The 72,089-nt window shown below is 37.1% G+C and overlaps 3 protein-coding genes, 1 long non-coding RNA gene and 1 pseudogene across 9 annotated transcripts in view; 3 read left to right on the forward strand and 2 right to left on the reverse strand.

Annotated features, from left to right (window-relative positions):
- Positions 1-6,132: 6,132 nt before the first annotated feature.
- On the forward strand, positions 6,133-12,020 carry CDKN2B (cyclin dependent kinase inhibitor 2B). Its single transcript, XM_039880712.1, has 2 exons — positions 6,133-6,713; positions 8,953-12,020. Exons 1-2 carry the CDS (start codon positions 6,558-6,560, stop codon positions 9,211-9,213), a joined length of 417 nt encoding a protein of 138 aa, XP_039736646.1. The 5' UTR covers positions 6,133-6,557; the 3' UTR covers positions 9,214-12,020.
- On the reverse strand, positions 7,946-19,742 carry LOC120617117 (uncharacterized). Its single transcript, XR_005656776.1, has 2 exons — positions 19,394-19,742; positions 7,946-10,031 (listed from the first exon to the last, which is right to left on the reverse strand). It is a non-coding gene; the product is annotated as an uncharacterized LOC120617117 (long non-coding RNA).
- LOC120617114 (cyclin-dependent kinase inhibitor 2A-like) lies at positions 18,722-41,639 on the forward strand. 6 transcript variants are annotated; one of them, XM_039880708.1, is made up of 4 exons: positions 18,722-19,007; positions 39,013-39,319; positions 41,167-41,342; positions 41,474-41,639. In XM_039880708.1, the coding sequence occupies exons 1-3, from the start codon at positions 18,939-18,941 to the stop codon at positions 41,337-41,339; spliced, it is 549 nt and encodes a 182-aa protein (XP_039736642.1). In that variant the 5' UTR covers positions 18,722-18,938; the 3' UTR covers positions 41,340-41,342; positions 41,474-41,639. The 6 variants fall into 6 exon arrangements, 5 of the variants coding, with proteins under 5 accessions (XP_039736642.1, XP_039736643.1, XP_039736641.1 ...); XM_039880709.1 differs by lacking the exon at positions 18,722-19,007 and adding an exon at positions 20,164-20,356; XM_039880707.1 differs by lacking the exon at positions 18,722-19,007 and adding an exon at positions 36,143-36,378.
- Positions 41,640-45,305: 3,666 nt separating this feature from the next.
- LOC120617137 (eukaryotic translation initiation factor 2 subunit 3, X-linked-like) lies at positions 45,306-56,339 on the forward strand (annotated as a pseudogene).
- Positions 56,340-71,120: 14,781 nt separating this feature from the next.
- MTAP (methylthioadenosine phosphorylase) overlaps positions 71,121-72,089 on the reverse strand; it is a 37,992-nt gene continuing 37,023 nt past the window's right edge. Inside the window, exon 8 of the mRNA XM_039880706.1 lies at positions 71,121-72,089. This exon is cut by the window's right edge and continues 648 nt beyond it. The gene's annotated coding sequence lies outside the window, so the exon portion shown is untranslated.

Genomic DNA, 72,089 nt, shown 5'->3' on the forward strand with positions numbered 1-72,089 from the left:
ACATCACTTGTCAATGGCTTATCCTTTTCCTAAGATAAAGATAGAAATTCTCAACATGGTCTATATGGCCCCATTTTGCTATGTGTATTTCTCCAATCTCAGCTAGCTGTACTTTCCTCCTCCATCCCCACACTCTAACTATAATTCCTTCAGTAGCACATGCTTCCACCCACCTCAGAGCCTGCCATGTGCAGTTCCTTCAGCCTAGAATGTTCCTTCTTGCAACTACTGCCCCATTTTTTTGGTTAGTTAATTATAACAAAATCCTGCAGATCTCAACTCAAATATCCCTTGATTTCCTTGACCACCAGATTAGATCAGCTTCCCTACTATGAATTCACATAGCACCCAGGATTTGTATGTCATGCCAGTTACCATGTTTTATAATTAATACTCTATGATTCATTCATTACTTGTTCCTAGTACATAGTATCCGATATTTAGTAGAGGCTTAATGTTTAATTTTTGTTGTCCGAGTAAATATTTTACAGATAGCTAATAATTTAAGATTTTATTTTAGCATTGTTACTAAAATATGGATGAGCTAAATGTAGATTAAGAATACCTTTTTAGAAAGATATAAATATGTTGTTATTTACATCACATGCATGGCTATGTTATCAGTAACATGTGAGAGGATGGCTTCATAAGATGTAAGAAAGTTGAGAGCAAAAAGATAAAAGAGGCCATCAGAATCCAAAGTCACAGAAAAAATACAACAGTGAGATTAAGACTGAGATTATTGGATCTAGCAACAGGAAAGTCATTGGTTACTGTGGCAATTGGCTACCCAGATTCTGAGTGAAAGTCATATTACAGAAGGTTGAAGAGTGAATGGAAATAGAGATAACATTCTTCTTCCAAAGAAATTCTGAACACGTAGTTTATCTAGCAATAGGAAAGTTAACTATTTGGTTGTGTCTGTGCAGTGTGCTTGGAACTACACAAGAGCAACAATTTCAAATGAGAAAATATAATCCAGGTTCCATTTCACAATGGCTCATGAATATGGAAGCTTGAATATAGGACTGGATCCATAGCATATCAGATTAATCAAATCTTCAAGCCAATTGATTCTGCTGAGATATGTGTATATGTGTTTATGTGTGTTTGCATAAATGTTTTTCACAAAGAAGCCTCCTAAAATTAAAAAATGTTTTAAAACATTACTACATTTTATAGAGTGGGTTTTATTCAAGAGCTCTGGAAGGAAAATATGCTTTATCAGAAATGTATGAATTATCCCTAATGAAGTACTATTAAACATAATTCAGAAATAACACATATCTGAGGGGGGGGGAAGCAAATTAAATACATAATTTATGTTAATTTACAATCCTCAGGAGAAAATTAAGATAAAGTAAACCTCTCAATATGTTGATCTTTTCAGCATATTCTTCAAGAAATTAAGCTCCTAGCAACTATCTTTACTTTAAGAAAATGTTTTCAGCTAATTCAACCTCTCACATATCAATGACTGCTAGAATCATAAAAAGAGAGACAAACAGATTATGTGTATCTTTGGTGGAAGATTTTAATGCTACTTATGAAGTGTTTCTGACAAAATATCAAACCAGAATCACATCCAGATTCTAGATCTAAATAATAAATTACAAGAAATACAGGTGGCAGAGAAAAATATTAAATGTCATTATGCAGAAGCATTCTGCAAAGTCCAGAGTTCAGAAAACTACAGAATTAATAACTCAATTCCTGCAACTAATAAGTTGAAAGGAAAAGGGGTAAAAAAAAAAAGAAAGAAAAAGAAAAAGAGGAGAACCTATAGATTAAAAGAGACACATGAGACTAGTATCAATTTCAACCAACTTCAATGTTTTAATCTTATGTTTATCCTTATTAAAATAAATTATTGATCACAGTTAAAAAGAATGAAAAGTTACATGTGTAAAAATTGGAGGAGACTGTTATAGACTGAACTATGACACTCTCCCCTTCAAATTCATATGTTAAATATTTAACTCTCAGTATCTCAGAATGTGAATATTTTTGAAGATAAGGTATTTATTTAAAGAGGTGATTAAGTTAAAGGGAAGCTGTTGGGATGGACTCTAATCTAATCTGACTGGTGTCCTTATAAGAAGAGAAAATTTGGACACACAAAAGTAATACCAGGGGATCGAGTGCACATAGGATGACTATGTGAAGAGGCAGCAGGAGAGCAACCATGTGTAAGCTAAGGAGAGAGGCCTCAGGAGAAACCAAAACTTTAAGAAAATAAATTTCTGATGTTTAAGCCACCCAGTCTGTGGTATTTTGTATGGCAGCCCTAGCAAACTACTGTGAAAAAATAAATTTCAGTTGTTTAAGCCACCCAGTTTGTGATATTTTGTTATGACAGCCTTAAAAAAAAAAAACCAACACAGATGCTAAAATGATTAATATATCCACGATACTGTTAAACTTAAGAAATATATATATAGATATAGAAAAAGATACACTATGGATCCTGGAACAATAAATTTAAACTGATGAAATGGAGAGAATTGAGCCTACTGGTGGGAGGTGGGCCACATATAGTTTGAAAAAGCCACAAAAGTGACCCTGAATTTTCTTCTCTCCACACTTAGAAACACTATTTTGGATCCAACCATACACAAGTTATGTTACCACTTCTTTTAGTCACTCAATTGATTCTATTTACATTTTTATAGAGTTCATATATAGTTTCACCAACTGGAATATAAACATTATCACTAGAGATCTGCGTTATTTATACTAGAACTGACTGTACTCATTCCCTTCTATTTATATCCAAAATTCTATACCAACTTACCATTTACTTTCTCTCTTCTCACTTATAAATTATCCATCCTATTAAAAGGCATGTTTGTGATAATTCCAAGTTTTAGTTGCCCACTACATTCCTATCCACTTCATCTCTTAAATGTGTTTAAAGCATTAACGGGTTGTGTTTCATCCTAGAGAGAGTAGAGTTTCAAGGAGAGGTAAAATGTTTCATTATATTACTCTATTGGCTAAGACAAATGTGCTATTGTATTACATGTGAAATGATATCTTTGAAGTCTATTAAGGGTGTGCTGTGAGGTGAACCATCTGGAAAACACGGTGTAGACCGGAAAATAATTATAAGACAGTTTATTGAGCTTTTTTTTTCCAGTTAAGTTTACCATAACAGCTGTTAAGGACACTATGCAGTGTAAAAGGTAAATGCTCTGAAGCCACATAGGTTAGACCCTACCTCAAACAATGATCAGCTAGTATGCAAGTTACCTAACTTCTCTGATCCTTTGTCTTTTCTGTAAAATTGAGATACCAATGCATGTTGCCTAGGAGTTTTATGAGGATTAAATGAAACAATACTCATAAAGTACTTGGAACAGAGTAGACAATAAGTGTAATTTTTCCTCTCTTTTTTTAAATACAGAAGATATTTAATATTCTTTACATAGAGAACATTAGATAATCCAATAATATTGGAAACCAAGTTGAACAGGTTGGTTTTGTGAAGAAGTCCGTTGAGTTTCCGTGTGATTCCTTTGAATTTCAGAGGGGAAAAAAAAGGCTTTGGAAGATCAGGTTTGAAGCTGCCTCAAGAATTCTCAACCTGGAATGGATTAGGACCACCCAGACACGTTTAGAAGGGAAGCGCTGTCCGTGGTGCTAGCAATCGCGCATACCCCTGGCAACATTCTCCATCCCCTCCCGCCCAAAGTTCTTTTCCAGTCAACTTACATAGCGAAGTTCATATACCTGTCTCCTGGAATAGTCTCAGTCATTCTGCCCATTGGCCTTTCCCCTATCTTGCCACTCTTTATCTATGTCCCCTTCAACAACAACAACAACAAAAAACAATGATCTTACATCTCCTTATCAACACCAAATAGTTTATTATTATTATTATTATTATTATTATTATTATTATTATTACATTTTCAGACACTTTGGCTATGCCTATTATTTAAGTAGGTGGCTCAAAAATTGGCACAGGCTTTTCTTAACCTTTTTATTAAGTTTCAGAGAAATCAAAGACAAGAACACAGAAAAGTTAATTTCCAATGCATTCTTTAAAAACTCTTCAGCTGGCAACTTCCCTAAGAAACTTTCCCTGCACCTCCAATGGAATTAAGTTCCCTTCTTTACTCCCTAAGTGTCCTGTAGACACATCTCTCACTAAAGTTATCACATTAAATTGAAACTCCCTATTTGTCAGTTTTGAGTGCCATTAGAAATAGTTTCTTAAAAGCTAGGACTTACATCTTATTCAACTGTGAATTCCTGGGATATAGAATGTGCTGAACTAAGTTTTATTTTAACTAAATTTAACTGTTGGATCCATTAGAGGGAAGGTCTCAACAACAGTCCTTTAAAAGGAAATCTGCCTTGTTACATTTGGCTGTGCACTAAATTTCAGAGTAGCTAGGCTATTTCCAGTAAAGACATTTCTGGACTAAGCTCATTTGCCACCACATCCACCGATATCCGTCTGATGACTCAGTCAGCCAGTGACTTTGAGGCAAGTGACTAGCAATGCCATCTATTTCAAAGACTCTGGCTTCCCACTATCCACCTTTCCTCTTTCTTCTCCCATTCTACCTACAAACCTGTAGTCCCCAATACACTGCATGAGGACTGGCCCAAAAGACTAGAAAAAAACAGCTCATTGATGCTTTTCACCCAAAAGTAGACTTCTATTCCTCTGACCAGATTAAAGAATAGAGCCACTATCAACAAATAAAAAGACATTTTTTTTTCCAGATAAGAGTGGAGGCTCAAATAAGAGTGAAAGGTAGAGGATTAAGAAACTGAAAACTAAAACATGAGAGAAGGGTGAGAGAAAAAATACTTGTTATTAATTCTGCCTCCTCCTCTTCCCCATCCAAGTGGATTTCCACTCTGTTTAGGATCATTCAGTCTATCTTCAGCCCTAATAACCACTTACCTCACTTACCTAACGCCCCTCTTAAAGAGTTCTTCCTCATGCTACAGTGGTTTGAGGGGAAAAGAGTCACTGTCCTCCTCCTTGGCACTCTGTACCAAAAATGATGTTGTAAATAAGAACTATTCAGTGTTAGGAGAGACCCACTTTCATGAAGTTCTCACCAAAGTTTTTAGGCAACAGATACATAACTTGTGGTTCTCTTCCTATTTCAATCAAGGATCAGCTATAATTTTTCAAAATCTTTAAAACAATGCATATGTTAATTCAAACTCACCTAGGAAGATTAGAAAGGGAAAAAAAAGCACTTGGCCTTTAAACCTTCAGAAGAGGATTTAATGACAGGTTCAGCCTGTTTAATGACAGGCCCAGCACCACACCCTTGTTTTATTATGTTTCATGATTACTACATAAATTTCCTTTATTACTCATGACAAATAAAAATCAAATACTTGCTGAGGTGGGTTTAAATAGGTAAGAGTGCAAACAAAAACAAACTGTTCAAATATCACGAAACCGGCATCAGATTCTTAAAATATTTATATTTTTTAAGTGTCTTATGTGTTCCAGGTTGCCGCTCTCAATCTCAAAGTAGTTTTTTTTTTTTAGAATTGTACCCATAATTCAAAGATGAAAAGAATAAAAGCCACATTTAAAACAGGATTCTCAGGATTTTTCAGAGACTGATTTTTGACTGATGCAAATAGGAAGACACACCCAAAAGAAAATTGCTAAGGTTGATGCAAGACATGAAGCTAGTGAAGTTCAAGTACTGCTTGGGGATGAATTTAACCCGCATGACAGGTGCAGAGCTGTCACTTTCAGACACCTTAAGAGAGACAGAGTTATTTTAAATGCCTTCTCTCAGCCATTTGATTCCACAGGGAGAGACTAACGTCTTCGACGTGAAATCAGCGAGCCCGGGACTGAGAGAAAAGAAATCCTCTGCTCCGCCTGCTGGAAGGAGGGGCTGAGTACATTGATTCAATGTAGTTAGCCAAGGCTTTGCTTGACACTGGCGAGCAGCTCAGTGGCCTCCCAGCTCCTGGAGTCTGGCGCATGCTGGCTCTAGTCTAGGCTGGCTTCCCCCGCCCCTATCCTCGTCATCTGAAGCGTCATCTGCGGGCCCGGCCCCCACCCCACCCCACCCCCGCCTCCCCGGCCCCCGACCCTGCACAGTGAAAGCAGTCTGCGCGCCCGCCGGCCCTCCGGACAGCGGGCGGAGCCTAGGGGGGTGGGGAGAGCCCAGCCCCGCCGCCCGGCTAGAAACCGTTTCATTCCTTGCCGACTCTCCACACTGCTAGAGCGAAGCTCCGCAGTGAGTCAGCACGCGGCAACGCACCGGTACTCTGCGGCTGGAGCCGCTCTGCGCTCGGCTTCGGTCGCGCGAGGGACCTTTCCTGGGAACGAGCCGAGCGCGTCCGCTGATTCGCGAGTCCGGCTTAACGACAGGCCGCCCGGCCGTTGCACGCGCCCGCTAGGCACAGAAGGACGGCGAAAGGGGACTGACTGAAGCTGAGCTGAGCATTCCCGGGGAGGAGAGCGCGCGCCAGGGCGAGGTGGGAAGGGAGGGAGGAGTGTCGCGAAGCTCACGGTCAGCAGTGGATCATCCGGGCTAGTTTGCGCCTGGGGACGCGAAATGCGAGAGGAGGACAAGGGCGTTCTCAGTGGCGGCGGCGGCGATGCGGGACTGGCCAGCGCTGCAGCGCGGGGGCAAGTTGAGATGGTGCGACAGCTCCTGGAAGCCGGTGCGGATCCCAACAAAGTCAACTGCTTCGGGAGGAGCCCGATCCAGGTAGCTGGGGCCCCGGGGCCTTGCCGGCAGGGGGCGCACTAATGCGGGGGCGCGGCCTCGTGGGACGAGACTGGGGCCTAGGTCTCCACTCTGTCTTTCCAGAAAGGGAATGAAAAACCCACTGCTTCAGTTTCGTATTCTTTTTAAAGATGTAAAACATATCAATATTTCTTCTCCCGTCTCATGATCAGAGATGCAAGGTATTGATAGATTCGGTTGAGGAAGAAAGGACAAAAGGAAAGGTTACTCGGGGAGGAGAACTGTCTTGTCTGTATGTCTACTTTCAGCGATAGAGATAAATTACAAGTTACACATTCAGGATTGGATTTAAGGAATCATACAAAAATCATAGCACATGAAAAAAATGCGACGTGAAATTCTATGTATTTTCCTTATAAAGGCGAAATGAATACAAAGGAACAGATAGGATTCCTCAACCACAACACTTAATTCCTTTTATTTTGTTAGCAGTCTCTTGAGTATTACATAAGAAAGAAAAATGCTTCTATGGATTTTTATTGCTTAATTATCATACCGAATGCTTAGATTAAAAAAGCATTCCCGCAACAACTGTTAGGTTCCTTTTAAATGGAAAAGAGTCTTCATAAATAATTAGCCTGTTCATGTTAAAATACAATTGTTCATTGTTTAATTATTAATCCCACTTTAATTAGTACAGATTTATTTTTAAGTCCTTTAAAATCCAAGGTAATGTTTTTGTGCTATATTGTTGAATATTGTCATCTTTAGTTTTCACCTCACCCTAACCTTCCAGACCCAAGCTTTTATTAAGGAACCTTGTTAATAGCATAGATTTTAAAAAGGAGAAAAAAAAACTGTTCATTCCCTTTAAATTCTTAGAAAAATATAAATAATGAGATGTAGTTTAAAGCAACAAAAACATGGGTAAGTAGCTTTTAAAGACTTCAAATTATAATAATTGTAAAAAGAGGTTTTATTTACAGTATTAACTCACCATTTTTTGAGATATTAAGAACCATATTTTCCCCTCTTCTCCACAGGTGAAATGGCCTTTATATCACTAGTAGAAATAACATACAGTTTTTAATGGAGGAAATGGATGATTTAAATATTTAGGAAACAAAAATTAGTATACTATCTTTCAATTGCATGGTACTTTTTTAAAATTACAGTTGACATTCGATATTATTTTATATTAGTTTCAACATAATACATTTTAAAACACAAAGTCACAAGAACAAATAACTCCATTTTGGATATTTAGTTATCAAAATTATTTTATTGTTAAAATAAGAGTGTAAATGCTTGCATAACATACATGTATACAAATGGATACTATAGAATTATTGCTTCAAACATCTTTTTAAGTTAGGCCTTGTTCTGATTCAACTACTAACATACACGCTCTTTTTATAAAGCAAAATATTTACTATTTAACATTATAAAATCTAGCACATTACAAAATCCTGTGCAATGTAAATACAGTGTTTTACATGTTACATTAAATTATCACCCTCTAAACTTTTGCCATTCTCTATAACATTACCTTAAATATTTTTTTAAAAAAAACAAATAATTTGTTAACATAATCTTATAGTGTGTGACTTTACTTTTTCCCCTTTATCTCCAATTTTGGCTCAAATTGTTGAACTATATTTCGTTATGAGCACAAACATATATGACTGAAAAGCAAAAACAGGATTTACTACAAGAACTAAACAAAGTAAAGTTTATTTTAAACTTAGTTGTTTCTTATTTTCTCCCCCTAAAGCATTATTCTGACTTCTAAAAAATATATATCAGCGGACAGCCTAGTAAAGATTTTTAGACCCGGATAATGGCGGGGGTGGGGGGGAAACAGAAAAAATAATTTAAGACTTTAAAAGCCTTTAAACTTAATTTCTTCTATAAATCATTTAACAAAATAGATTCCCATGTTTAAATGGAAATCAAAATTTTCTTTTTTCTCACGAGGACGACAAGCACTATATCATCAGCTCTTTCTTGTCTCGGCATGTTCGGAGAATAAAATGGAGCTCTATTAGTAAAGAGCATGACTGGAGCGGGTGGAGAGACTGGGGAGTGTGGGATATTGCGTTAGCAAATGGAGCCTAACCAGACTCCTGAGGCTAGTGTGCGCCCTTGCATTAGGTAGATACTTCATAAATAGGTATTTCTTTGAAATGGCTGTACCTGTCTCTACCCAGGCCTGCATCTTGCTGTTCCCTCGCCCTGACCACTCTTCTTCCTCCCGCAGGTCATGATGATGGGCAGCGCCCGCGTGGCCGAGCTGCTGCTGCTCCACGGCGCGGACCCCAACTGCGCCGACCCCGCCACTCTCACCCGACCGGTGCACGACGCCGCCCGGGAGGGCTTCCTGGACACGGTGGTGGCGCTGCACCGAGCCGGGGCGCGGCTGGACGTGCGCGATGCCTGGGGCCGCCTACCCGTGGACGTGGCTGAAGAGAGGGGCCACCGCGTCGTCGCCCGGTACCTGCGTGTGGCCGCTGGAGACTGATGGCAGGTGCACAAAGGCTTTTTTCTCCCCAATTCCCCACCCCCAACTGAGTTCAATGAAGGCTGCAAACGCGGAGCGGCGGAAAGCCTGAAAGCCTTCATCGATGATTCGACTCCGTGGGTAGGGAGGGGTAGGCCAAAAATAATTTTGTTTCCTGGATCCCGCCCTCGACACTCACCATGAATTAAAAGAGGTAGGGCAAGTGGATTTCCAGCAAGATTTTGGAGCGAAGTGTTCAGTTCCGAGGGGTCCTTTACTTTGTATGGTTTTCTGGCAAAAAGTTGAATGTGAAGTCCACGAAGGACCCTTGGTGACTGCCAATCTTCACGCGGAAGATGATTGGGGCTGAGTGGGTGGCAATAGTGATTGGCATCCGGAAGGAGATAAGTGAGACAGTAGCCCCACTGGCCTTGAAAAAGCCTCACTTCAGGCCTTAGGGGGCTACGAAGGAAAACCTGAAGACTGAGGACCAGACTAGGATGATGACTGTCGATACGAGTGTCAGTAGGTGCCCAACGCTTTACACACTGTGCGGTACACGGCAAGTCACGTGGAAAACAATACTCCCTGGAAGCCCTGGAGACTCGTGCTCAGCTCCACTGGATAGTGAAGGGGAAAAGAGGATGGGGAGCCACCTCGAATTTGCCCATGCATTCTAAAATTCCTGGATCAGGTTGATGCAGGACAGCTCTCAGAAAGGGGCAGGCACTTGCTGTTTGATATTCAGTCCAGGAGATATATCTGTGGTGTTCCAGATGTCCTCCAACAGAACAAAGTGGTCGATTGTAGTGAGAGCAGCCTGTAACTGTTTGCTTCATCTATATACAATATAGGATATACAATATATACAGAAACACTCGTGTAAATTGACATTTGAAAAGATTTCGTGATATTTTGTACCTCTGAGTTGTTTTTCAGTAGCTATCTTAATTAATGGGGAGTCTTTAAACAACAAAGAAACTTGTGGCCCTTGGTAAAGAGGTGAGGAAGAGCTGCAGCTCTTTAATGAAGCTATGATGCAGTGCCAATGCCTAGATTATTTGCATCCTTAATCTATTTATTTCTTTGTTAAAATTTCTGTCTCCTTTATTAGAGTGTCTCAGGGGATCAAACTATGAAATATTCCAAATGTCTTTTAAAAGACTGATGCACTTACTCAGTAAATTATCTTGGGATATTTCCCAAAGTGTTGCTGAAAAAGTAGATTGAGTATAAAACCGCTGAAAATATATGATGCTGGCTCGTGGAATGTCTTAATATCTGCTAATGGTGCACTGCTTTGGGATTTAATTTCCAGTATTGTTTGATTCATTACAGCATTGAAACAACTGCTACTTCACTGCTTTAATAAAGAAAAAAAAAATAGAAGCTGGACTCCAAGATGTGGGTAATTTACCACTAATTTCCTTGAAATGCTAAAGACTCAAAGGGGTTCACATTTCTTACTATTTGTAATAATTGTTAATACCAACAAAAATTTATAAGAACTGGTTGTACATACATTGAAAAATTTATACATGTAGTATATATATATGTGTATGAATGAGAGAAGAGGGAACAGAAAAATTTAAGAGATTTATAAAAAGAATTGTCTTTGTGCTAAATTAAAAAAAAATCTTTATTTCTCCATCAATTCTTTATTCCCCAAATTAATATATTACAGGGGAAGCATAGTTGAGAATCAGAGTCTATCTTATTGGGGAAAATGTATAAGCATTTATTGACACATAACTTGTGCCAGGCACGCTTAAATATACATTTGTTCATTTAACACTTAAAATAAACCTAGGAGATAGGTATTGTTTCCCACATGTGGACAATGAGACAGAGAAATGTCAAGTAACTTGTCAAAGGTCACAAGATATTCATTCCATGGTTGTGCAAAGTAAGTCTATCTGGCTCTAAAGCTTATGGTTTGGTTTGCTTTTCACACTGCACCATTCTGTTCTCCAAATTTAAAGTCAACTAAAAAAAATTTTTGAAGCAGAAACACTTTTTATCCCTTGTAAGGTATCTATCTCCCTGGTAAGTTCCTAGGATACTTTTTCTTTCTATATTATCTAATAAATCTGAAAAGATTATTTAATATCTATTTTTAAATGGCGGCAATATGAAGACTAGACCCCAAAAGATTAAAAAAAAAAAAACTTTTGAAACAAAAATAATGGAATTCCCATTTTCAAATTAAGCCATATGGACAGAAAATACAATTCTAGTTATCACTTAAGTACCCAATCATTATTGACTACAAGAACAGTATTTTTAAAGTTTATATTGTTTTACAACTACTAAAAAGCATACTGCATAAGTCAATTAATCATTTAAAATCTTCCATTTGGCTTATGAAATCCCTTATTTTGTCTTCTATTTCTTAAGTTCCAAAATATTCAAATCTGCTAGTTACCATGAGGCTGAATAATGAAAAATAATAATCCTTAGAAATAAATATGAAATGTGATTTCATTCCTAACTTAAAAGAATTATGGAATCTGATGACAACCTAATATTAAAGGAAGCTAAAATAAGAAAGTGTGGTTGTGGATCTTACAGTACTATATTACATTGTTTTCATTTTATGAATATATCTATACTGTTAAGTTTGTTAAAGATTTCACTCTGAAGGATACATGCAAACAAATATATACATAAACTCTGCTTTTAGCTTCATTGTGGAATTACAGAAAATATGTACATGTTAACTTCTACATTTAAGTCTAAAATATTACCAAAATTTATACAAATCTTACTCCCTGACCTTCATTTCAAAAAGATTTAGAAGTGAAATAAATTCAGAATTCAATAATTTATTCATTTGACTTCATTTTTATATTTCTTTTGAGAAGATGGATGAAAAAACAAGGATGGTTTACTCTGAAAGCAAAATCTGCTAGTATTTTCCTGTGCTCTAATGGCTCTAATAGTAATTTCAGATATAAGGAAACAGAGTCATATGGATAGCTTGAGATCCATAAAACTCCAAACAGATTTAGAAAAGTGTATACACAGGAATACTTTTATGATATTTTATTTCTGTATTATAGTAAACACAATATGGTGTACAGGACCAAATAATTTATCTTATGAAGCTAGGTATCTGACCTTAACCAAAAACAAACAAACAAACAAAAAAAAAACCCACAACTAATTTAACTGACACATTCAGATTCTATTTTGCCCTTTCTTTATACGAAATGTTAAAAACAAACTACTTGTGTGTTAGCATGTAATAGTCAATAGGGATTTTTTCCTTTACCACCTCTATAATTACCCTCAATTATTTCAAAAAACAAAAGATATGTTTATTTTCCTTTTATGCTTTACCAGAGCTAATTATTTTTATAATAGGGTATAATTTTTCCCATGTTCAAAACATTGGCATTCTACTAAAAAAAGAGCAAGTAAAATTATCTGCCAAAATGATAGAGTCCATGTGAAGAAGCACTCTTGTGGACTGCCTTCTACAGCAAATGCAAAAGCCAGTGTCATCTAAAGTACAAGGGGTCTACTTTCATGTTTATGTCAGCAGCTAATCATAAACAAATTTAACATGCTTACTAGGTTTTCATTATTAATAAATGATTTAGTTATTGTGTGAAAATTTGAAGAATAATTTTTAGATTAGTATAATTTCAGTGTTCAGTTACTAAGCTACAATTAGATTAGATTCAACTAGATAGGCAGAGAGATGATTGATAGATGATAGAAAAAAAGACTTAAAATTTAAAAATTTTCTTTAATTTAAAAAATTAAATGAAGAAGCAACAATAGTTGAATAACAATACTTTCAACCATCTCCTATGCTATTAATAACCCCAGCAAAGAAAGAACAAGTGGAGGAAAGAGAAATTGACTTGATTGGAAGGTAGAAGATCTGGGTTCCAGTGCTGGTTTTTTGACTAAGTCAATATGTGACTTACTAAGCCAGATAAGTTTGATTAGCCTCAAATTTCCTCATCTATAAAAAACGGAAATTGGACTAGGTTACTCCTAAGTTCCCTTCCATTACTAAAGTTTTACCCCTTATGAGTTTGTTACACACGTGACTGTATTAGGCTCTTATATTTATTACTAATAATTTTACCATAGTACGGGGCAAGGAAAGACATAGAGGAATGAAGAAGAGAGGCACATTTTAAAATTCTGGAACCTAGGGAGGAAAATCTTTATAAGCCCCATCTTCACCAGGTAGTTGGAAAATTACTGACAAGTTGATAAGGTCTAGGACAGAAAAGATGCTTTGCAAAATAAATATTTAGTTTAATTTTAAGATCTTCCTCATTACTTCTTACCTCTGATTTTTCCTGTTGCTTTTTGCATTTCTCTCATGCCACTCAGAGCCATAAAGAGAATTAGTTTCTTAATGAAGATAAGCAAGTAGACCCAATAGATTTATAAAATAAGTGCTCTGAAAGAAAAAGTGGTTTTTAAGTGAGCCTATAACAAGGGATCCTGATAACTGGGGCTGATGTAAGAGTTAGAACCAACAAAAAGGATTGGGGATATTAGAAGGAACAGAAAGTGCAAAGGCAAGATAATGCTAAAATGGGTCGAAGAAGTCATTAGAAGATGACTGACTCTGTGAACAGCTATCATGGATCTTACAGACCCATTTCTAAGGGTGTGTTGTTTCTGGTTTGTTTCCATTAGGTTCCTTGGAAATTCAGGTCCTTAAATTTTGCCTGGCTGATAGTAGGAACCAGCTGGTCAGGGAAGAGTTTTGTATCACCTAAGTATGTATGTGTCAGCCATTTCAGGAGGGCAGAGAATGAGATGAAACTCAAGCTAACAAAAGGAACAGAAAAGAAGCAGCGTGGTGGTGGTTTTTGGAAGATGAGTCAGTAGTTTAACAGAACTAATCAAATCAAACCAAAACAAATGGTCCACATGATGATAGAATTTGTGAAATATTTCCAGGCCTAAAATTATGGGAATCTATTCATTCCATACTATCTTGATTTTTCTATAAAACTTTTCTCAAATTCAGCTTTTACAAATGAGATGATTCCTTTCTTGCCTCTTGAATTCCCTACTCAGATTTTCATATCATTCCTTGCATAAAGAACAAATACTTTACAGAAACAGTAACTTTCATATATTGTCCCTTTGTTAATTATATAATAAAGGAAAATTTGCTTTGAAGCCAGTGTTGCTAATGAAATAATATGTAACTGGCATGGATTACTTATTAAGCACAGTAATATAAACCAATATGTAAGTCAAAACTGAGCACCAAACTCTGATTTAATAATTTGAAGCTTGAAATAAATATAAACCAAATATTTTGTTGGTAAAAAAATAATAATAAGAGATGTATAAAGATGATATACTGCTAGAAGTTTACAAAGGAAACCCAAGCACCTTTTAATCCCCTTCCCACTCAGAAGCCCCTGGCATGAGACCTACAGTCGACATATACAGTCAATGCTGGCACAGAAAATATTTTGCAAAGGAGTTAAAGTCAAAACTTTAAGACCAATTACTGTAATTAAACCATGCCTCATTTCCCTGTCATATTTGGCCTCCTCCCAAAATGCATAATCTATGTAGCTATACTCTCATTCGAATACTCAATATTATTTATGAGAGGGTTGGTGGTATTTTCTTTGAACCCTCTGTTATCTGACCTCTGGGTCTTCAATTACTTTTAAACGAACTCTCCTCTACCTTCTTATCCCTTCACAAATTTCTCCATCTCCTTTCCTTAGCTAAAAACTGGGTCTCCCTGAGAATTCCACTTTCTTCTGCACCAGATAGTAAGTACAAGGCTGTGAATAACAGAGGGGGATTCAGGACTAGTAATGAGTCTCTGCTGTTTGGGTGGTTTTCAACAGTCCCAAACCAAATATGTAAAGATTATCCATTATTCTACATGTTTCACTCATTTCTTAGTATAAATAATTGCATTTTGTTTTCTTTATCAGATTAAGCTGTAAATAATTTCAGTATACATTATTACATATTTTATGTCTATGACATAACATAGAAACATAAAACAGTAAATAATTTATTCTGTTCACAAACCCACAGATAGCTCAACAGATTATTGACAACAGATGGAGTTGTCTTCTAAAGGGTGTTAGAAATATTTATACCCAATAGCTCCTCATTCCATCCACAGATTATGAGTTGCTGAGCTCTACCATTTTTCTTAGGGCACAGCAGTACCCTCTTATAGTCCCCTGTATCCCCTCTCAATATGCCATCTAGAGTGATAAACTATAATCTTGCTTGAAAATTATGTCATCTTCTACTCCTTTCTAATCTCTGAATTGCCTTTGATATTATGAGCTATCGTATATGGATGTATTCATGGATTTCAAGTGCCTTTTAATCTGTTTAAATACAATCGTAAACAAAATAATTTAATGCCATCCACTTTCTAAGGAAAATAAAATATTTCATTTTACATTTGTGCCCAGGTATTTATTATATCTGTACAATGATGAGCTGTCCCCACCAGTCACTTGAGACCATATATAGGAAAATGATTCTCAACGCTGGTTTCAAATCAGAATCACCCCTGGAGATATTCTAAATATAGATGTGCTGACCAACTTAAAATCTTCAGAATTAGATCTCTAGGATGGGGGCCCCACAGTTCTGTGGTTGTTACTTTAAAATTCTTGTTCATGGTAACTACGTATATAACGTGTATTTCCATATTTACATTTATGTATATGCATCTCTGCACATTTATGAGTTATAGGAGAACTGCTAAGTCAAAGGGTACATATAGGCACATACAATTTTAATAAATACTGTAAAGTTGCCTTCCAAAATAATTTTACTAAGTTACGATAGTAAGAGCAATTGTTTCCTGACAACTTAACCAATGTTATCACTTCATTTTATTTTTGTCACACCTGTAGGTGTTGCTTCTGTTATATTTCTTTACTAATGAGTAAAACTGAGTATCTTTTCATATATTATTGACCACTTGACTATTTGTATATCTTCTACTATAAACTGCATGCTATAACCTTTGCTCGTTTTTAACTGAATTATATTTTCACTCACTTATGTATTTATTTATATATTCTAGAAGTCAATTTTTTGTCATATGTATTCAAATAATAGTTTTTAAATATTGTTTATGGTATTTTGTCTTATATCTTTGGGTTTTCACTTTGAACATATGCAATATTAGGAAAGTTTCTCATAGAATTTTGAGAATCAAGAGATTCCTGAGGAAAAGAAAGCTGGTGTCCTGGGGGGAGGGGAGGCGGCCAGAGCAGGGGAGCACAAGACATGTTAAGTAAAATGCCTTCTCCTATCTTTGTTCGTGGGATGAATTTGCTGATCCAAAATAGAAAATCATTTTCCTCAATTCAAAAACTCAGATCTGCCATGTCAGTTTTTCAGGCCAAAGGAAAAGAGCAAAGAAAAGCTCCAATATTCAGTGATTCTGTCTGTGAAAATGATCCAACACTAGCTCACTCCCTTGGCATTTAGTACAATAGAAAGACGACAAGGATTATAGCTTAAAAGACCTTCATGATTCCAGTCCTGGCACCTGCTGGCCATAAAGTGTCCAAGATTTGAGCCCTTCTGGACCTGTTTTCCCACCTGTAAAATATAGGCAGTAATCCCAAATTCAAAGGGCCACTGTGAGGATAAAAATAAGTAATACAGTACAAGTGCATAAACATAATACTGCTCAGTTCTTGATCATACATTTTTCAAAGAGCACATAGCCAAAAGTCATTTGGAATTCTTAAAGTCTTTGGAATGCCACAAATCTGTTTTGCTAAAGATTCATTTACACAATTATATTTCAGTGAGTCTAATATTAAAATTGGAATTCCCCTGAATACCACAAATGAAAAACCATAGGTGTTGGGCAGCAGGAGGAAACCAAGATGAAATTTAAGTTTAAATTTTAAATTTTATATTCATTGAACACAGAGTTTACTGTATAATGGTCTTACTCAATCCTCTTACTCAAATGGCATTCCTCTGAAGTGAACAACTCCCTTTTTCCCCCAGACCAAGTTTGGGTGGAGAGGAAATGGCTATAGATTAAGCTATATAGGCACAATCAATACAAACACATCCCTGAATTTAAACTTAGCTCAGAAACTGAGGCTCAGCAGACCTGTCAGGCATAATGGGATAATAAAATGTTTAATTTTATGTGTCAACTGGCTAGGCTATGGTACCCAATTGTTTGGTCAAACACATCTAGATGTTGCTGTGAAAGTATTTTTTAGATATAATTAACATTTAAATCCATAGACTTTGAGTAAGAAGATTATCCTCCACAATGTGCATGGGCTGCATCCAGTCAGTTGAAGGCCTTAAATGAAAAGACCGAGGTTCCCCAAAGAAGGAGGAATTCTGCCTCCAGGCTGCCTTCTGATTCAAAACTGCAACAACTCTTTTCTGAATCTCTAGCCTGCCAACCTGCCTTGCAGATTTCAGACTTGCTACCCACCCCCCCACAATCAAGTGAGTCACTTCCTTAACACATGCATGCACGCACACATGCACACAACTGTATTGGTTCTGCTTCTGTAAAGAACACTAATAATTTCAAGAGATGTGTAGTACAAGTCTTCTTGCCCTCATTTACTATGGTTTATGGCTACAGCTAATCATCCTGCCTGGGCCCAGGAAACCTTTCACCTTTTTACTTCTCCAGGGTCCTTAAATGGCACTATGCTGGAACTAGGCATCATTTTTCCTCCATGATGCTTTCTCTAAGTTACCCACTCCCTAAAGTGTCCCTCCTCTGTTAGCCATAAAAGGAAATCCCCTCATTATAACTGTATGTTTCTAACAGTCAATCTCTCCTATGGGGAATTTTTTTGCGGGGTGGGGGGACGGGGAGGGTGGTCATTGGTGTTGTGCAAAACAAAATCGGATGTGGCTCTCAGTGGAATTTGTATACTAGTATAAGACAAACCACAATTACATAAGACAATTTCTGTATTCTAAGTACAATATGGGGAAAACATGGTGATACAATGTCGCCTGAAAGAGGAAGAGTCTCTAAGCAGGGATACTTGAGACCTGAAGGAGGGGCAAGACTTGCAAAGAGCGAAAAAGAGCACTCATTCTAGACATTGGAGTGGCAAGTAGCCTCAGCACCGAGTAAGGTATTCCAGGAAATTCTGAGGGAATCCTACAGAAGAGGGAAGAGGTGCATTTGTAAAGATCTAGAGAAATATTTAGAATGGCTGTTCAAGCCTGGTCCCTAACTGACTTCATCCAACAGCCGGTTAGGCGGCTGTGTCCCGTGATGACGTAAGGGATGGAAGTAGAAGCCCGCCGCTAAACTTGGCCTCTCAGAGACAGACAGTAGGTGGCTAGGACAATCCAAAGCCTTTCTTCCTGGTTTGAGAGCTCTGAATCTACTTCTACAGCTAGGTCACTAGGCCTGGGTACATGTGGAAGAAGCCACTGAGAAGGGGACCCCAATTTTAGACTCCGAAGGCTGGGCCTAGTCCCACATCCTCTCTTACTCGCCTGACCGGCCAGGCCTCGCCTCCAGCCCATGAGGCTCTGGGTTGAAGGAGACTGACTACAGTCCCAGAGGCTAGGGCACACAGTCAGCATCAACTGCCTGCAAGCGGCGTCTTGGGCTTGACTGCTAGCCTCTGAGAGCCAGCAAGCCCGCATCCGAGCTCCATCCAACCCAAGAGCCAGGACCTGCCAGGCTGCGCTATGCAACCCAGCTCCTCTAAGTCAAGGCCGCCTCCGTGTCCTCGATTCACCCCTCCTTTATGCTGCTGCTTCTTTTCCTTACCCGCTTTTTCTGCTCAGAGCAGACAACACCGGAGAAGGAGTGCGAGGTATCCAGAAAGGGGGATCAGTGATGTGGGAAAAGGGTAAAGAGGGAGGAGGGGAACAGAAAGCAGAGGGAGCACGCTGATGAGTCAGGTAGTGAGAGGGAAGGGTGTCCCAGCGCGCGGCGGGAGAAAAGGAAAAGGCTGTTCACGGTTGCGGGCGGGAGAATCAGAACGCGGGGAAAGCCCGGGGAGCAGCTTGTGGGGGAGGGGAGCACCGGGGCAGCAGGAAAGAGGAAGATGCTGGAAGGTTAAAACCGAAAATAAAAACTGCCGGGTGAAAGGACCGATTCTCGGCCCACCCCGGCACTCTTGGAAACGCGTGGAGCAGGGACGGGAGGGGTCTCCCCGACCCAGCAGGGACCCCGCGGCTGGGGTTCCGCTCCGCCTACCTGGTCAGGCGCCGGGCCCGTAACTCCCGTGGCGCCAGCGCCACGCAGTGTCCAGATGTCGCGTCCGCTGCGTGCAGCGGTTTCCTTCAATTTCGCTCGTTCCCCAAAACTAGAAGCGGAGCATAGCGCCATTTCTTTCAAAACTGACATCTAGTCTCCTGAATGGCGGGTACAGCAATGACATGACCTTGTTTTTCTTTCTTTTTCATTTTTTAAATAATCCGGTTTGGAGAAACGGAGACCCTCGGCAAGGGACACGAGGAATAAAGGAAGGGAAACAGGGTAGCGGGGACCAGAAGCCGCGGAAGCACCGCGGTCCGTTCCTGGTGGCATGTCAGGTGACGGACGTTGAGGGCATTTCTTGGAAGGCCACGTCTTAAGCGTCGAGCCCTGGAACCTACATCTGCGTAGAGGCATAGTGTGTGTTTCGTGGGGAGGTGAGAGAGGGATGAGGATGAGGGGGTGGGGGCTCGGATAGGCGGAAGAGGTAGGGAGGAAAGGGGCACGGCCTGGCAAGGGAGCTCTAACCTCCAGGCGCCTCAGCCCGCCTTTCCTGCGCGCGCTCAGCACTGAACGGTTCTGAAATCTCGGAGGTCGGGGTCGAGCGGGCGCGCGCGAGGAACGCGGGCGCGCGCTTGCGGGGCGGGGATGGGCACCTCGGAGGCGCGTGGGTCTCAGTTTGCAATCGGGGGGCGGGCGCGGCGCTGCTTACCTCTGATATCAAAAGGCTGCGCGGCGCGGTGCCCGCGCAGCTCGGCCGCGGCAAGGACATGGTGCGTACCTTTTTGGTCACGGTGAGGATTCGGCGCTCGCGCGGCCCGCCGCAAGTGAGGGCTTTCGTGGTACAATTCCCGCGGCCGGCGGGTGAGTGGGCATCGCCGGGTGTGAGGGCCGCTGCGGCCCTCGTGCTGACGCTAGTGAGGAGCCAGCGCAGAGCACAGCAGCCACATTCTGGAGGACCAGGTAGGAAAGGCCTCGAAAAATCTCGGGCGCAATCGGCCCTTAGATGCTTTTGTTTGGTGTGATTTTCTACACAGACAAGTCATTTTTTGAGGGGTGAAGGTTCTTTCCAGTGTCTCTCCACGCGAGTTACACTTAGATGTGAAGTTCTCCTGATATATTGAGCCTGGAGCCCCTTCACACACCTCTTTAATCCCATGAAACTCGGGGGGTAACCGGGAGATTCTAAACTCACCTTAGTGCTCCTGGATTTCCCGGGTGGTACAATCAGTAAGACACACACACACACACACCCGTGAAATATACAAGGTATATTTCTAATGCACTTTAATTAGCCCTAGAGGAAAATATTACTAACAGTCTTAGTTTTCTGAAGGCCGCCTTTTTTTCCCCCAGCCTTCTTTCTGGGTAAACCTTCCCTTCTTCCAGTAGCCGCATGTGGTCTGACTTCCCGAAATAGTAAAATTGATCGGAGGATCAGTAACTGCTAGGAGGAAATTTTGCAGAGATGGGTTTTCGTAGTGAATCGGAGGTTTCTTATTTGGCGGACAGATTCAAATTTCTCGAGACAATGGCCATATGGTTAGAACATATTGGTGAATCCAATCAATAGTATTTTAGTCATCTTAGACCAAAATTAACACTTTTTTTTCATGAGGCCTACTTGAAAAACAGAATCCTAGGTAGTTTTGTCTTCACATCAGATGAATCTTGATACAGTCGGTGTAATTGCCTGTGGCCAGAATAATGGAAAATATATGTGTATATAGAGTAACAATATGCAGAATCCTATTAGAACTTGGGTAAGTCTAAAAACAATTTAATGAGACTTTATTTTTGTGACCATCCTCGTTGCATCATTTCCTCTGGAATATATGTTTTGAAAATGCAAAGGCCAGCAGAGGGGTAATTAGTTTTTTATTGTAATGTTAATGGATTATTGACATGTAAATGTAAATCTATTAAAACTGTCAGTGTTTAATTAGATGCCTCAATTTCTATTGATAAAAGTCTACAATTTATAGAGTAAATTACATTTTTCATATTATTATGAAATTTCAGCTTTTTAAAGAATCAGCAGCAGGAGCTAGAAAAGAATTTCATAGCATGATCCTGTTGGTCTTTTTAATGATGCTTTATTCGTACCAGCAAACGCTTAGCTACTATATGTTTTTGTTACTATTACTGTTAATCTCTATATAGAGCTATTTTATCTCAATTGTTAGGTTGTACCAGAAATCTGTAGTAACAAAGTAGAAATTTTTAATCAATATAAATATTATAATTATGTGTTTTCTACGTTAGGAATACACGATATAATACTGTGATTAAGTTAGAGAAAATATTTATTTTATAGTATATTGTATGAAATGTTAAAATAATAAAAATGATAGGTTCCTTGAAAGTAGTCATTTTTTTCTTTTTATTTATGTATAAATGAATTTTCAGGAATGATATGTAATTATTTAAAAGTGTATTAACTATGAAAAGCACAACTTTCATCAGAACAGATGACTTGGACAGAATATGTCTTGAAAATATGAGCAATTCTCCAATTTCCTATGTGAGATTCTACACATATATAAACATCTAGAAGTATTAACTGTAAATGAAAAGTAATTATATATTTCACATTAATATATATGTCTATGTTTATATTGATTTAAGAATATGTATAGCGGGTAATAATGTTAGGTTCATAGTGTTCTTTGAGAGCCACAGTATTTAAAAATAACTTGTAAGAATTTTTTAATATTAATGCCAGATGTAAGGTGTTATTATTTTAACATTTTTAGTTTCTGCAAATATGTTCACTATGAATTTATTTTTATATGACTGAAAAATGTATATAATAAAATTCCACATTACTAGTTTCTTATCCACACATGCCTGATGAATTACATTAATTGATTTGTTACTTCTATCTTGGTGTATTTACAAAATAGTCATATTTTTATGAAATTAAATATTTGTTTAGTACTATTTGGGAACTCTTAGGGTTTTTTTCCCCTTTGACAACATAATGTTTTCTCAAGGTAAGCACCGTACAGTTAGCATAAACCATATTTCCATTGTGTACATGATCTCAAGCTTGTAACATGTTCCAGATGAACAATAACCCTTTCAGAAATCAAGACCTAATATTCATTTACTTCTTTGGATATTCTTGAATTTTTTAATTTCCATTGTCTTCCTAAGGTAACAATGACGTAGCCTGTTACTGTCTGTGTCCATAATGCAGGTCTGCTAATTACATGTTAGTTCATCACTGCTAGCAATCATGGTCGAGTTAAGCTAAACTGTTTTTCCAACATATGAATAATTTCTGTCAGTAAATTGATCCACACCATCTCAAAAATACTTTCTTAACAGAAGGCTGAATATTTGGCCCAGTGTTTTCACTCTTTTAAACCCTTCAGTCCTTTCTGAGAAGCATAAGTGATCTCACTTGCCCCCCCCCCCTCAGCCTCTCAAGATACTGACGCTTGCTGTGTCTGTTCACCACTTCGTTTATAAGTAAGTGGTAAATATTGGATAAATGCGTAGTTATATCTATTTCCGAAGCGCCTGGGGAGTTAGGCCCCTTCTCAGGACTCCTTCTCACAAGTCCTTTCAGATGACTCTGGCTGGGGCTCCCAGCCTCCCAGAGCTAGGCTAGGGTCACAGTGTGTGTCCCCAGGACCCCAGAAAGAGCTGGCCATAGGAAGTGAAATCCAAACTGCTCAGCAGACCTCACCTCTCTCCTTCCCTACCTCCCCCACCTCCCAGCTCCTCTCACTCTCCTGGACCCAATACCTAGACACCCTTCGTATCCTGGAGATTTGACTGGTAGCTGGGGTGGGACCCTCCAGCAAGAGTTTGGACACTGGACACTTACCGCTTCACTCCACGAACACATCCCTTTTACTTTTTAGCCTTCCCTGGGCCTCGCGCCTTACTCCACAGGTAAAATTTGCTCAGAGTTACAGTAACTGCAGACCAGGAATTATATGTAGAGCAATATTGGGGCTTCACTGGGTGTAGAAGGGAGTAGGGGCAGGCAGAATCCGAGTGGGCCTTGTGGACTCAGGAAGGGTGCTAGGTATGACGGGGGATATCTCTAGGTCACCTCCCCAGCTTCAAACTGCTAGTTCAAAGAAAATAGTCCTTTTTTCTAGAGGGGAGGTAGCAGAGTGGGTTAGGTTCACTCCAAGAAACTGTTCAGAAAGTGCACTTCCAAGACTGGAAGGCCATTCTATGCTCCTCCACACCGGATGGCAGAGTGTTGAAAGGCCTCATCCTCTTTGTTTCTCTGTCTGGGTTGCAAAATCATATGGAGAATGGCCCATAGTATTTTTCTAGTGATGTGTCTCAACTGTTTTCTTCTTATACTGCAGCTTTCCTCGTATTTGAAAACTTACTCCCTCAGTTAAATCATTCAAAGGAACTCATTTATTAGAATGAAAAAGTCTGTATTAGAACAGGATCAACTTCTATAACAATAAGCTAACCGATGGAGAAAAGCTTGAGAGTAAACAAAGGCTTTGTGCAGTCGGGTAGGAAGCACCTTTTAGAGGCTCTGCTCCATTTTAGAAAATGCTTACCAATTTGGGACCTCAGCAGATTCACTACATCCTAATTCATGGTATTTCAATGTGTATTCAGCATTTGCAAGTGTATTGGGAATTGTTGAATTTACTAAGTGTTAACTGCATTTGTTTTTTTAAAGAAAGGAGGATTGAAGAAAAACTGCTTGTCAATGCAGTTATTCATTTCATGAGTCCTAGAATGATTGTTGCAGATGAGCAGAACCACATAACCAGAAAAAGTAATAAAAGGGGAAAAAAATTAAAACCATCAACTACAAAATTTAAAATGCTAATGTCTCAGAGGCCCTTTGAAAAAGAATGAGTTGATTTTTTTTTTGAAAATATGAACATTTTATCACCAATGACTTTTTAATTCTTCAGCTAGATCTGTTTTCCCCTTCAACTTCAAAAAAAAAAAATCTCAAAATTTAATTGGTTGCAAGCCAGTAGAAATTTTTTTAAAAGAAAGGTTTGTAGAGGTTCAGAACTATATGAATAAAAATATATAATCTCTTAAGCAAATTGAAACTAAAATCATGCAGAGTGGTGTAACCAAACATGCCTTTACTTTCATAATTTAAGCATGAGAATGATGAGAAGTAAAAGCAGGCAAAGGTTTTCAGTAGAATCATTACCTGGGCTACTGTTTAAAATACACATTTCTGGGGCTCAGTCCCAGAAAATCTAATTCAGCAAATTGGCTGTGGGACCCAATAATTAACATTTTAAATAAGCACTTGAGGGGGATTCTGTTGCTGGTGGCTGGCTCTTTGGAGCACAATTTGACAAATGTGGCCAATGTTGTGTTTAACCTTATTTTTGCTTGTTTGTTTGTTTATTTGTTTATAAATCAAGGTACAGGCTTTTAGGTAGCATTTAAAATTTTAGAATCAATCAATCACACTTTGGATTCCAGGAAAGACACTGAGAGTCTGCGTAATCAGAAAGAACTATTTTACTAAATGATGGAAAGCCTTTATTATTATGTGATCCTTTATCTGAATTGAAAAAGATTGTCTCTTAAATGCCAAATTTTTAGCATCAGAACATATTTTTGAGGAAAGGATGTAACAGGATATACTGGTATGTTAAAGCTTGTAGCACCAAACAGAAAATTTCTACATAAGATGTTTATGATATCTTATATGTTTGAAACACTAAATACACTTACCTCTGTTTGCATAGGATGAGTGGTGCTCTCTAGATAGGTAGATAGGTAGGTAGGTAGGTAGGTAGGTAGGTAGGTAGGTAGATAGATAGATAGATAGATAAAGTGATTTCTTTCATTTTATTATCCAAATCAGAAATCAAGATAGTAAACATGACAACCTAAAATTATGTAAGAGAAGAAAACCAAACATATAAGTGTTTCACAGGTTTAAATTATATTTAAGATCAAGGCAAAATTGCAGTAAAATGTAGCCATAACAGAATAAAGCATTTATGGACAAAACGATAGGATTTTGTGTCTGTAAAAGCACACTGACAAGAGAGACAATACATTTGAATAATGTGACCTAAAAAATAATTTGCAATTGTAAGAAAAACTAAAATATTATGCCTTCGAGATTATAATCATAATTTTTCTGCTTTTTAAATACAATTTGTTTAATGTTACATCAATTACTTTGCTGATGTTTGTGGGAAAAGCTTACATTTTGCTTTCTTTTTTTGAGTGCCACCATTTTCTTGCTCTGCTTCACTCAGGCTGCCAAATCATCTGACTCAGCAACTGTACAATTCTTTCACTCAATTTAAAGAAACAGCAACTATCCAAAGAACAATGACTCCCCCCAAATGCAAATTTTTCCCACCCTGCAGAACAAATAGTATATTTTAACTTTAAAATAATTATTAAATATCTATACAACATGAGACACTTTGAATTTTATTCCATTCAAATTACATGCTAAAGAATTGAAGTTTAATGTTTTATGTAATACCTGATTTTTAAAAAAAAGCTCATTGAAACTTTCTTTCAAGAGCATATGGAAAAGTTTGCTTTTTCTTTTCCTTCAAAATAATTATAAGGAGCTTAAAAGTAATAGAGCATGTCAACTTACATTATCTCATTTAATTGTCACATTATCATGTTTTAGGGATTTTATTCATATTTTATAGACTGGATGGAGACTGAGGCTCAGATAAGTTGTAGCAGTCTGCCAAAAGTCATTGTGTGTCTTATTCTAAATGCCCTCACTTGCCACTCTAGTGACTACATCTCTTCTAGTTAACTTGTTTTGTAAGTTGCTTAATTCCTTTGGATTTCCGCTTTACTCTGCATCAGCCACATATGTTCCAGTAAACATATATTTATTGAGTGATTGAAAAAGTTCTGAAAAAATAAGGCAATATAATAATACCTAAAGTTCTTATAAGCTCTAAAAGCTACTACATCTCATAATAATAAAAAAAAGGAGATTATCTTCTTTCAGAAATTTATTGCTTGCCCAGAATAAAACTAATTCAAAATTTCCTTGTAAATTAAATATAAAATACTTATTCTCATTTCAATTTAAGAGCAACTAATGGAAAACCTGTCAGCACAGGAATCTCTTGAAGGATGAAGTAGAAAAGTTACTTTCTTAGAATATATGACCTGTGATTAGATTACATTTCCTTTACTACTAGCTGTGTGGTATTAAGACTAAGTACTTAAAACTCTCAGGGTTTTCATTTTCTCATCTGTAAAGCTGAGATGGTATTCTATAGTATTCATCTAATAAGAACTAGATAAAATAGTATATGTAAAGATACATTGTAAACTTCAGTTGACATATATTTGCCATTTATTGTTAAAGTGCCTAAATAAACTTTGCTCTTAAAAGAACACTAGTTTACTTTTACAGTAAATGCCTACTTAGAGTTTAATTATTCAGAGTAGCTACAAATTTCTGAACTTTATTTTAAAGAATATATGTATCATAATAAAAATATATTCATTCAAACCGCTGGCACATTCTCAGGTGTCAGGTAAAATTAGTGTAAATTTGCCTACTTTTTTTACCCACACATGTACGGAAGCCCTATAGGATGGCCTTTACAGTGTAACTCTAAACTCTTCTAGTATGTATACCTATTAACTAGATATTAAATAATATTCATGAACCTCTTTCCTAAAAAGTCAAATTAATTTTAGGAACTGAAAAGAAAAGTTATTTACCTGCCTTTTATTTATCAAAGAATTCAGTAAACCAGACTAGTAATTTCTGGAGGGAGCACTGAGTTATCGAATGGACTCTTAATGCCTTCAGAATGGTAGCTGCAGTCTGAATATCTGCATCAATACTTTTAGTGGAGAATTTATTTTTAATTCTTTAGTATAAAAGTGTGTGTGTGTGTGTGTGTGTGTGTGTGTGTGTGTGTGTGTGTGTGATAGAAGGAAAGAGGGGCAGAAACATTAAAGTCATCCTCAAAATCTTCAAACTTTCTGCCTTAAATAGTGACCTTCAGCTATTCTATTCACATTTATTAAGATATCAAAGAGAAAATATATTAAATATTAAATGTACTTCCTTAAGGCAAAATTGACTTATATAAATTTGGTGTATAAAGTATATTCTATTATCATTGCCTTTTAAATAAATGAAGTTTGGAAGTTATAACCTTAACCATAAGAAAGAAAAATATAAAACTATACCCTCAATCCAAAAACTCGAAGGAAAGCATGAGTGGAAATGTTAAATCTGTAAGTGAAAGGTGCTAAAACATGAGTAAGAAGTATTTTTTAACTTATTCAGGGTTGATATATATCATCAAGAAGATTTCTTCCAGAGGAGTTTACTCATATATTAGATGAAGAATGTGACTAGAGGAAGAGTGGTCCAACACACAAAAAAAACTTTTCTTATGATCTTTTACAATATCAGAGGAGGCTTCAGAACTCTCAGAAATCCAGGAAAAGGAAAAAAAAAAAAACGTAACAGTAAGACTATAGAGCCTCAAGGAGGTAGGCTATTTTTAAAGGATAGTTGTTGTTGCGGGGGTGGGCGAGCAACAAGGTCTCCATTTGAAGAGCAAAGCTTTAATATCTATTCCCTAAATTATTGTTAAACCCAATCAACCATAGACACATCCCATCCCCAAGAGTGAAAACTGAATACAGTATTACTTCTCTGTGAGTTTCAACAGTATCTTTACATTCTAATAGCACATACATGTATCAGCAGCATATTATATGTGTTATTATATGTGTTCATGATTAGCAATTAAGAGGGCAATGTGTGTTTGAAAGAAGAAAATATATCCCATTAAGAAGGAAAAAGAGGAGGCTGAGAATAGAGGTTTAGAGAAGGTAAACTTTGTAATTCTTGAATTTTGTCTATAGTTTCCTCTCTCGTACTTCTTACTTGAACTGAACACCAAGATGTGGTAGTGGGTGGCAGTAAATACAGAGGAAATATTGAACAGTGACACACTCCGTTGTCACTTCCTAGGATTTAATGAAGGTTTTGTAAAAGTTCTTTCATTATAACAGCCAACTTAATTACAAAGAAGTTCTGTTTTCAGGGGGTTAGAATTCAAAGAAGACAAAACTAATCACACCTTTTGGAAGGGAGTTTGCTTGTTCAAACCATAGATACCTGCCAGAATGTACAGTAATGAACAAAAAAATACTCAAGAGAAAATAGACTTTGAAGGCCTAAATGAGTAACATGATAGTAAACATCATATCTCAAAAAAAAAAGTAACTTCTATTACTGAGAGCCTACTGTGTGCCTAGATACCTAGATTTTTACATATCTGACATTCTTTGTTCCTTATGTACCCTAATGAGGTAAGTTTTATATCATTTATTCAAGCCTGCAGAGCTGGTAAATGAGGGATCAGGTCTATCTGACTATGAAGACTGGGATTTTCCCATTGCCAATACTGCATGTGTGTCTCTTGCAAGATTATTATTAAGGATATGGTTGACATTCTCACCAACAACATCTGTTCAAGTCAGAGTAAGCAGCTGTGGCCATAGAAAGAATATGGAGAGAGGACTGAGTTCAAGACTGCAGCAAACATTTATTAACTGGGTTAACATGGCAGTGTACCACCCCTCCACTTTCTTATCTATAAATCAAGGGAATAGCTTTATGTAAAGCAGTTTTGCAATATGTGTCAAGAGCTTTATATCTTTTTAAAAGCTTCAATACTATTTACTGTATCAATTAGAAACACTTTAAATATTTGACAACAGGGACATCATTAAGTAAACTAAACTTTTTTTTTCAGCAGAATATGTTGTAGCTGTTAAAAATAGCATTTATGGAGTGATTTTTGAGAATTTGGGGAAATTATCTAATGATAAATGAGAGGAAAAGCTTATTTCAAAACTGTATTATGTCCACAAGAACTGAGCAAGAAAAAAACAAAAGGAAATATTTCAAATTTTTTTACACATGTAAAACTATAATCATTCAAAAATAATGGGACTGGGTTAAGTGACTTAGAGGAGACTTCAGGTTCTAAATTTATATCATTATATGTCTTATTACACCCCAGAACAATCACACAGAAGCATGGTAGTTCCCAAAAATGAAGATCTTGTCACCTTGGTCTAGGATTTGCAACCTACTTGAAGGCACAATTTCAAAGAAAAGTGAAGGTTGCTGAGTTGCCCCCATATACTGTACAAATCAATCCACAGGGAAACATAGTGGGAAGAGTGTGGACCTCTCAGACAGAACTGGGAACCTTGAGTTTGAATTCCACTTTCTTGTTCATTGTTACCTAAATACCCTGGGCTTCTTTTTTTTCTGATTTATGAAGGAAGAATAATATTTTCTATTCCACAGTTGTGAGGTTAGAAATGATATATGTAAAGCTGCTTAATGCTTCTCACATAGCTGGGTTTCAGTAAATGGTAGCCATTATGATTTTCTTGGAAACTTTGAATGAATCTCCTATTGTCCCAATTTCTGTCTATCTGTCTCTCTCCTCTATTTATATACCTTATTACTTATTTTGCTCCTCAGGATGAGGCTAATTTTTGATATCTGTGCATGTAAACAAATCACATATACACAGAAATATATACTATAGATATGTAAGTGTTTTTATAGATATGTGTACATATACACACATACTGTGCTAATCTTTTAGTTTTTCCAACTGACCAAATAACTACAAATAGATATAAGTAATTCACCATAAAAAACTTCTCAAAATACAAAAGCAGATATTTACAAAACAGTTGGTTAGGGAGTGATCATTTTCATGAGCTTCACGGTTCCTCATTTCACAAGAGTCCACTCTAGAGATACTTCTAATAAACTTCTTACATAGATTTAAAATTAAATTTGTTTGCACACAATTTAGGAAAGACATCTGCTATATATCATGAGATACATTTATAAGTTATTCTCAAAATGATCCTGGAAGATGAAGAGAGACACTGCAGATTCTATACCCAGTTTACTGTTTGGAAACTAAGATTGAAAAATTGGGACTTACCTATAATTATGATTCAGGTTTATAATTAGTTAAGTCATTTTGAGTTTTGTGCTTCTTACAAAGTCCTGTTTGAGCAGGAAGAGGAATTTTATAATACTTCTGAGGGCATGGAGATTTCAGAGAGCCCCTAAATGAGGGCCTTATTCATAACAGAAGCTCAGTAATTGTGCTATATTGAATTTAATTGGAGAATAGTAAAAGGGAGAAGGAAGCATCTTCCATCTTGAATTTTCCGTAGATCTCATGCTAGGAACATGTTCCCTGTTCTTACAAACCTGTTTAGAAAACTGCTATGTGTTCTCAGATGTCTCCATTTCATGCTAAAGCTGCCTTTTCTCCTCATAAAAAAAAATAATAATAATTTAAAGGAGAGCTGGCATTCTTTGCCATTTTTCACCTAAGGAAGTCTTTCTTCCACATTAAAAATACCCAGATTGGACACTGGGCCCTCAGAATTTTTGGCTGAGCACTAGTCTCTTGAGGCACAGTTATTATTATGCCCACTTTGTATATGAAGATATTGAAGCCAGAATAAAATATCAGTTGCTCAAGGTGATAAAGTAGGTAGAGCTTGACTTGGGATCCTCTTTTCCTTACTTTACTAACTCTAAATTAAAAGAGTGCATGAAAGTATTCTTCCATTGCCTCGGCCTTCAAATAATTCTCTACTGCACCCAGCATTCTATCCCAGAGTCCATCTACTCAGACTTAGCCCAGCTATGTCCAGAAAATCCATAACAGAGTGCATACCTTGTTCTGATGAGGTATTTCCTAAGGAATTCTTAATTGTGGGATCCTCTCCAGACCCTTAAAAACAATATCTTTTTCCTGGTAACACGGGTCTGAGGTGTCAGTTATAAGAATGCATCTTCCTTCTCCTATACTGTTAATGTAGGCTTCTCTCAAGAATACATCCCAATTCAAAATTACCTTCCTCCTCCAAAGAAGCAAACATGTTGACGATTGTTACCAATACACCCTTTTGACTGAAGACCCTTCTTTTTTTATATCTACAACTTAAAGCCTGACACATAATATGTACTCAGTTACTGCTTGTCAAATTTATGAATGGTTTTTTATAAAATCAACTCTTAATTGTCTAATTGAAGTTTATTTAATTAATTGGAATGGCTAACATATACATATAGTACAAAATTCAAATAATACAAATTGTAAATGTGAAAAGTCTGAGACCAGTTCATTTCATCTTCCCACATGTACAAGACTTTTCTGTATCTTTCCAGAGATACTTTATGTATGCTTTATTTTTAACTATATTTTGAACAGTTTAATAACAATACTAGTATTGAATAAGGTAAAGAGATATATGTTTTTCTTTTTATTTTTTTAACTTTAAGTTAATGAAAATGTTCACACTTGTATTACAGTATCAAGTTGAGTTAAATAAACATTAACTATATAATATGAGAAGTATGCTTTTAAAACAGCTTTTGTGTCTCACTTGATATAATAACTTCATGAGGTATAAAGGATAGAGCAAGCTGAGAGCCCATTTTAAAGATAATGGATAGCAAAGCTAAAAAATCGTCTCAAAAGATTTCACAGTCAAAAAGCAGCTCGTTAGATACACCAGGGCTGTCAGTTGGTCCCAATCCAGAGCTATTTCTTTTTTTATTTTCCCAAGAAAAGTGTTGCTTATATAATATGTTTGCATACCATGCATTTCATTCCTTGCCAATTCTTCAATGCCTTGTCAGTAATTTCAGAATACTGCCTTCTCAGATATCTTTCTGGTGATGTTTTGAATTAATGTTCATATCTAGAATTACTATTCATTGATTTGTAGGGTTTCTGGTTTGTAAGGTTTGCTTTCGTTTAAGTAAAATATTCAGGTGCTCCCATAGTGTCATGATCTCTACTCTCAGCTGTGTTCTCCAGACTGATGGAAGTTCTCCTCTAAGTCCTGCTCCGCCCCTCCTCTTTCATCATAACAGATATTCTAAACCTTTACCATTCTCACTTCCTAGCTCACCATCTTATCCTTACTGAAAACAAGCCAGCCACTTCATTCATGAAAGGAAGTGCTTCAACTTCCTCAGTGCCCCGACCTTTTCTCTTTTCTCAAATCTAGCTTTATCTCCTGAGTCCAAATTTGTGACCACTCTCCTTGCTTTGTACTCCATTACTTCCCAACTTGTTAGGGACCTCAGTCCCTCAGAAATACCCTTGCTTGTGACTTGAATTTCTCTTTTTTTCCCTCTTCTAGCTGTTCTTCTCTTCACCTGCCATTTTTCCTTCAGGCATTTGTGTGTGCTCAAGTCTCTTCTACCTTCTCTATGCCTTCCTTCACCATACATCACCTTGAGCTATCACAGCTAAGCTGTGAAAGAGTAGTCTACACACAGTGTCCCCACTTCCTTTCCATCTTATTCACTCTTGGTTTTCCTTCTGACAATCTGAGCAGTCCTTTGAAGCTCCCTTGCTGGCTCTTTCTTTCCAGAAGTTATTTTTACAGCTTCTCACTATACATCCCAGTGAATTACTTTCAACATTTCCAAACTTCTGTGCCTTTGCACATACTCTCACCTTTGCCTAGGACATCTTTCTCCTTCTTTTGTATCTTTATACTCCGACACGTTTCTTTGAGACAAAGGTCAGCTTTCAGCCTTCATGGAGCCTTTGCCTCAGCCACCAGAATGAGTTTTGTTTCCTTTTTGTTTTTGTGTCATCCTCTACTTCCCTTTGCTTTTCTATGCACATTACATATAATACTTCATTTAATCCCTACAACAACTGTTTGAGGCAAGTACCATTATCCCAATTATACAGATGCAAAAACTGAGGCCCAGATACATTAAGTAACTTTGTTCAAAGTTAGAGAGATTAAGTGAAAAGTCTAAGTTTGAACCCAGGATGTCCAACTGTATGTAGAGCCCAAATGTTTAATACCTCCCACACACACTCCCACCCTCACCCCCCCACACACATGCTACTCTTTAGCCTCTGAGCCTGTTGAATGAATGAACAAAGGGTAGTCTTCTCTCTTAAAAGACTGATCAGACTTGAGATAGGTTTAAATTTCATATAGATTTTCAAAACTGCCAACGGAGCACAAACCTAAACAAGATCATGACCTTCTTGGAGAAGAAGAAAAGTAAGTTTGGGGATAATAACAACAACTAACAAACTTTATACTTTAAAAAGCTCTTTGACACACATCATCTTGTTTTATCAACCCATGAAATATATTATGACTCCACCTTACACATGGAATATCTGAGGCTGACATATCCAGCCCTGAGATCCTCTATGTCTGTATATAATGCATCCAAAGAACGTTTTTATGTGGTTCCATCACCCATATCCTTGAACAACAGTCCAGTATATTGCATAAGAGTTTAAAGAGTTTTTGATGTTGGAATCCATAGTTGAGTTTTAGAGAATTCCCTGAAAGTTATATTGAGAAATACATGTGTACATGAATACACTTAAATATTTTTTTGCATACTTTCTTTTTGGAGGAGAGGGTCTACAGCTTTCAACAGATTCTCAAAAAGGCCTTCACTCCCTGCCCCAGTATTAAGAGCAGTTATTTTAGTGATAGAAACTAAATTTGATATTGGCCTAAAAGCCAGACATATGACAAGAGAAGTCTGTTTCCTCCCTCCCGTAACTATAACCACTATTTCCCGTCCCCCATCATACCTTAAGCTACGTTAAGTTCCTGCTCTACCAGAGTTTGAATTTTTCACAACATTGTTGTGCAAATAATTGAGAAGTGGCTAGAAGAAAATGTAGACAGCACAGTAATGCATTGTGGATTTTTATAACAGATTTGCTATCTCATGAGTGTTTTAATTGGCATCATTTCATTATTTTTTAAAGCGATATAACAGATTTATTTGAAAATCACTATTACAATACACCGGAAATTATGTTTCTGTAACTACGTAAACTTACAATAAAAATATTTTAGATGTCAACCTAAAAACATGTGAAATGATCCCTAGTTTTCAAAATTCTTTTAGAACAGTCAAGCAAAAGAAGTGTCTAAAGACCATGCTCTAAAGTAGTAGTTGTCGGCTTTGATGTTTTTCAAAATCCCCTGGGAAACTTGTAAAAGCTGCAGGCTCATCGTCACCCACCCCGCCACCCCAGAGGCTCATCACCTGCCCCACTACCACAAATCTACTCTGTAGATTTGGAGAATGTGTGAATTTAAGGAGCACTCTCTGGTGATTCTGTGTAGTCTGTGGACTAGGCTTTGAGAAATACCTCTTCAAGATTTCTTCTCCGATTACATTGCATCAGCAGAAAGCTGTTTACTTGAATCATTTTTTTTTCTGAGCCGCCTGTAGAGCTGCCTTCTCTGAGCCATTTTTGTGTCACACTTTCACCCTCGAACGCTTCTTCCATTTATAAAAGAAATTATCCAAGACATCATTCATCATTACCAACTCTACCAGCTACCACTGCTAATTGATGCCATTTTTAAAACATCATGCTTTTTGTGAGCTAACAGCAACTGAAAGTACAGTCAAGTATTCTGGGTCTTCAAGAGAAGTCAACTAGAGATTGAAACAACGGTTAAATAGACATGGGTTATCTAGTAGGCAGATTAAGCGTATGCTTAAGGCATCGGCAAAGCCCAAGCAATCCCTTTTTTAAAAAAAAATTAATAATACATATACTTTAAAAGCTTAAAACTAATAACCACAGGAAAAAAATAGAACTTTTTAAAGATTTTTTTTTGTTCGTTATACTCTTTGTTCTTAGCTCTGCATTAAATATAAGGGTGTCCATTTTTTTTCAGTGATTAAGGTCTTTTTGGCCTTCTCTTTTATATAATATTGATAATTCTATCCTGAGCATTTTCTTTTCTGTGCCTCAAAAGATTTCAAGAGAATCCTCAAAATGGATAATTTAAGAGCTAAAAGGTATTAGTTTAGGATGTGTGGCACTGTTCTAAATGCATATATGTACATCGTTTAAAATTCACAGCAGCCTTATGAAGTAGGGACCACTCTTAGCCCTCCATTTTATAGCTAGGAAAATTGTAAGGTTTTTCTAGTGAGAAGAAGAGGTATGTAGGGGGGAGTGGGGCGGAAGAGGAGCGAGGCTCAGCACTGTGTGAGTGAGCCTGATCTTCTGAAGCACTGTGTAACTCTGCAAACGCTGAACACTTTTTCTGGTGTAGGAGGAATTAGCTATTTAGAAAGTAGTCTATCGGCCCAATGACTCCCTCGCCAATTTGCTGTCTGGAGAGAGAATGTGTACCCTAAAAGAAGGGTAGCCTCGTAGTTGTACTGGTGGTACAGATCCCTGGCAAGACTCTTGCCAGGAAGAAGAGCCCTTTGCTTCTGAGTAAAAAGAGGAACCAATACTTTGCCTATGACATAAAACACCTCGATTCGAACTTGGCAGTTAGGAATCCTGCGCAGCATTCTAACGCCATTGGTGTACATCGGAAAAAGGAAATGGGGGGAGAAATTTCGCTTAAATAGAGCGAACTCATTCCGAGACCCGCGTGCCCCTCTGTTGCTGTGCAGGGTGCGCAGAGTTGGGGAACAGGGGTTGGGGGCGGGTGCGGGGCAACCCGCACGCCTTCGTCCGGCTCCCGGCGCGGGCCGCTTCCGGGCAGTATCCTCGGGAGAACTATCTACACGCGACTTCAGGCGTGTCCCATTCGCAGCTTGATCAGAGAGAAAGGCGCCTGCTGGGAGAACACGTGGACGCGCTCCTGGGGTAGAGACGGCAGGAGTTGTCTAGCTGCCGTTTCCGCCGGCCCGGGAGGGGGAGGGGGGTAAAAGAGGAGGAGCGGGCTTGTCACGAGAGGCTGGGCTGGGCAGGGCTGCGGGTAACAATTAACGGCGAAGGGTAGAAGGAAGGGAGCGAGGGAGCGAGCGTTAGACCTTAGAGAACAGCATGGAGCCCTCGGCCGACTGGCTGTCCGCCGCGGCCGCCCGGGGCCGCGCGGATGAGGTGCGGGCGCTGCTCGAGGAGGGGGCGCCTCCCAATGCGCGCAACAGTCACGGTCGGAGCCCGATTCAGGTGCGTGAGCAGATCTGCCGCGGGAGGAGGGGTGACGGGCGGCTTTGGAGAATCAGGTTTGCAAGGAAGGTGAAATCAGGTAAACGTTTCGATTCTCGGTGACGGGGTAGCATCCTGTGGAGTTTTCCTATGGAGTCGGGTGTCGGAGTCTCTCCTGGCAACGCCCTGGGGGCTCAGGAGGCCAAGGGAGGAACGAGGAAGCACAAGGGACGTAATCTTAGAATGGTGTGAAGATCTGGAGGGGAGAACCTATTTTTGTTAATATAGACAGAGGTATGTTCTTTATCAAATAGAAAATGTACGACCGTTTGGTATAAAACTCAAGATTTTAAAGAAGTGTAAGATTTGCCTGGCTCAGGCCTGAACTCACAGGCCCGGAATGGAACTGATGATCATCTTCCTCCTTAGGGTGGATTTCAGTGGAAATCTACAGCTGTGTATCTTAGAATAAATATCAGTTGAAATTATTCAAAAGCAACTACATAATATGTTTATTTTCATTTAACTGGGTAAGGAAAAAATATGCTCGTTTTGCAATATATGCCTGTAAGAATTAAGGAAATGCAGACATATACGAAGAAAAACGTTAGTGTAACCTTGCGTGAAATAATGCCAATTTGGTTATCATTTTAGTGGTAGCTACTATTATTATTGTTATTAACTTACTTGCTATAGATTAACATATTTGGGGGAGAGTTTTCAATTCCTCATTGTTGAGAAATGTCATTTCTCCTTTCTTCACTCCAGTTTTTTTTTGGGGGGCGGGTGTCGTGGTTTTGTTGTTTGCCTTCACTAATTTTGTCTCAGTCTAAAATGAAGTCTTCCTGGGAGTCACCACCCTAGTTTTATTCCCAGTGTTGACAATGATTTCTGATTCTGAAAACTAAAATTTATGTGAAACAAAAGTACATTGCAAAAACTCCAGCATAGCAAGATAAAGGAAAGTAGGTCTGCTTGGAACTTCACAAACTTCACAAGCAAATCTTTCTTTCCTGAAACTGTTATATACACTTTAAAATACAGATATAAAAATAAAACGAAAGTGCTTTAAAACTCGAGATTATTGTGTGATTTGAAGTGTGGAGAGAATTTGAGACTGGAATGGTTATAGAGGACAAACACAAGTCCTTTAAAAATAATGTATGTATGGCTCATAATTTTTTATCTCTAAAATATCACCAGCAGCTTGAAAACTGGGAGTTTGACCTTGGAATTCTGGAATATGTTAGAGGAGACCTTATTTGTTTAAATTCAAAAAGAAAAAAATTTGGATAATTAATTTTAACTTTTTCTCACAGGGAGGATAATAATATAGAGAAAAAGAGACATGATTTTGGTTTACTACCCTAATCAAATCTATATTTAGTATAGAAATACTTAGTTTATAGAAAAACTTTCAAATTATTAAGTTAAATTTAATGTGTTATCAAATGGATTTAAGCACTCTACATATATTCATTTAATTGGTTTATTTTCTTTTCACTTTGGATTGCTATTATGATTCAAATATTTAAATGTTAGGTTACTATCCAACCTTTAATAATAATATAATAAAAAATATAATAAAAGCATTTGAAACCGATTAAATGATGAAGGACTTCATTGGATTTATGTAGTTAGTAATAGTAGTAAAGTTTCCCAGTTTTTTATTTTAAAACAGTGCATTGTTTTAATGCACTGCAATAATTTTTCCTTCTTTTTGGAGCTGTGATTTAGTTCACTTATATTTTCTTTTTTAAAATTAAATCAGTTTCACTTTCTCCAGGACAGGAATCAACAACCATAGTATAACATTATCATTCCTTGGTTTGAATAAATAAGTAATTCATGTTTAATACAGACTATAACTAAAATAAATAATTCCCTTTTATAAGTCACTATATAATATAACCCATATACTGTGACTCTTACAAGGAAACTTGTGATTACAGTGGGCCCACCCTGACAATTCAGGTTAATCTCCCTCAGAGTTCTTAATTTAATCACATCTGCAAAGTCCCTTTTGCCATATATATCCACCACGTTTAAGTGTTGGGAAGCGGACATCTTTGGGGGGCATTATGTAGCTTACCACAGGAAAAAATTTTAGGGCTGGTTTGATAAAGCTAATTTTATACCTAAAAAAAAAAAATTGAAGTTTAACATTCCAGGAAGCCTAGCTTTAAATTTTGCAAGAATTAAGGTTAGTTTTTTGTTTTCTGTTCTTTAATTATTATTTTTGCTTTTTAACAGTTACCACATTCTGGGCTTGGATATACAACAGTGAACTATACAAAATCTCTGAGCCTTACATAATTTCATATCAAATTGAGGGGAGAAATACAGAACGTTAGGCTGTAGTGAAAGCAAGTTTGTCTCTCACTCTTTTGCTGTAGTCTGTACCTCTGGCAGTGTTTTATGTGTGGCTGAAACTCCAAGAAAAGTTGGAGAATAGAATAGAAATTCGGTGTGTACAGGAAAATGGAATGGATAGGAGAACTGGCTAAGAGAGTTGGTAACTGAAAGCAAAGAGTAGGCATCTGTGGTTTGTACTGATGTCTGCACGGAGTAGCGGCTTTACAAACAGTTTCTTTACATTTTTAATCCTGTCCCTACGGCCTGCCCTCGCCCTGACGACTCTGCTTTCTCCCGCAGGTCATGATGATGGGCAGCGCCCGCGTGGCCGAGCTGCTGCTGCTCCACGGCGCGGACCCCAATTGCGCCGACCCGGCCACTCTCACCCGACCGGTGCACGACGCCGCCCGGGAGGGCTTCCTGGACACGGTGGTGGCGCTGCACCGAGCCGGGGCGCGGCTGGACGTGCGCGATGCCTGGGGCCGCCTGCCCGTGGACCTGGCTGAGGAGAGGGGCCACCGCGAAGTCGCCGGGTACCTGCGCGCGGCCTCAGGGGGCAGGGAAGGAGGTAGCCACGCTGGTACAGACGCAGCAGAAGGTCCCACAGGTGAGGAGGCCGATCTAAGAATTTGAGCTTCCTCAGCCCATCGCACTCCTTTTTCAGAAGAGAAAGCTGGCTCCGGGTGAGCGGAGTCTTGTGTCTCTCCTCAGCTCTCACACTGCCAGCCAGTGGGACAACCCTAGTATTCCGATCGCGCTGCCCTCTCCAGTGCTATGGACGCGACATAGCCTGAGATGGACTTCCTTAAGTCAAAGCCCATCCCATAAACCCTGCACTCCACCTCCCAAACACTCATCCTCCCCGCAGCTCAGGCCTAGACCTGAGCATTGAAGACTCGAGGCTAAAGTTCTAGTGTCCCTTCTTCCTCCAATCTAGCTGGCCAGATGCATCCATTCAATGGCCCTCAGTTTCTCCATTACCTAGGTCGCTGGACCAGTCCTGTGATTTCCAAAACCAGTTGCGCATGACATCATCTGGTAGAGATCTGTCATTCCCAGCTCTGTTACACAATTCTGCTAAATCCGCCCCGCTGCTCTATGCGGTGGAGTTTTTCAGAGCTCCCCCAAGGGGTTCAGAGAGTATCTGGGATGGAGACCTCTCCAACCCTCGCAGTCTACACACTGGAATTTGCTGCACGCTCTGGATTACAGACCCTTTCTTAAATTTTTCTCTCTGTTAAGCTTTTGGTTTCTGCGAGAGATCGCTGAGAAGGAGAGACGGTTATGTGGTTCCTCTCCTTGCCTTCTCTTTCTACGACAACAAAGCCTTCTTTTCCCTCGGCCCCATTTCCTTACCTCCACTTCTGCCTGCCTAAAGTACTAATTTTATTTTTCTGAAAGAGAAACCATTTAATCAAAATATATATGTGAAGCAATATACGAAATTAGCACGAATATTTAAGGTAAAACATGACTTTCAAGATACAAGATACAGAAATCTTGGGCTCAGAACGGAGGCACTAGGCTTCCTGGACTGAGGAGAGAATCTGGGAAGACGGAGTGGAGAGGCTCGCTCTGGGCCCACCGTTGGAAGTGCAATGAGAGCAGTGCCTTGTGGTGGGGCGTCGGGGGCGGATAGATCTCCATTAGCCGGGACCGTTCCTCCAACAGAAGCTTGCATTTCGGACGCGGTATAGGACGAGGGGCCAGTCACAGGGCTGTAGGGTGGAGCAAGAACTGGGAGCTGCCGCAGAGAGTCTTCTTTCCCTCCCTCCTTCCCTTTAACTAAGATTCTACTACGTAACCAGCCCGGTTCTAGGTGGGACACAAAACTGGAGACAAAACAAGAGTCCTGCCCTCGTAGAGTTTACATTCTGGGAAATAGACTTTAAACACTATAACAATGTATTTTCAGAGAGTGATTTTGTAAAACCAATGCGATGTATAAGAGTGAAGTGTGAATAGAAGGGGAGGCTGTCTTAGGGTGATCCGAGAAGCTGACTGATGAGAAGAGATTGGGAACTGGAGGCAGAGAAACTGGCAAGTGCAAAGACTGCGGCGAAAATGTGTGTGGAGGGACAGGAGGATCGAAAGGCAGGCTGGAGGGTGTACACAACGAGATCAGAGAGGAAGGCAGAGGCCAGATAATTGTAGGGGCCGTATAGGTCAAAGGATGTTTGGTCAAAACGTGGATTTTGTTCTAGAAACGTTAGGAAGCCATTAGCTGGGTTGGGAGAGATGCCCTGAGGAAAAAGACAATGGTACTGGAACCAGTGATTCCCAGACTTCCGAGCCTTGCCTAATCAAGTGTCCTCCGATTACGCGAGTTCGCTGAGTCGCTCGCCAGCCTCAGATGCAAGAGATGCTTGGGACCGCGCGAAGCGCGAGGCGACGTCGACGAGGTGGCAAGCACTCGGCACCCATTATATACCCGTTTTCCTCTCGCAACGCCAGTGGGCTGCGCAGCAGCGCTCTCCCTGCCCTCAGCCTGGCGGGCCCGGAGTGCGGAAGCGGTCGGCGAGCCCAGCACAGCTAGCAGGACAGTGGACGCGTGTGGGATTAGCGAGGCTCGGAAGTGCGGAGACAGCCGGCAGGGTCGCGATTCCAGGAACAGATCCCTGCGCTGAGGGGTTAGTGGACATTGTGAGGAAGTGTGCATGCAGGCAAAGTCCATTAGTGAATACCTGGGGGACTGCAAAAAAAGGAGGCTGGAATGGGTCTCACATCTTTCTAATGTCTTTTTTCTCTCCGCCGTCTGCAGATACCCCAATTGAAGACCAGAGATTCTTCAAAGGATCTTGATCTTCAGGAGAAATTGGGCGGCAAACATCACACCATCCCCGCCTCCCAATTTTCTTCTGCTTTTTAAAATTTCAGACCTTTTATGTGCATTTATATATTGTGATAAAAGGTTTTTTTAAAAAATCGTTTCTGCCTTTTCATTGAGTTGGAGTTTTCGAGAGCGAGTAAGTACTCAAGCCCTGAGAGTATATGTATGCGGGCACTTCCTCTTTCGAGCCTTGTACCTACGGGGCGCTGTTGTTTTTACAGCCATTTTGTGAAGTAGGAAAACGAAGCTCAAATGGGTTTCGTGGCCTTTCTTGTATCAAACTGCCCAGCAAATGTTAAAGCCAGGCTCATTTTTTTGTAATCGTGTTCTTTCGTTCGCTCATTTATTTGGTCAACATTTATTGAGCACCTATTATGGCACCTTACCAGGGGTACAGTGAGGGGAGACAGACATCAGCTGTTAAACACATGACTAGAAATTTTAACCCACTTTCCTAGAATCAAAGACAGCGTTTGTTTCTGGGACTCGCTGTCGTTTCATGTACCTCTTAAAAAGAAAACTGTAGCGTAAGAGTACACACCGTGGGTTGTAAGACACGTCCGGGTCTCAGATGATAAAATGTCAAAAGTCGGGTCTTGGGATTGAAAAAATGGGGTAAAAAGTGATGAAACCTTTCATCAGTCTGAAGGGACACCTTAAACTGACAGATTCTCGCCTGCCTGGCCTTCCGTTATTTACCCGGCTCCAAGATCCAAGCTCCCGCAAGGTTGGGGTATTTTACGCAAAGCGCCACACCCAGCAGGTAGCCCACAACCGCGGAGCCCCATCTACAACTCATTCCGGGGCGTGCATGAGCTGGCTCCCTTTGTCCGGCCCAGCTCTCTGGGACCTACCCGCCAGCAGCTAGCTACTCCAGCGGGCTGTGAAGTTGCTGCTGACCTAGAAACTTCTCTGCCAGAGCAGGGAATGAATGCCGCATGGACTGAGTCCAACTTCAACTGGGTCCGGAAGGCTAAGCTGCTTCCTCCCAGGGGAGGTCACCACACCTCCAGTAACTTATTTATTTTTTATTGAGGTGTAATTTGCATGACAAAATTAATGATTTTAAAGTATACGATTCCGTGGTATTTAGTACACTCACAGCGTTGTGCAATCATTTTCATTTATCTAGTTTCAAAAATTTTCATCACCTCTAAAAGAGACCTCATACTCATTAAGCATTTTTCATTAAATCCTGCCTATCTTCAGGCTCTGGCAACCACTAATAGCCTTTTGTCTCTATGGGTTTACCTATTCTGGACACATTGTATGATTCCACTTCTATGAAATGTCCAGAATTTAATATAATTCCACTTATATGAGCTCTCCAGAATATATGTCTGTCTTTATGTTGGTTCCACAGTTTTGATGACTGTAGTTTTGTAATATGTTTTGAAATTGGGAAGTATTAATATTCCAACTTTTTCTTTTTCAAAATTATTTTGATCTGTTTCAACCTTGTATGTAGGGTTCCTTGCAATTCCATATAAATTTTAGAATCAGCTTTTCCCATTTATGCAAAAAAAAAAAAGGCTATTGAGCTTTTCATACGGATTGCATTGGATATGTAGATCACTTTGTTTACTATTGCCATCTTGATAATATTTCCAAACCATGGACACAGTATGTCGTTTCACTCATTTAGGTCTTTAATTCCAGCAATGTTTTGTAGTTTTCAGTGCATAAGTATAACAAGGACTTGGTTAAATAAATTCCTAAGTATTTTACTCTTTTTGATGCTATTAAAAAATGGATTGTTTTTCTTAACTTACTTTTTGGATTGTTCATTACTAGGGTATAGAAATACAAATAATTTTTGTGTGTTGATCTTTTATCCTGCAGCCTCACTGATTTTGTCTATTTGCCCTACTAGAATTTTGTGTGTGTGTGCATGTCTATTGTGTGTATTCTTTAGGAGTTTCTATATATATAATCATGTCATCTGCAAAGAGGGGTAGTTTTACTTGTTCCCTTCCAGTTTGGATGGTTCTTATTTCATTTTTCTTGCCCAACTGTTCTGGTTAGAACTTTCAGGACAATGCCGATTATTTTGAATGGCAGTCTAAAGCAAACATTCTTGTCTTATTTCTGATCTTAGTGGGAAATCTTTCAGTCTTTCACCATTGAATATGATGTTAGCAGTAGTTTCTTCATAAATGCCCTACCATATTGAGGAAGTTTTCTTCTAGTCTTAGTTTGTTGAATATTTTTATTATGAAAGACTTGGGTTTTATAAAATTATTTTACTGCATTGAGACAATCATGGTTTTTTTCTTCATTCTATTAATATGGTATATTACATTGATTGATTTTCATATGTTGAATTCCTGGCATTTCTGGGATAACTCTCACTTATTCGTGGTGTGTAGTCCTTTTAACATTCTGCTGGATTGAGTTTGCAAGTATTTTTATTTATTTACTTTTGCATCCATACGCATAGGGAATATTCGTCTGTAGTTTTCTTCTCTTGTGACATCTTTGTCTGGTTTCAGCATCAGGGTAATGTTGGCCCCATTGAATGAGTTAGGAAGTGTTCACTACTCTTCTATTTCTTGGAAGAGTTTGAGAAGAACTGGTGTTAATTGTTCTCTAAACTTTTAGTACAATTCACTAGGCAAGCCATCTAGTCCTGGGCTTTTCTTTGCGTATGTGTGGAGGAGAGGAGGGTGACTACTGATTAAATCTTACTTGTTATAAGTCTTCAAATTTTCTTTTTTTTTTCTTGAGTCAGTTTTGTTACTTTGTGTGTTCCCAGGAATTTTGTCCATTTCAGGTAGGTTACCTAATTTGTTGGTATACAATCGTTCATAATTTTCTCTTATAATCCTTTTTTATCTCCTTAAGGTTGCTAGTACTGTCTCCATTATGCTGTGTTTAAGTCATCTTTTTCTTTATCAAACATTTATTTGGTTGTTGTAAACCTTTGACTATTTTCCAGAGTAAGTCAATTCTGACAGTTATCTTGTTGGTGTTTCTGATAGGGATTGGCCCTTGGAGCTTCCTATTCTGTCATTTTCACTAAGGCCACTTTAATTTTCCTGTTTGTTTTGTTTTGTTTTAGAGCAGAAGGACAGAATGCCTCTGATATGTCAAGTTTCTTTCTCCATATACCCCCTGTGACTGAGATTCAGTGCCCCAATGCCCTGCCTTCCCATTCGGGGTCTCCGGCCCCACCATATCTCTGAACCTTTCTAGCTCAAACACTCAGCTATCTCCTTCCAAATTTTCTACACTCTCCCTCCTCCTCCTCCCTTCCGTCCCCACTGTAGGAGCTGGCTCCTCTCCACAATTCCTCTCCTGCGTGCGCTCATACACACCGTTTCGGAGATTCCTTAGATGCAGTCACTCCCGTACCCCTTGCCCGCAGCCTCCTTTAGGATGGGCGCCTCAGCTAAAGCACAGGCAGGTGCTATTTTAAAGCCCCAAAGGCCTCAGGCAGGATTGAGTGTGTCTCTCAGGCCCTCTCACAGGTACGTACTCGCGGGTCCTCCGCTGCGCGGTTCAGGAACACGCGGAGCACGCGTACTCCTCGCTCAGCCAGCAGCGAGAAGCGCGCGGTGGCTGAGCCGCGCAACTGGGCCTGGATCTCACAAGGGCGGGGTCAGAAACTCTTTCGGCTTTGTCTTGTTAAAAAAAAAAAAAAAAAAGGAGGGGGCAGAGGGAGGAGAAGGAGAAGGAAGGTGAGAGAAAGAGGACAAAGGGAGGAGTTTTAAGTCTGTTCAAAACCATAAGGTTGGAGGAAAGCTGAGAAGGTTTTGCGACGATGACGGCCAAAACTTTCAGAGCCAACCAGCGGTGGAGGATAAAAAAGGCACTGCTGAATTGAAAATTTTTCAGCTTCCATGGGGCAACTGGGAGTCTGCGGCTTGGGAGAGTAGTCCTGGGCCCAGCCGTGTCACAGGTCGGAGAATGGCTGTGGTGCCCAGGTTCCGGAGTACTCCCTGGGATGGCCCCAGGGAAAGGGGTTCCCGCACCTCCTTCCAGATCTCACATACCTGATTTAAGCAGTAATGTTCAAGTAATAAGCATGAGAGAGAATCTATTGCATGACCTCTCTTCTAACTTGGGGGGGGAGAGGATTGTCAGAATCCAATCTCTGACTCCATCGTCACATGGCATTATCCTCTGAGTCTCTCTGTGTTGTCAAATCTCCCTCTCTTTTTTCTTATAAGGACATCCGACACTGGATTTAGGGCCCACTCTAAAGCCAGCATTATCTCATGCTGAGATCCTTAATTTAATTGCATCTGCAAAGACCCTATTTCCAAATAAACTCACATCTATAGGTACTAGGGGTTTGGACTTGGACATATCTTTTTGAAATACACTATTCAACTTACTCCACTGCCTAATTCATGCTTTTTCCCCTAGTTCCTAAAGATAAGAATAAGAATAAACATTTAGGACCAGGGATACATTTTTTTCAGAGACTAGCCTCAAAACTGAAAGCTCTTGCAAAATTAGTCTAAGACATCCAGAATCTCTGGTAAATAAAATCGGAGCTCTGACTAGATGTGCATTTGTAGAGTAAGCCAAAGAGGATAGGGATGTGAATTTTGAGCCATTAGGAAAAATTTGAACAAGATTTCTTTCCCATAAACTGGTGAGGACACTAACAGGAATGATCTCTTAATAGAACCAGGTGGATTAAGAAAGATAAATTGGCACACAGGATTAACTCAGACTGGTGAAGAGGAGAGTAGTAGAATAGAGTGGGGCTGCTTTCCTCATGCAGAGTGAGGGCTGTCTTCTTGTGCACCCTCCTATGATGCATTTAGATACAATCACAGAACATAATCTTGTTTTAATGTACCTAGAGAAAATTAGCATTACATTTCTATTTTTCCAAACATTTTCAGAAACAATATCTCAATGAATTGTTGCAACCCCCTATAAGGCATTGCAATTCCAAATTTAAAATCAGGGAATAGAGAATCTGAGAGATCACACAATTTTCTGAGGGCATGAGAATCCTCCAGGCTTTCAATTGTGATACAGAGATTGCAAAAACTTCCTCAGCTACTATTTACTTTACCCACTTTATAAATGAAGAAGCTGAAGCTTAGGTGCCGTAGCTGGCCCAACCACATACATCTAGTGACTGGTGGATCCAGTATTTGGTCCTAGTTTTGTTCAGAAGGGCATAGACTATGGCCATTGATCCTGACATTGCTCTAGACTGGGTAGTTTAGGGCCTTTGACCTTTCTTAAAAAGGCATCTGAGATTAAAACCACCCTGCTTCTCATGCCTGGTTTTATCAGAGACCTCAATATAAGTACTCCTGATCAATTTCCTCTACCTCCCCTTCATTCCCATAATGCTCTATACTTCTTTGTCCTTAGCCCACACCTCTCCCACCTCCCAAACTTTCCACCGTGCTCTCTGGTATACCTACTACATAATCAGCCAGTGTCCTATAGCCTCAATTTCTTCTTAGTTAAGTTTCTGCCTCCTTCTTGGTATAAATGCTATCCAACACTCCTTGGAGGACACTGAATTTCTATCAGGTTTCTGAAGTAGAAGCTTTTATTCTCTCTCATGAGCAACCTATCTGAAAGTCAGGAAGTGAATTTGAGACCCTTCTTACTTACCATTGTTTTTGCCCTAACTGTTATGGATTGAACTGTGTGCACTTAGATACAGATACGTGCACAGGGAGAATGCCATATGAAGATGACCGCAGAGGTCTACAGCCAAATAACAGCAAAGAGATTTCTAGCAAATAACCAGAAACTGGAGGAGAGACGTGGAACAGATTGTCCCTCACCACTCTCAAAAATAATCTTATTGACACCTTGATCTCAGACTTCTAGCCTTCAGAATTGTGAGACAATAAGTATCTGTTGTTTAAGCCACATAATTTGTGATACTTTGTTATGGAAGCCCTAGCAAGCTAATATACCAACCCTCTGGTAAAAACCCTTTTTAAAACTCAGACCATTCAACCTAACTCATCCTTCAGATCTCAATTTAATGCTTATTTCCTCAAGGAGACTTCCTTGATCAGGGTCTTTTATATAAACTCTCCCAGAATGATTTTCCTTCTTTTTGGAGTACATATTTGCCTCAGTTTGCAATTGCACAAATGTTAGTGTTGTTTGATTAATAATATTTGGCTTCACCTCTAGTCTCTAAATTCCATGACCTCAGCAAAAGTTTCTGTTTTGCTCACCATCATATCCCCAAAGTAGGTGCTCAGCAAATATTTGTTGTGAATTAAAGCATTGCATTGTTTTAGAAGTTAATTTCTTTTTAAAATACAAATAACCTTTGGCAAATATAATCCACCAAGCATTATCATCCATCCAATATTTAATATGTACATGAAGTTTAGGCCTAAGAGGGCTCTGAGTTTTGTGTTATAATTTCTTCCTAAATGACACTTGGCTTCTTTTTGAATCCTATTTCCTGTTCGTGTCTATTTTGACCACTATTTTATTGACTTTTTTTTTTTTTTTTTGCTTATTTAAGTATTTTATTGACAGTCCTGTGGTCTCCAGAATCTTCTTCATAGTCTTTAGCAGCATTTGCCCTAGATACTTTTTGGGAAATTTGGGGCAACTATTGTCACATTTTCATAGGTGTTATCTTCCCAATGGGAGCTCAAATGGCAAATGTCGTGCAGGGGTTTCAGACATGAAAGTGGATTAAGATGCTAGACATAGAAGAGAGAAACATATCAGACAGAATTCAGCTGCATAATTTTTAATTTAATATAAAATTTTAGTACTTATTATATTTGCAGAGTTTAAAAAATCAAATATTATTACTATATAGTATTGTGGCATAATAAAATATATTTGGTCTTTACACACACACACACACACACACACGCATTCATTCCTTTCCGGGCACAGAGCTGCTAAAACCATTGGAAATTCTTTTGTATGCTAATGAATGAGTCATAGTCAAGGCTTCCAGATAGCTTCAAATTGGGGACCAGTCACTAGGGAAATCAAGCCATGATAAGGATTGGAACTGTCAGTCTCCCTCCCCACCTCAGGGGAGGAAAGGGGGATGAAGATTGAGTTCAATCACCAATGGCCAATGATTTAATCAATCATGTCTATGCAATGAAACTGCCATACAAACCCCTAAACAGTGAGATTCGGAGGGCTTCTGAGTTTGTAAGCTTTTGAGGAGCTGAGAGGCGGTGTGCCTGCAGACGGCACGGTTAAGCAACATCCCCACACATACATTTGGATAGCCAAATGACAAGTTGATACACAAAATGTGGTATCATTCAACCTAAAAAATAACAAAATACTGACACATGCTACATTGTGGATGAACCTTCAAACATAAGGCCAAGCAGAAGAAGCTTATGTCTACAAAAGGCCACATATTGTATAATTCTTTTTATTTGAAATGTCCAGAATAGCCAATTCCATAGAGATAGAAAGTAAAATTGTAGTTTCCAGGGGCCAGGGGAAGTGAGAAGTAAGGAGCAACTGCTAAGATATGGGGATTCTTCTGGAGCTGATGAAAATATTCCGGAGTTAGATTGTGATGATGGTAGTCCTACTCTGTGAATATATTGTAAACCACTGAATTGTCTACTTCAGAAGTGTGAACTTTATGGTATGTGAATTATATCACAATAAAGCTGTTATTAAAAACAAACAGAGACACCATTGCCTCTTAAAAAAAAATCCCCAAATATTTCAGTGACTTTCATGCCTATAATGTCTCTTTTATCTCATCTACTACTATTTTTCACTGTAATATTTTGCTTCAGCCACAGTAACCTTCCTTGCCATTCTTCAGACAAGCCAGGCACTCTCCCAACTTAAGGTTTTAGAGCTGTTCTCTCTACCTGGAATCCTCTTCACCAAAGACTAATTATCTCATCACTATGTGTCATTTTCTTATGCTGACCAACCTGTTTAATATTGTTTACAACCTGTGCATTCCTCTGCTGACCCTCCTTACACTACACTAGTTTTTCTTTTCCTCCTAGTACCTCCACTTTCAAACATACTATAAAATTTACTTGTTTCTTATATATTTTAGCTATTGTTTATTTTTCTTCCTTAATGCTAAAATGCAAACTTTTGAAAGGCAGGAATCTCTGGCCTGTTTTGGTAATCGCTGTAAGTACTTACAGCAATGCCTGGCACATAGTAAGCATTTTAAACATATTTTTGATAAATAAATGATGGGCTTCCTTTCAAATATATAAAGAACATTTTCTTTCAATTAGACTATGAAGAGAATACAGGTGACTGCTACATAACAAATGAATGAACAAAAGAAATAAATCCCATTTTCTAATATTTAAAAGTTGTTGATCATGTCCCTTTTCTGAGTCAGGCCAGGAGGTTTAGAGCTCTCTGGTACAATGTAATGCTTCAGAAGACATCATTGTCATGTAAAGGATAAACAGCATAAAGAGCCTGGAATTTAGAGACAGACCATATGGATCTGATCCTGGTTATGCCACTGTTAACTGTGAGTGACTTGGATGAATTACATAACATCCCTAAGCATCAGTTTCCTCATCTGTGAAATGTGGAATTTAATGGTATCTGCCTCACAAATGTGTTGTGAGAACCAAAATATTTAATACTTATTAAATAAATAGCATACTGTCTGGTAAGTGGACAGCGTTGAATGAACATTAGTTATTTTTATGCTTACAACATAGTATTTTTTAATATTTTTTTAATTTTTCAATTATAATTGGGTTACAATATTATATTAGTTTCAGGTGTTCAGCATAGTGATTAAAGATCTATATAACTCACAAAATGATCACTCCAATAAATCTAGTGCCTCTCTGCCCACATACATATTTATTATAATATCATTGACTATGTTCTTTATAGTCAAGGATATTTTATATCTATTTTGTACCTATTTTGATACATTTTGTATCTCCATGACTATTTTGTAACTACCCATTTGTACTTCTCAATCTCTTTCCCCTTTTTCAATGACCCCCCCTACTCCCATCTGGTGACTTTCAAAATGTTCTCTGTATCTATATGAGTGTTTCTGGGTTTTTTTGTTGTTGTTTATTTTGTACTTTAGTCGTTCTCTGTCTGACTTACTCCGTTCTCCCCCTTGTGAGGATGAAGGTAGGACTGATCAGTTATTTACAAATATAGAAGAAGCCATTTATACTGCTGAATGTTGAGGAATAATAGAAATGTCCAGTGTTCAGAGAGAGTACAAGAGAATGAAAATAATCCATGATAGAGTTAAATTCATGACATAGAGTTAAATTCATGACATAGTACTCTATTATGGTTTTGTTATTCAGTGTAGAACTTGAGAGTTAATCTTCATAAAAGGCAATATGAAGCATTCTTGTAGTGAAAAAAAATGTTTTGTATTTAACTGTATTAATGGCTGTGATATTTTACTATAGTTTTGCAAGATGTTACCATTGGGTAGATAAAGGGTACCCAGGATCTGTCTGTATTCTTTCCTAGAGTTGCCTGTGAATCTATTAGTCTCTCAAAATAAAAAGCTTAATGAAAAATAATAAAACAAAATATACTTCGGATATTCTAGAAAGCCGATCATGTTTTATTTGGATGATGAAATTAAAGGAAATTTAAATATTTTTTTTTGTGACTTGTATATATCTTTTAAATTTTCACACAGGAATTTCTTTTGGAGTAAAAAAAAGTATCATTTACATGAAATTTAATGAAACCTTTTGAAATACATTGATAGCTCTGTTTTATTATATACAAACTATTAAGAATTAAGAGTATTATTGACAGCCTTTACAGGTCAGTGCATTAGAACATAGTGTAAATTAAACACTGCTGACCACCATGTGTCTCTGTTGTCTAAACAGCCAAAATCTAGATTAGCTGACCCCAACATCTGGCATTGTGCTTAGTTATTACATATTGTTTCTTCAATGAGCATTTCCAACTCCCTACTTGACCTATAACTCAACCACATTCCTTCATAGAATCTCACGCTCTTAATTAGTGGAAAATACCTGTGATTTAACATTAGTTTCAATTGCTGGGTTCAGCCTTCAGTTGTCAGGATATTCTGTGAATTTACTGAATTACTGCCAAGCATTTATTGACAGGAAAAGAGATGAATCAACTTCTCTTTTTCTTCTTAAAGTAATTTGTTTGTTAAATCATAGGGCATAGTTCACTGTATATTCTGGTAATTCTTTCCTCTGATTTATGACTTCTATTGCTCATGATGACATCTGCTGTTATACTGATAAATGTTCTTTTGTAGGTAATCTTTTATCATTAGTTACTGTTACGAATTTTACTTTATCTGGAATTCTGCAGTTTTACCACCATTTGTTTAGGGATGAATTTAATTTCTCTAGCCTGGAACTTATTTTGTTTCCTGAATCTAAGGATTTCAGTGTCTCTATAATTTTGGTAAACGTTTTGACCTTCACATTTTCCTCAAACATTGCCTATCAATCCTCCATTCTGTCATTCTCTCTGTTCTTTCCACCTGGGACTTCTATTAGTTTTTACGTTACTCCTCTTTTACACCATTTCATTTAACATCTCTCGCATATTCCCTCTCTCTCTCTCTCTTCCCCACCCCCTCGCTTTTTAAAAAATATTTTTATTGAAATATATCTAATATCCAATATTATATTTGTTTCGAGTGCACATCATAGTCATTCAGCATTTATATACCTAAAGAAATGATTACCATGATAAATCCAGCAACCATTTGACACCGTACGATGCTATTATAATATTATTGACTATATCCCCTATGCTATATATTACATTCCCTTGACTTATTTGTTTTATTCCTGGAAATTTGAACCTCTTATTCCCCTTTATCATTTTCCTTTTTTAAAAAATTTTTCAATTACAGTTGACATTCAATATTATTTTATATTAGTTTCAGGTGTACACCCTAGCAGTTAGACATTTATATAATGTTCTAAGTGATCCCCCTGACTAGGCTAGTACCCACTGGCACTATACATAGTTATTACCATTTCATTGACAATATTCCCTATGCTGTACTTCACATTCCCACGACTGTTTTGTAACTAGCAATTTGTACTTCTTAATACCTTCACTTTTTTCACCATGTGCCCAGATCTTCCCATCTGGCAACTATCAGCTTGTTCCCTGCATCTATGAGTCTGTTTCTGTTTTGTCTGTTTATTTATTTTGTTCTTTAGATTCCACATATATGTGAAATCATATGGTATTTGTCCTTCTCTGTCTGACTTATTTCACTTAGCACAATACCTTCCAGGTCCACCCATGTTGTCACAAATGGTAAGATTTCATTCTTTTTTGTGGTTGAGTAATATTCTGTTGTATAGATATACCACTTCTTTATCTAATCGTCTATCGATGGGCACTTAGGTTGCTTTCATATCTTGGTTATTGAGTAATGCTGCAATTAACATAAAGGCGCATATATCTTTTCGAATTAGTGTTTTGAATTTCTTCAAATAAATACCCAGAGGTGGAATTGCTGGGTCATAAGGCAGTTCTATTTTTAGTATTTTAGGAGATGCCATACTGCTTTTTATAGTAGCTGTACCAATTTGCAATCTCACCAACAGTGCACAAGGGTTCCCTTTTCTCCTCATCCTCACCAACACTTGTTTTTTGTTGATTTATTGATGATAGACATTCTGACAGATGTGAGGTGATATCTCATTGTGGTTTTCATTTGCATTTTTCTAATATTTAGTGATATTGAGTATCTTTGCATATGTCTATTGGCCATCTGTATGTCCTCTTTGGATAAATACCTATTCAGGTCCTCTGCCCATTTTTTAATTGAATGAGGTTTTTTTTAGTGTTAAGTTGTATAAGTTCTTTATAAATTTTGAGTATTAACCCCTTATTAGATTATATTATTGGTGAATATCTTCTCCTGATTGGCAGGAGAAGAAATGGATTGTCTTTCCATTTTGTTGATGGTTTCCTTTGCTGTGCAATAAACTTTTAGTTTAATGTAGTCCCGTTTGTTTATTTTTCCTTTTATTTCCCTTGCCTGAGGCAACATACCAGAAAAAAATGTTACTAAGAGCAATGTCAGAGAGTTTAGTGCCTATGTTTTCTTCTAGGAGTTTTATGGTTTACAGTCTTACATTTAAGTCTTTAATCCATTTTAAGTTTACTATTGTATATAGTGTGAGTAGGTGGTCTAGTTTCATTATTTGCATCTGTCCAGTTTTCCCAGCATCATTTAATGAATAGACTATCTTTATCCCATTGTATATTCTTTTTTTTTTTTTGTCATAAATTAATTGACCATAAGGGTGTGGGTCTATTTCTGGGCTCTCAATTCTGTTCCATTGATCTATATGTCTGTTTTTATGTGAGTTCCATACTGTTTTGATTGCTATAGTTTTGTAGTATAGTTTGATATCAGATAGTGTGAGACCTCCAACTTTGTTCTTCTTTCTATGGCTATTTGGGGTTTTTTATGGTTCCATACAAATTTTAGGATAATTTGTTTGTGTTCTGTGAAAAATGCTGTTGGTATGTTGATAGCGATTGCATTGATTGCTTTGCGTAGTATGGACATTTTAACAATGTTAATTCTTCCTATTTGTGAGCATGGTATATGCTTCCATTTATTCTTCTTCAGTGTCTTATAATTTTTTATTATAAGTCTTTTATCTCTTTGATTAAATTTATTCCTAGGTATTTTATTTATTTTTTGATGCAATTGTAAATGGTAATATTCTTGTGAGGTCTGAAAGAAGGAAACAGAAGCAAAATGCTCTGGGGGAATTCACCTAAAACCTAAGCTACACGGGATTTTCATGGATAAAGCCACACTTAAAATTAACTCATTTTCCAAAATACAAAACTTAAAAGGCAAAATTTTCCATGAACAAATATCGGCAGATGAGAAGATAGTCTGGTTAAATTCCTAAAAACTTGAGATAATAGAAACATCAGCTCAAATTATCAAATAAGTAGAAGATGACAAACGATATGAAAACATAATAAAAAGTAAAAATATATGTTTTTAAGTGTACTTTAGTAAAAGAGAATAATGGAAGTGAAAAATATAGTCATTAAAAATAAAAATCATTGGAAGGGTTAAACAGCAGATGAACACCTGCTGTAAAGAGAGTGTGGTCAACTGGATAACAGACCTGAATAAATACCCAGAATAAGAGAAGAAGGTGGAGAGAAAGTCCTAGCCACAGTAGTCAGACAAGAAAAAGAAATAAAAAGCCTCTAAATTAGGAAGAAGGAAAACTGTCATTATTTGCAGATGACATGATATTATACAGAGAGAAACCTAGAGAGTCTACCAAAAATTATTAGAACCGATAAGTGAATTCAGTAAAGTAGCAGAGTATAAAATTAATATTCATAAATAAGTTGCATTTCTATACACCAATAGCTTTTTTTGAAGGTATGTTGGCTTTAATTTATTGCCTTCTAGTCACTGAGGAATAATAAGATCAAAATCTCATGATATTAGCTCTAAGCAGTTTTAAATTTTCCTCCCCAAAATTATAATCTCTGAACAATGTTGACCCTAATAGGTTGAGAGAATTATATGCTGAAAATACAATATTAAAAATCAACCCTTCTTCTGGACAAGACGGTGGGTGCGAGACTAGAGTGACTCTACTTTGACACGAAGTTTTCAGCAAATGAGCCACGATTAATATAGTTATAATTGGTCATGTAGCTCTTGGGAAATCCACAGTTGTAAAAGTTATTCCTGAAGTTCACACTGTTAGGTTCGAAAATGAACTAGAAAGAAATGTTACAATCAAGCTTGGATATGCTAATGCTAAGATTTATAAACTTGATGACCCAAGGTTGTCCTCAGCCAGAATGTTATAGATCCTGTGGAAGTAGTACGCCAGATGAGTTTCCTACAGACATTCCAGGGACCAAAGGGAACCTCAAATGAGTCAGGCATATCTCCTTTGTTGACTGTCCTGGCTACGATATTTTGATGGCTACTATGTTGAACAGTGTAGCAGTGATGGGTGCAGCAGTGATGGATACAGCTCTTCCTGTGTTAGTTGGTAATCTTGTCCTCTGAACACTTGGCTGCTATAGAAATCATGAAACTGATTCTACAAAATAAATTGATTTGGTAAAAGAAAGCCAAGCTAAAGGATAGTATGAACAGATCATTGTATTTGTACAAGGTACAGTAGCAGGAGCTCCTATTATTCCAATTTCTGCTCAGCTGAAATATAATATTGAAGTTGTCTGTGAGTACATGGTAAAGAAAATTCCAGTGCCCCCAAGAAACTTTACTTTAGAACCCTGACTTACTATTGTTATTAGATCCTTTGATGTCAACAAACTTGGCTATGAAGTTGATGACTTTAAGAGAGGTGTAGCTGGTGGTAATATTCTAAGAGGAGTGTTAAAAGTGGACTAGGAGATAGAAGTCAGACCTGGTATAATTTCCAAAGATAGTGATAGAAAACTCATGTGTAAACCAACCTTCCAAAACTGTATCATCGTTTGCAGAACATAATGATCTTCGATATGCTGCTCCAGAAGGTCTTTTGAGAATAGGAACCAAAGCTGGCCTCACTTTGTGTTGGGCTGACAGACTGGTGGGGCAGGTACTTGGTGCAGTTGGAGCTTTACCTGAGAACTTCACAGAACTGGAAATTCCTTATTTCCTGCTTAGATGGCTTCCAGGTATACATACTGAAGAAGACAAGATAGTAGTAAAGATGCAAAAATTGTCTAAGAATGAAGTGCTAATGATGAACATAGGATTTCTGTCGACAGGAGGAATTAGTGTAGTCGAGGCTGATTTGGCAAAATCTTTTTGACTAATTTTGTGTACACAGAAGTAGAAAAAAATTGCCCTTAACCAAAAAATTGAGAAACACTGGAATTTAATTGGTTGGAGTAAAATAAGAAAAGAACTGACAATAAAGCCAGTAGTAGATGATGACTGCAGAATTCTAGTTAAAGAATACATTTGGATAAAGTCAAACCTTCTCTTACCTATCTAGGGATATATTTTTAAAACAATACTGGGGAATGAATTTCACAGCTTATTACCTTAGTAGTAGCTGTTATTCTTATCTTTTGGTGATGAAAATTTAAACTTTAGAACTAAAATATGGTCTATAATAAATGTAAAAAAATTGGCATAATGTTGGATTAAATCTACATTTTACCAGAAATTAATCATTCCTCAATAATATCTAATTTATATATTATTGCAGGTTAGAAATGAAACTATTTGCTATAACCAGCCTTTGCTGTAGCACACATACCACCGAACCTGTTTGAAATAAAGTTTTTCTTCTTATATTCATGATTCATCTTTGAGTAGCTCCAGGCTTGAAAGGATTGTTATAGCAGTAAAAACTTGAAGACACAAATTCTTGAAGACTAGCTTCCCTTTGCTAGTCTTCAACATGTTTTATATTGCTTTATCTTTGTAATTTTGAGTGGAAAAAATTAATAGGTTCAAATAAAATTATCCTTTAGAGCAAAACAAAACAAAACAAAACAAAACAAAAAAACTAATCCTTATTAATTAGCAGCAATAATGACCAAAATATCTCATATATTATCAGATAACTCTCTGCCCTGAAATGTTTTTCTCTGCTTCATTCTGGCTCTGATGTTAATATATATTTTTTTCTTTTCAGTGAGTCGGAATTGTTTGTTCATGCTGTTTCAAAATTACCGAGGCCTATCTGCATTACTGGCAAAAAGATACTGACTCACACAGTGCCAGGGGTCATGGAGTAAGAGCAATAGAGAAGCAATTTTGGTAAAAAGTATGAAGAAAAACTCAGAGTGCCCCAGGGACAGAAGGCAGCTCTGTGAGCAGCTGAAAAGGGCTTTCTTCTTTTGCTAGTAACTTTATTCTGTATTTTCCATTTCTTCTTTTTCTAGGAGCATTTCTTTCTAATTCTATACATTATATTATCAGTAGAGGACATTTTAGATACTGGTTAAAGATTGGCCCTGGAGATTTTTTGTACAGTCTTAGGTTATATATGTCAAGCTAACTTGTCCATATAAACTGGGAATCATCATTTTGCAGCAAGCCTAAGCATGTCTCACCCATGCTCACTGGCAGCCATACTCTAAATATTACACTGTCCTTGTATCCACCTGCTGAAATAGCCCGTAATTGAAGTCATTTAATACAACAGGCCCCACTCAGTGATACAGAAAGAAACAGGCAATTTTGAAATCATCCTCCCTCATTTGCACTCAGAGAATATTCAGAAGACAACAGAGCCTATTTTGAAATTATTGTATATATAGTTGGATTAATCTTCTCCCCAAAACCTTTTAAAAACTATTGCAATTTTCACTTTTCACATACATCTGTCACTTTTGAGATTTATATTTTAGTAAAAATTTCAGTATGTATTCATATAGTGGTTAATTTTATTCTAAAGTAAACAAATATTATACATTCATATTTATTTTTAAATATTTTTATTGTTCAGTTGTAGTTTGCATACAATAAAATATATTAGTTTTTGCTGTACAACATAGTGATTAGACATCTATATAATCACAAAGTGATCACCCCAATAAATCTAGTGCCCCTCTAACACCGTAGTTTTTACAATATTATTGGCTATATTCCTTATGCTATACTTTATATCTCCGTGACTATTTTATAAATATCCATTTGTAAACTCTTTCTTCTGTCCCTTTTTTCACTGACCCCCCCAACCCCCTGCCATCTGGTAACCCTTAAAATATTCTCTGTATCTATGAGTTTGTTTCTGTTTGTTTGTTGGTTGGTTTTGTTCTTTAGATTCCACCTATGTATGCAATCGTATGGCATTTATCTTCCTTTAGCTGGCTTACTCCACTCAGCACGATATCTTCTAGGTCCATTATGAAATATTTTTTTCCATCCCACTACTTTTAGTCTGCATGTGTCTTTTAATCGGAAGTGAGTCTCTTGTAGTCAGCAAATATAAGGATCTTGTTTTCTTATCCATTCAGCTACCTATCTTTTGATTGGAGCATTTAATTCTTTTGCATCTGAAGTACTTATTGATAGACATGTAGTTATTGCCATTCTGTATTTAGATTTTATATATATATTTTTTTCTTTTTCTTAAAGAAGTCCCTCTAACATTTCTTGTAACACTGGCTTGGTGGTGATGAACTCCTTTAACTTTTCCTTATTTGTGAAGATCTTTATCTGTTCTTCAATTCATTTAGAAGCTTTGCTGGGTAAAATAATCTTGGTTGTAAGTCCTGGATTTTCATCACTTTGAATATTTTGTGCCAAGCCCTTCTGTCATGCAAAGTTTCTTTTGAGATATTAGCTGCCAGTCTTATGGGTACTCTCTTGTAGGTAACTAACTGCTTTTCTCTTGCTACTTTTAAGATTCTCTCTTTGTATTTAACCTATGGCATTTTAATTATGATGTGTTGTGGTGTGGGCCTCTCTGGGTTCATCTTCTTTGGGACTCTCTGAGCTTCCTGGAGTTGTATGTCTATTTTCTTCACCAGGTTAGGGAAGTTTTCCATCATTATTTCTTCAAATAGGTTTTCGATTCCTTGCTCTCTCTCATCTCCTTTTGGTACCTCTATGATGCAAATGTTGTTACGCTTGATGTTGTCCCAGAGGCTTCTTAAACTATCTTCATTTTTTTAAATTCTTTTTTCTCTTTGCTATTCTGATTGAGTGTCCTCCACCACCCCATCCTCTAAATCACTGATTTGATCCTCCACTTCATCCACTTTGTTGATTCTCTCTAATGTACTCTTCATCTCAGATATTGTATTCTTCATTTCTGACTAACTCCCTATTATGTTTTCCATCTCCATTTTTATGTTTTCCATCTCTTTGGTAAAGTTCTCACTGACTTCATCTACTCTTCCTCTAAGTTCCTTGAGCATCCTTATAACCAGTGTTTTGAACTCTGCATCTGGTATATTGCTTGCCTCTATTTTGGTGAATTCTGTTTCTAGACTTTGTTCTGTTCTTTCATGTGGGACATACTTCTTTGCCTCCCCATTTTGGTTGCCTCCCTGTGTCTGTTTCTATGTATCATGTAGTCCTAAGTCTCTTGGTCTTAGTAGAATGGCTTTATGTAGTAGGTATGCTGTGGGACCCAGTGGCACAGTTCTGGGGGCAGTGGGGAGGGTTCAGCTGCAGGCCAAGTTCATCTGCAGCCTGTGAACCTCTGGGGCCATCTGGTAAGAGTCACCAAGTAATCCACATATGGCTGCCACCCTTGCTGGGCTTTTAGGTGCCTCAAGGGGTCAAGTCCCAAATCGAGGCCAACTGCCATTGGTGCAAGTCTTGTGGCTGCTCAGCAAAAGGTACAGGGCATGCCGAAGCCAGATGCTGCTTCTTTGGGTTTTACAAGTCTTTGAGAGATTTTATAAAAGTTCACAGCAGGAGCCAAGACAGCCTGTTTGTATGGAATAAATCACCGAAAGTGGCTTGGGTGGGCCCACAAGTTATTTTTTTAGAACTCAATGTAATTTCTTTTTTTTTAAAAAAAAAAAAAATAGAGTTGATGCACAATAATATATAAGTTTCAGATGTACACTGTAGTGACTTGACATTTATGTTCCTTATATATGATCAGTATGATGCCAAGTAACCATCTGTTACCATACAAAGTTATTATAATAATATTGACTATTTTCCCTATGCTGCACATTATAGCTCCGTGACTTTTTTTTTTTTTTTTTAATAACTGGAAGTTTGTACCTCTTATTTCTCTTCACCTTCTTCACCCACTTCCCAGGCCCCTCCTTTCTGGCAGCCATCAGTTTATTCTCTATGAGCCTGTTTCTGTTTTATTTGTTTACTTGTTTTGTTTTTTTAGATTGCACATATGAGTAAAATCATATGGTATTTGTCTTTCTCTGTTTGACTTATTTCACTTAGCATAATACCCTTTAGGTTCATCCATGTCACAAATGACAAGATCTCATTCTTTTTTATGGCTGAGTAATATTTCATTGTATATATAACATCTTTATTTATTCATCCATCCTTGAACATCTAGGTTGCTTCCATATCTTGGCTATTATAAATAATGCTACCATGAACATAGGCATGCATGTATCTTTTCAAATTAGTGTTTTTGTTTGCTTGGACAAATACCCAAGAAAACTATCTGGGTCATATGGTAGTTACAAGTAACAATTTGCAATCTTAGTTTAAGCTCTATCCAGGACTGACTTCATTGGTCACACGCAGACTCAGAAATAGATGATATATAGCTATTAACAGAACGCTTGTCATCTATTTTGGCTGCTGAGCAGCAGAACTACTTTTTTATGTTCGTGAAATTGCTGATCTTATATAAACACTTGTTTTGTATAACAGAAGCTAAAAATGCCAAATATGTAATTTCCCTTCCTCTTTTGCAGCTAAGGCGCAGACATGTGACCTAGCCTCTATCACTCAGAAATTGCCGTATAGGATTTGACACTAGTTACATTAGCTCTGCAGAAGGAAGTGGCAGTACCTGTAGCACTGGAGGAAACAATTTTATCTCCAGACCAATTCTGAAACATCTTTCGGTGCATTTTTCCTGGTGGCTTAGCCTTGAGCCTGTATCTCTACCCATTATGGTAGATTCTGTGAGATATTTAAATATATGTTTAGTGAATTACTTTTTTTGCTTAACTCAGCTGCAGATGGCATTTGTTTCTTGCATGTGAGAATCCATACTGACAGGTATTTCTTATACACTTTACTTACGGATATAGTGTGAACTTAACATGGTGCCTCATTTCTAGTAATAAGCACTATAACAGTTGTTATATTTTCTTTTTTATTTTTTCTGGTACATAAAAATCTCAGAATCGAATTCTGAACTCTATTGTAGTACAGAGAGTAACTGAACTAGTACAATTAGCTTATTTACCTTTGCTTTTCCCCCCTGTTTTTATGAATTTTATTTGTATTGTGATATCATTGGTTGTTAGCAGCCTATCAGAAAACTTCACAGATTTTCCCTAAAGAAGAGTTTCCCTAAATTCTCATTCCTTACTTGCAGCTGGTCCCTGGGTCTCCTTGGTCTTCTTTTCTTGCTCTTGTGGCAACTCTTGCTGTGATTACCCTTTTATTTTCCTCTATACACCTAGCAAAGAGGGATGATGTATTCTCCACAGCCTCTCACTCTCATCTCTGACTCCTAAGGAAAACTTCTTTAAGGATTTTATAGTTAATAACAATAAGAAAAGCTACAGCAAAATAAAAGCAGCCACGATTCTAAAATCTGCCCATTTTATGTGCGTGATGTATGATTCTTTTTAAGATAGTCAATCAAAGTGCTATTAGGACTCTGCCTCTTTTTTAAGTGTCAAGCTTCACTAAACTCACTCCTACTCTATTTAATTTAATTTTTTTTTAATGAAACTATACAAAAAAACTTTAAAAGCTCAACTGTCTAAATGTTTTTATTGGAATTGCATTGGATGGTTTACCTTGAGAAAACGGATGATTTTGTAACATCGAGTCTTTCTATCTATGAAGACCACTTCCATTTATTCAGGCTTTCTTTAGTGTCTTTCAATAAAGTTTTATATTTTCTCCATAAGTCTATTATAGATTTTTTTCTTAGTTTTTTTCCTGGTGACCATTTTCTTTCTTTCTTTTTTTTTGCTACTATAAATAAAATCCTTTAAAAATATATCTCTAAATGTCTATTGATTGCATATAGGAATACAATAGATATTTTAATATTAATTTTAAATCCAGTAGACTTGCTGAACTCACATAGTAGTTCTAATAATTTGTCTTTAAATCTATTCTTGGATTTTTTATTAATACAAATTATGTTGTTCAAATCTTCTGTATCTAAACTAAAGTTTTTTTGTCTAGTTGATGCATCAATTAATGAGAGAGAAAAATAAAAATCACTCACTTTGATTACGGTTTTGTAAATTTCTTCATGTAATTCTGTGTTGAATCTGGATCAGTTTGGGGAATATTGCCATTTTAATAATGGTAAGTCTTCTGATCCATAAGTATGGGATGTTTTCCTATTTATTTAGGTCATTAATTCCTTTCAACAATGTTTTGTAGTTTTGGGAGTGTATGTTCTTTTTTTAAATTGTGGTTAAACACATTATGTAAAATTTACCATCTTAATCGTTTTTAATGTACAGTTTAGTAGTGTTAAGTATTTTCACATTATTATGGCACAGGTCACTAGAACATTTTCATTTTGTAAAGTTAAAACTCTATACCCATTAAACAACTCTCCATTTCCCCTTCCGCCCAACCCCTGGAAACCTCTATTCTATTTTCAGTTTCTATATGTTTGACTACTTTAGATACATCATATAAGTGGATTCATACAGTATTTTTTTTTTTATTTGGTTCTTCCATGTTGTAGCATGTGACAGCATTTCCTTCCTTTTTAAGGCTGAATAATATTCTATTGTTTGTATATCATATTTTGTTTATCTATTCATCTATTGATGGACATTTAGTTTGCATCCACCTCTTGGCTCTTGTGAATAAAGCTGCTATAAATATGGGTGTATGAATATCTCTTCAAGATCCTGCTTTCAATTCTTTCGCACATATACCCAGAAGTGGAATTGCTGGATTATATGGCAATATTTATTTTCTGGTTTCGATTTGCATTTCAATAATGATTAGTGATGTTGAGCATCTTTCCATTTGTATGTTGGCCATTTATATATCAGCATTAGAGAAAAGTCTATTTTAGTGCTTGCCTATATTTTAATTAGGTTATATGTTTATTTGCTCTTGAGTTGTAGGAGTTCTTTATATATTCTGGATATAAAGCCATTATCAGATATATGATCTGTAAATATTTTCTCCCATTCCATCAGTTACCCTTTCGCTCTATTGACTGTGCCCCTTGATGCACAGAAGTATAAAAGTTTGGTGTTGTCTATTTTTAGTTTCGTTGCCTGTGTTTGGGTGTTATATACAAGAAATCATGGCCAAATTCAATGTTTGAAGCTTTTCTTCTGTATTTTATTGATTTAGGTCTTATGCTTAAATCTTTATCCCATTTGAGTAATTTTTTGTATATAGTATAAGGTAAGGATCTAACTTCATTCTTTTGTATGTGAAGATTCACTTTTCTCAGTACCACTTATTGAAGAGACAGTCCTTTTCCCATTATGTATTTTTGGCACCTTTCTTGAAGATCAGTTGACTGTATGTGTGGGTTTACTTCAGGGCTCCCTTTTCTGTTCTATTGATATATATATCTGTCTTTATGTCGCCGTTGTATTTACTGTAATTTTATAATATATTTTGAAATCAGAAGTGTGATGCATCTAGCTTTGTGCTTCTCTCTCGAGATTGTTTTGGCTATTCTGTATGCATTGTAGTTCCATATGAATTTTAGGATTTTTTTTTCTATTTCTGAAAAAAAATGATATTGGGATTTTCATAGGGATCGCTTTGAATCTGTAGATCACTTTGAGTAGTAAGGAATTTTAATAATATTACATCTTCCAATCCATGAACACAGGATATCTTACCATTAATTTGTGTTTTCTTTAATGTAATTCATCAATGTTTTGAAATTTTCATTGTATAAGTCTTTCGCTTGATTAGTAAAGTTTAGTAATAAGCATTTTATTCTTTTCAAAGCTAATGCAAGTTGGTTTGTTTTCTTTTTGTATTGTTCATTATTCACGTATTGAAACACAACTGAGATTTGTATATTGATTTTGTATCCTACAATTTTACTGAATTCATTTATTAGTTCTTTCTTTTTAAACCTTAAGGTTATCTACATATAAGATCATGTCAAACAGAGATAATTTTACTTCTTCCTTTCCTGTACACTTTTTATTTCTTGTCTAATTGCTATGGCTAGGACTTCTAGTATTATGTTAAATAGAAATGGCAAGAATGGAAATCTTTGCCTTGTTTCTGATCTTAGAGGAAAAACTTTCAGTTTTTCACTAAAAACTGATATTAGTTTTGTATGATATTACTTGTGGGCTTTTCAAATACGGCCTTTATAATATTAAGGTAATTTCTTTTTATACCTAGTTTGTTGAAAGTTTTATCATGAAAGGGTATTGAATTTCATCAAATGCTTTTTCTATATTTATTAAAATGATCATTGTGGATATTGTAATTTAATCTCTTCACTTGTTTATTGTAGATCAATTCAGATCATCTATTTCCTCTTCAGTCAGTTTTGGAAGTTATGTTTCTAGGACTTGCCATTTTATCTAGGTTATTTAATTTGTTGGCATATAATTGTTCATAGTATTCTTTTATAATCTTTTTTATTTCTGTAAGATCAGTAGGAGTGTCTCATCTTTCATTTCTAGTTCTAGTAATTTGAGTCCCATATCTTTTGCCTTGATTAATCAAGCTAAAGTTTCATCAGTATTGTTAATATTTTCAGAGAATCAGCTTTTTGCTTAATTGATTTTCTGTTTTTCTATTTTCTATGTCATTAATTTCCACTCGAATCTACTACTTCTTTTTTTCTTCTTACTTTAGGTTTATTTTTGCTCTTCTTTTAACATAACAGTACCTTAAAGTAGAAAGCTAGGTTATCGATATGAGATCTTTCTTTTTTCTTAATATAGGCATTTATAGCTAAACATGTCTGTAAGCTTTTGCTTTTGCTGCATCTCTTGTTTTGGTATATATCTTCATTTTTATTCATCTTGAAGTTTTTTTTTTTGAAGTATTTTTTAAGTTGCCTTTTGATTACTTCTTTGTCCATTGATTTTTTAGAAGTGTGTTGTTTTAATTTCCATGTTTGTGAAGTTTCCAGTTTTCCTTCTGTTATTTATTTCTAGTGTTGGAAAGCATATTTTGTATTATTTTTGTCCTCTTAATCTTATAAATATTTCTATCCTGCATACTTTATTAAAACAATCTTTTAATTATTTCTATGCTCTATACTTTAAACTCATTGAGGCTTGTTTTATGGTCTATTCTGGAAAATGTCCCATATACACTTGAGAAGAATATATATTATTCTCCTATTATGTGGAGTGTTCTATAAATGGTTGGTTTATAGTGTTGTGCAAGTCTTCTATTTCCTTGCTGATCTTCTTGCTGGTTGTTTTATTATTCAAAATAGAGTATTGAAATTTCCAACTATTATTTTTGACTTGTCTATTTCTTCCTTCATATGTCTTAGTTTTACTTCATATATTTTCATGTTCAGTTGTTAGGTAAATATGTTTATAATTGTTATATCTTCTTCATGGGTCAACTCTTTTATCATTATAAAATGTTCCTCTTTATCTCTAGCAACATTTTTTAGTATCTATTTTTTCTGATATTAGTATAGCCACTCCAGCTTTCTTGCAGTTGCTGTTTGCATAACATATCTTTTTCCTTCCCTTTATTTTAAATCTATTTATATTTTTTAATTGAGGGATAATTGACATACAACATTATATTAATTTAAGGTATATAATGTAATGATTTGATATTCATATACATTTGAATATATTATTATTTTGAATTAAAAATGTGTCTCCTGTGGACGGCATATAGCTGAATTTTGTTATTTTTTAATCCAGTCTGACAATCTCTGCATTTTGATCGAATTGTTTAAGCCAATTACATTTAATATTGTTACTGATAGTTGGATACATATCTGCCATTTTACTTTGTTTTCTATGTGTCTCATGTCATTTTTTTTTTAGTCCTCTTTTACTGCTTTCTTTTGCATTAATATTATCTAATGCAGATTTTCCATCCTTTAATCATTTTTCACTTTGTATTTTTTGAGTAATTTTCTTAGTAGTTGCTCTAGGGCTTACTATACACATTTTAATTTATAAGAATCAGCTTCAGGTTTCTATTAACGTAATTCTAGTAAAATTTGTTTATTTATTTTTAAATAAATTTATTTATTTAAATTAGTTTCAAGTATACAGTACATTGGTTAGACATTTCAAGTATACAGTATATTGGTTAGATATTTATAATGTTCATAAAATAATCCCACATTGCTCTCTCCCTCCCCTGGCCCTCCACGTAGCCATTATATTTATGCTAACTGCACTCCTTCTTCCATGCTTCCTGTGCCCAACTAATTCTAGTGAAATTTAGAAACATTACTCTTACACGACTTTCTGTTATTACTGTTATACATGTTACATCTATACATGTTACAAACCCAACAATACATGCTCATAATTATTACTTTATGTAATTTTACATCTTTTAGACTACCTAAGAAAAGAAATAAGGCAAGAATATGTTTATAGCTTCTGTTATATTAACCTTTTTATTTATAATTTCTGGTACTCTTAATTTATTTCTGCAGATTCAAGTTACTATCTGGAGTAATTTCCTTAGCCCAATACAACGTTGCTCCCATGAACCTCCTTAGTGCTGATACCAGTAAATATATTACATTTCTATATATTATAATTTTAAAAATACATTACATACATATTGTTTTATATAACTACTTTTCAAGCTGGGTAAGAGAAGGAGACAAATATACATTTATGCTTCTTTATAATTACATAATTACTTTACTAGTATCTTTGTTTTTTTCATAAGAATTGAATTACCATTTAGGAGTACTTAATTTCAGTCTACCTTCCTTTATAATCTCACAGTGGTCAATCTCACAGGCAGTTTTTGTTGCTTGCTTTTTTTCTCACGGAGTATGGGTCATACTTTCCTGTTTCCTTGCATGACTAATATTTTTTGTTGGAAATTGGATATTTTAGATAATGTATTGTAGCAAATCTGGGTACAGGTGCCTCCTCTCTAGTGCTTGTTGTTGTTATTTGCTAAGTTTTGTTTGTTTGTGTCAGGTCAACGATATTGCTGACCGAAAAGGGAAGGTTTAATGGTTTGACGCCCAGTCAAAAGAATGCACAAGAGGCAGACATGAGAATGAGACAGCAGGCACCAACTTTATTACATGGAGCTCACTTCTGTTGAGAAGTGCAGTTCTATTGGGGAGTGCAGTCTATTGCATGGGGCACACAGTCTTGCGCACACTTCTTCTGCTCCCCTTTCTGTGCTCCCCTTCTGCTCTCTTGGGACCGCGTGTCTCCTCACATAGCAGAGAACAAAAGTGCCATTCAGCCACACATGCGTGATACAATAAGCTGAAACATGTTTACATATTTTCTAAGTCTGGGGTCCTATGCTTAGATGCAGGCCTGGATCACAGCTAGACCTTGGACCAGCCAGGCCTTAGATAACAGCCAGACCTTGGATTACAGGCCTGGTGTCCACAGTTTGTTTGTTTTTTTTGTTTTTGTTTAGTAACTAGCTGGGTTATTTTAGTAAAGTCTATTTCTCTCCTGCCCTGGTAAGCTTCTGATATTGCTCCTCAGGGAGCATATCCTTGGTTTATGTCCAGTCACCCTGGGTTAACAGTGGTTTTCACAGGGTTCTCTTTGACTGTCTCATCTCTTAATCATACCCAACTGTTAAGCTCTACTAATTGCTGAATAATTTCTTCATTGCTTTCACTAATGTCCTGGGGCATAAATTGCTCACCAATAAACCAATGAAATTCAGACTCCTTTGAAGGGATAGTTCTGAAGGTCATTTATTGAGATTTGTTCTGACGCCAGTCTCCTTCCAGCTGTCCTTCCCAGGTTCCCTCATACAAACTAGCCAGCCTGCAGTTTCATTATATGTTCAACCATTGGACTAATAATCACCTCAATCCCCTGTCAGTACAACTTTCACTGTTTTTGAGAGCACCTTTAGACTTGAACTTCTCCAAACTCTTCCAAATGAGGTTTGTTCCTTTAGAAAGAGAATAGGAGCTCTCTGGCTTATGGCTTGCTCTGCCTCCAGGCAAAATCTTTGAGTTATGACTAAAGGGCTAGAAGTGGAGACAATAGCAAGCTTCACTCTGAGTAACACTCCCAATTTAGAAGCTGAGTATTCAGTAGTGGTGGTGGTGGGGACAGTACCTTTAGCTCTTTGTTGCTTGACTCTCTCTCCTAGCATGAAACCACTGCCTAACTGGACAGGAGAAAGATGATTGGGGTCCCAATAGTCTCAGCAACACCACACCCAGGGTAGAAACTCCTTGGAGTCTGGGCAGAAGAGAAACTCTACCTCTCACCTACACTTGCCCATAACTTAGCTTCAGTAACAGGTAGGTGGGAATAGGTTGAGAAATACTGACATCCTGCCCTTCGTGGGATAAAATAGCTCTCCAACTGGGAGCTAAAAGATGGGGCCTTATGTTCCTGGCTGCACCAGACTGGAGTGAAGTTTCCATCTTGCTAAGTCGGGAGGGAAGAAGGAAGACATGATCTCAGTTCAAATTCCACAGACCCTCACTGTTCTTAACACATTTTAATAAATTTTCTTGAATGTGTTTCTTTTGTTGCTGTGTCCTCTGGCCATATCCAGAGATTTTAACTGGTGGTTTTAAAATAATCTTTTGCTAGTTTTGCTGGTGAGCGAGTCCAGAGTTCCCCACGCTGTCACGCTACCCGTTTTCTTTATTTCTTCTTTCTGGAACATGTTATTTTCTTAATAGGATTTATGTTAGAACTTCTGCTATCTTTTATGTTTCAAGCTACCATATTTTCAATCTCTTTATTTCTCTCTGCATCCTGGGTTTTTTCTTGAGTTCATAATCCACCTCATCATTCTAATTTTCTAAATCTGAATTTCTAATTTTGACTATATTTTAAATTTCCTTCAGTACTATTTTTTTCAACCTGCCTAGTATTTTAAGATAGAGATTCGTTATTTTCATGTATTTTTTCATCCTGTGGCTTTATTTCTAGTCATTATTCCTGATCCATTCATAAATTCTAAGGAATTCATAAATTCTAAAGATTCCTTCTTTACTAAGTTTGTTTGCTATGAATGTTAAATAGCATGAAATACTTTGTGTATATTCTTTTTAATCTTATTTCAAACAGGGATGTTGTCATCTTACTTTTCATGTTTAAATGGGAGTAACTTTGAATATAATTTTTTTTTGCAGCTCATATTAATGGATAGGGAAGCATTAAAAGCTGATGGCTGCTAACATCCAAGAGATGACATGACTCTCCTAATGGAAGAACATACCACACCTCCTTTTAAGTAGTCCTCAGAAAAAGATGTCTAGATTCAATTTATCAGTTTAGAGGTAATAGAGGACAAAGGACTATATTAAACTACACTATGGTGATATAGTAATAAGGATCTGTATTATATGAACCTGTCAAGGACAAGCAACTGGGTTTCAGAGAGAGAAGAGAAGGGGGAGGGGAGGGGGAGGTAGAGCACAGAGATTAAAAATAAAAACACATACCAAACACTTGCAATGTGTAAACTCTAACGGATCCTGATTCAAATAAACAATGTGTAAAAAATGGCATTTGAGACATTTTAACTTTTCAATATTCACTGCATATTTGATGACATTAAGGAATTTTTATTAACTTTGTGTGCTGTTTCATGGCTACCTTAAAAATAGTTATCCTTTAGAAGTAACATTGAAGTATTCATGGATGAAATTATGCAATATATAAGAAATGCTTCAAAATAACATGAGAGGATAGTGGGTGGGTTTAGAAGAAACAGATTGATTAATTCTTAAAGCTGGGTGATGGATAAGCATTCATTACTATACTTTGTATTTTTGTATATATTTGGAGTTGGCCTTCCTATGAGGGAGGGATTTGTACACTAAAGTGAGGTCAAAAAGAGCAGTTCACTAATGTCATCACATTCCGATATGTAGACTTTTTAACTCTGAATCATCTATAAAATTGAGGGCATAGTTTGAAAGCACTGACAATTTCCTTTAATCTTCTCCAAATGAAATCATCAAATGATTTTTTATTCTGAAAATATTTTATGTTGCTCTGCAACAAAATACTTATGAAATCAAGTCCATATCTTTTTCAGGTGCCTAGTATGAAAAACTCCAGGATGTACTGAGGTTAATTTGCAAAATATTTTGTCTAAAATGTAACCCTGCTATTCTAGCTTCTCTACTCTTTTTCTGGTTAAAACTTTCCATATGAACTATTCTGGTTGTCTCATCCTCAAATTCATTTAAAAAAAAAAAAAAACAGAACAAAAATAAGCAAATCATAACGCCGATAAAAATTTTTAAGTAGATGCAAATGTATTCATCAGTAACTTGGCTCTCTTCCAAGGGCCTAGTCACTAAGCTAGAACTTTTCCTTTATGCCCATAATCCACTAGGGAAACTTCCAGTCTCAAAACTGATCACGGCGTTCACTTAAGTAGTTATAAAAAATTAAAAATGGTGATGAATCATAGAAGTGAGAAGTATTGGAGGAAAAATGGTCAGCAAAGTCCTCAAGGAGTTATGAGGAAAATTATAGTGATTTTGTATAAGGAGTGAATGATGAGTAACAGAAAACAAGGATATACTCCATTTGAGAAGTCTGGAAATAAGGATGCTAGAAAAGGCTACTACTGGATCAAGAAAAGTACCTAAGTTGGGGAGTACCTCCTGAAGGTAGCAAGAAAATTGCCAGTTTTAGCTTTGACATTTTCAGACATCTAAAACTGAAGAAAAGTATAGTATACAGTACCATGTAGTGAAAATGATCATGGGTTACAGAACCAGAGAATCCTTGGTTCAGATTCTCTAGGTTCTTCATGGATCTTTAACATGCCACCAGAGTTGAAACCACTGCATTAGAGAATGCAAGAGTCATAATCACATGTAACCCAAACATTAAATCAATATTAATGCTAGAGGGTAACTGGTTTATTTTACTGTTTATAATTAGCTTATTTTCTTGAAGGTAGTCTCACAGACACAAACACATTGACTTCACAGATTCTTTAAACAGACAAAAGATACATCCTTAAGGACCCAGTAATAGAACACAGTAAGAAGAAAATTAGTAATTCTGGGGAAAAAAAGATCTTCCTGTGATAGAAGACAAAACAGATTCCTATAAGACTGACAACAAAAAAAGGGTAAGAGGCAAGCTTCCATCTTATTAGAAAACAAAAAGCTACAATTTGTAAAATAATTCATCAACTCATAAAAAGTAGAAACAAGTATAATATTAATTTAAAGAATATCTGGCAAATTATGTATGTATATAGTCTCTTAGATAGTTTAAGACTATACCAGTTTTAAATGGCCAGCTTTTTCAAGAAGTTGTTGTAAACACAAGTAACACTGTTAAGTCATTAATGATCCTTTTTTAAAAACAAAGATAGAACTCAAACAGAACTTTTCTTAGCATTACCATCTTAAATTTTGCTTTATTATGAGAAATAGTGTGGTTTTCAAAAACTGGATCCAAGTCATTTTTATTTTATTTTTTTACAGCAGAAAAGAAAAGCTTTATTAGAAGGGAAAGTACACTTCTACATGTGGAAGTGGGCCTGAGCAAGAGAAGTGTGGCTCAAAAGGCCTATTTTTAAACAACTTTACTATTTGATTATATTCATTGTAGAAAAAAATGTAAAGGCAGAAAAATATAAAGGAAATTAAAATTATCCAGTATCCCCTCCAAATACAATCACAAAAGATAATCTCTTTCTAGTTGTTTTGTACATTTACATAGAATTTTAAAACAAAATTAGTACTGTAAAATGTTTACATAACCTTTTTTTCATTTCATATTATAGAGCGATAAATTCTTCAGGACATTACTGTGTAAAAACATGATCTTCAGTTGGCTGCTTCACAATCTAATT

This window comes from Pteropus medius, unplaced genomic scaffold (assembly GCF_902729225.1).
Source record: "Pteropus medius unplaced genomic scaffold, Ma_sr-lr_union100, whole genome shotgun sequence".
Classification (NCBI taxonomy): domain Eukaryota; kingdom Metazoa; phylum Chordata; class Mammalia; order Chiroptera; family Pteropodidae; genus Pteropus; species Pteropus medius.

Excerpts from the sequence above, each read along its gene's own strand:
- CDKN2B (XM_039880712.1), top strand. The coding sequence starts at position 6,558 with ATGCGAGAGGAGGACAAGGGCGTTCTCAGTGGCGGCGGCGGCGATGCG. Across the intron at positions 6,714-8,952 it reads TCGGGAGGAGCCCGATCCAG|GTCATGATGATGGGCAGCGC; the intron begins GTAGCTGGGGCC and ends TTCCTCCCGCAG.
- LOC120617114 (XM_039880707.1), top strand. The coding sequence starts at position 36,253 with ATGGAGCCCTCGGCCGACTGGCTGTCCGCCGCGGCCGCCCGGGGCCGC. Across the intron at positions 36,379-39,012 it reads ACGGTCGGAGCCCGATTCAG|GTCATGATGATGGGCAGCGC; the intron begins GTGCGTGAGCAG and ends TTTCTCCCGCAG. Across the intron at positions 39,320-41,166 it reads CGCAGCAGAAGGTCCCACAG|TGGGCTGCGCAGCAGCGCTC; the intron begins GTGAGGAGGCCG and ends TCGCAACGCCAG.